This window comes from Oryza glaberrima, chromosome 10 (genome assembly GCF_000147395.1).
Source record: "Oryza glaberrima chromosome 10, OglaRS2, whole genome shotgun sequence".
Taxonomy (NCBI): Eukaryota; Viridiplantae; Streptophyta; class Magnoliopsida; order Poales; family Poaceae; genus Oryza; species Oryza glaberrima.
This window is the reverse complement of record NC_068335.1, coordinates 21654717-21706032: the sequence shown is the minus strand read 5'-3', so window position 1 is coordinate 21706032 and position 51316 is coordinate 21654717. Positions and strand designations below refer to the sequence as shown.

The 51316-nt window shown below is 42.4% G+C and overlaps 3 protein-coding genes and 4 pseudogenes across 4 annotated transcripts; all 7 read right to left on the bottom strand.

The window, feature by feature from the left end:
* Nucleotides 1-994: 994 nt before the first annotated feature.
* Nucleotides 995-2663, bottom strand: LOC127786163 (RING-H2 finger protein ATL2-like). The gene has a single exon (XM_052313493.1). It carries the CDS (start codon nucleotides 2496-2498, stop codon nucleotides 1383-1385), a length of 1116 nt encoding a protein of 371 aa, XP_052169453.1. The 5' UTR covers nucleotides 2499-2663; the 3' UTR covers nucleotides 995-1382.
* A 5243-nt stretch (nucleotides 2664-7906) lies between these two features.
* LOC127786129 (F-box protein At3g07870-like) lies at nucleotides 7907-10599 on the bottom strand. 2 transcript variants are annotated; one of them, XM_052313456.1, is made up of 2 exons: nucleotides 10398-10535; nucleotides 7907-10001 (listed from the first exon to the last, which is right to left on the bottom strand). In XM_052313456.1, the coding sequence occupies exon 2, from the start codon at nucleotides 9977-9979 to the stop codon at nucleotides 9131-9133; it is 849 nt and encodes a 282-aa protein (XP_052169416.1). In that variant the 5' UTR covers nucleotides 9980-10001; nucleotides 10398-10535; the 3' UTR covers nucleotides 7907-9130. The 2 variants fall into 2 exon arrangements, with proteins under 2 accessions (XP_052169416.1, XP_052169414.1); XM_052313454.1 differs by having other exon boundaries at nucleotides 7910-9952; nucleotides 10398-10599.
* Nucleotides 10600-11201: 602 nt separating this feature from the next.
* On the bottom strand, nucleotides 11202-11991 carry LOC127785968 (transcription factor TGAL3-like; annotated as a pseudogene).
* A 13298-nt stretch (nucleotides 11992-25289) lies between these two features.
* Nucleotides 25290-27842, bottom strand: LOC127753369 (SNF2 domain-containing protein ENL1-like; annotated as a pseudogene).
* A 1418-nt stretch (nucleotides 27843-29260) lies between these two features.
* LOC127752745 (protein CHROMATIN REMODELING 24-like) lies at nucleotides 29261-36469 on the bottom strand (annotated as a pseudogene).
* A 120-nt stretch (nucleotides 36470-36589) lies between these two features.
* LOC127752746 (uncharacterized) lies at nucleotides 36590-38781 on the bottom strand (annotated as a pseudogene).
* Nucleotides 38782-43360: 4579 nt separating this feature from the next.
* On the bottom strand, nucleotides 43361-50446 carry LOC127752744 (E3 ubiquitin-protein ligase BRE1-like 2). Its single transcript, XM_052278149.1, has 19 exons — nucleotides 50329-50446; nucleotides 49827-49988; nucleotides 49645-49732; nucleotides 49324-49554; nucleotides 49062-49229; nucleotides 48599-48792; nucleotides 48362-48445; nucleotides 48162-48281; nucleotides 47899-48085; nucleotides 47640-47800; nucleotides 46801-46872; nucleotides 46274-46350; nucleotides 45655-45849; nucleotides 45028-45100; nucleotides 44866-44952; nucleotides 44544-44681; nucleotides 44204-44406; nucleotides 43956-44118; nucleotides 43361-43735 (listed from the first exon to the last, which is right to left on the bottom strand). Exons 2-19 carry the CDS (start codon nucleotides 49986-49988, stop codon nucleotides 43604-43606), a joined length of 2535 nt encoding a protein of 844 aa, XP_052134109.1. The 5' UTR covers nucleotides 50329-50446; the 3' UTR covers nucleotides 43361-43603.
* Between the last annotated feature and the right edge of the window lie 870 nt (nucleotides 50447-51316).

The window sequence follows — 51316 nt, the reverse complement described above, 5'->3', positions numbered from 1 at the left end:
TACCTATTCGATCAAAATATGTACCTAGACGACTTTCAATTATAACATAATTATCTAATAATAATTTAAGGTCAAAATGAGATATATGGCCATGGTCAAAACAATACGCTACTCGTTCACATAGCTACTTCCTTCGTCCCAAAATATTCTTCATCAAAACCTAGTATTAGTAGTGCCAAGTCAATATTTTGGGACATAGGGAGTAGACACTTAGCAAATCAGTTAATTAAGCAGACAAATTAAAGCTAACCATAGCAGCTAATGGTGACACTGATAGTGAACCAAGTACTAGTAGCCATCTGTCCCAAATGGCAATGGAAATAATGGGACAGGCGAGTCCTTTTCCAAGTAGCAGTACTACTAGCACTGTAGACTGTAGTAGGAGAGGAGAGGAGGTTTGTAGTGTTGTGCGTAATCTCAAGGACCAGGAATCTCCTATCCTAACCCTCATCCCCATGTGCACTGCACTCTGCACTGCATTCTCTACTCTACTCGATGATCATCATCGATGATCTTGTGTTGGACGGACGAAGAACAAATCCATGCTGCTCTTGCCTGCATGCCTACCTGACACCACCATGCCTCAAAGTTCACTGTTGTACTCTAGTACTACACACACCCATGCTATGATTAGATAGAGAAGATACTACACTCCCCATGAACAATACAAAAAGAAACAAAGCCCTAGTACTGATCATATGCTGCAGCATAAAACCTGAATCAGTTAAAATAAGTGAAATGTGCTTTGGCACGTTCAGAAGCATAAGTATAACCTGAATATATATATGTACAAATGCAACAGTAATTTTCATTTTGCTAATTTCAATCACAAAAAGAATCAACATCAAGTACTAGCTTCATCCTCAAAAATTGATTCCTTTTTTTTTAAGTACAGAGGGAATATATATATATGCATTCTGGCACACAGTCTCGCTCCCAAATTTGCAATATCCAAACAAAATGCAGCATGGTTCTATAGCCTATACGATCAAGCTGGAAATAATTCTGTTTTTTTATTGGGCAGTTCAGTTCATTTGCCTCAAAGTCCCCGAATTCCTCAATCTTCCCGCCGACATTCTCCAATTCGGAGGAAGAAGCAGTTTTCAAATCCGTACGGCATCAAAAACCTTCCCACCATATGCATCCTCCACCCTCGAAATCCACGCACTCAAGAAAAAAAATAATACAAGAATTCACAGCCAAAAAAAGAGAAAAGGAGACACTATTAATTACTCCTAATCACGAATGCCCAAAAGCAGAGCCGAGCCGCATCAGAAATTCATAATTCATTTCAAATTCAGTTGAATTCAATTCTCCGGCGATCGCCGGCGCCGGCGAGGTTGACGAGCGAGTGAACTGGGCATTGATCGAGTGGTAAATTACTAGTATGCCCCTGTGAGCCAGCGCATGAAGCCGTGGAACGCGTTGCCCTGCTCCTCCACCTCGCGCCGCCGCGCGGCGGGCGCCGCGCCGCCGTCCATGTCCCACCACCACTCCGCCGTGGCGGCCGCCGTCACCGTGCCGGCGTCGTACCGGCTGCTCCACCGCCCGCTGCTCCACCGGCTGCTCCATCTGCTGCTCCACCTGTTGCTCCACCGCTCCTGCGACCTCGCCGAGCTGAACGACGCCGTCGGGGTCACCGACGACGGCTGCCCACGCTCCGCCTGCGCCGCCGGCGGCGGATGCTGGCTTGGCTCGCCGGTTCTTGGCGCAGCGGCGGCGGCGGGTTGCTTGATGACGACCTCGAGCTCCTCCTCGACGAGGTACTCGGAGTTGGGGAGGGTGGGGAGCGGGTAGGCGCGGACGGCGGCGCCCTCGGGCGGCGCGGCGGCGACGGCGGCGGCGGAGTTGGGGTTGGAGCGGCGGCTGCTGACGCTGCCGAGCTCGACGCGGAGGAGGTCCGGGAGGGGCGGGTGCGGGAGCGCGATGGAGGCGCGGCAGAGCGGGCAGGAGGGGTTGGCGCGGAGCCACGGGTCGACGCAGCGGGAGTGGAACGCGTGGCGGCACGCCGGGAGGAGGCGGAGCTCGTCGTCGTCGCGGAACGCGCTCTGGCACACGGCGCAGTCGCGCGACGACTTGGGGAGCGCCGCCAGCGACGACGCCAGCGTGAACAGCGGCAGCCGCGAGATGAGCCGCTCCATCTCCGCCGCGCGCTCCGCCGACGCCTTCCCCACCACCTGCTCCCCCACGGCCGCCGACGACGCGGGGCGCACCACGACGGGGAGCACCGGCGCGGAGGACGACGCGGCCGCCGACGCCGACGAGCGGCGGCACAGGTGGCGGATGAAGTAGTGGATGGAGACGGAGGCGAGGAGCATCACCACGACGATGACGGCGATGATGAGGATGCTCGGCGAAATGCCCGCGACGCTCCCGCTCACACTCTCCTCCCCCTTCGCCCCATGCCCTCCGCCTCCATCGTCGGCCACCACCGGCACAGCCACCATCGGCACCCTCCTCTCCGGCGACGGCGGCGGAATCACAGCCGAAGACGACATCAATCTCCTCCTCTCTTGTTGCGTTCTTGCGATCTTGGTGGTGAGGAGGAAGGTGAGCTAGCTTAGCTGCGGCACTTGTCTGTGGCTTATAAGTAAGGATTTTGGCAGGAAGCGAGGGCGGCCATGGCGGCTTGTGATTTATACTTCTGCCGGGAAATTGTCCGGGAAAGGGACGCTTCTGCACTCACATCCTAATTGCTCTTGGATTCTTCCTCTCCTAATTTCACTATTTAACATTTAATTTCTATAATCACAAAAAAAAAATCATCATACTGTGTACTGTACTCGATCCAGTAGAGTAGTGGTGTGCTGGCTTGGCTAGTGTTGTGATTTGAGTGTACTAGATTTTCGCAATTTGGGATTTGGGGGGGCCCAAGAGGGTTTGTCTCCGTTGAATTCTTTGCTTTCCCTTATCTTCTTTTGAATTATTTAAACTTTGGATATAAATTATAGCTAAAGGATTGGGAAGTTTATTGGTAGTGCTAATGTTCTTAAGAAAGGAATATATCAACATGGCCTAATTTATGCTGGAATTAATCATACCAAAGAAAGGATAATTAAGGAAAAGTAAGTTTCATACCAATAACATGAGATATTTGGAACATCTTGAGAGTTAAAAAGCCTCCCGATATTTTTAGAAGTATCACGAAGAAATTGGTGCTACCGTCGCGATGATGTACAATAGATGGTACATGTGACAATGCCTTCGTTGGTGAAGTTAGAGCTGGCTTCATGAGGTGAGCGATATAAAGCGACAATTGTAAATGGTGAGTTGGATGTAGAGCGTGAGGGTGCGATAGTTTGGTAGAGTGTCGTGTTTTTCTTGAGTTTTATATACTTGGCGTGTGGTATGTTGTATTGGGTTGTCCACGTGGCGTAAATGTTAATTTGTAGCTCACGATATTATGCCTTTAGACTTTTACACGCTGTTTGTAATTTCTTATTAATTCTTTTTGAAGAATTAGTAGAGCTCCTATTCTAGGAATTAAAGGGAAAAAAAAGAGAGAGCAGCACTGTAGCACGACAAAAACCTTACAAGCAAAAGTCAATTAAATCTGTTCTCATGCATGGAGAGCTGCCATTTCGTAGAAATGAAGGCCTATCCGGTCAATGAGTTGATCTTCCCACAAATGGAACTAAAAATTGCAGATGTAGGGATTAATTTAAAAATTGACCCATGGTTTTCTTAAATTTTGAATTGGACGTACACTTCTAATGGAACACAAAGACATCGATGTATATACCAAGTTGCTCGTGGATTGTATATATCAAGATCTATAAACAAACGAAGTGCATGCAGCTACTACATGAACGTGTCTAGAAATACATGGGCCAACTGCCAATCATATATTAGGCTGTCCATGCTGCCTGCCTTGTATGCATTCTTATCTTTCAAAGCCAACAAAAGTGAGGGAAAACGTATGATTCTTTTTTCCGTTTGAAAAGCAAATACACACTATTACTCCTTCTATGAAAAGAAAATTTAGATAAAATCCCAATTTAATTTGCATATGTGTCAAGGTCAAGATGTATACATATAGTTTTACATATTTTACAAAAGTTTAATTCATTATTAATTAATAATTTTTTCCTATCATTTGATTCATTGTTTAATATATTTTTATATATACATATAGTTTTACATATTTTACAAAAGTTTTTAAATAAGATGAATAGTTAAACATATTTAAAAAAGAGAGATACATGGAGCCTTGTGAGTGACCCTACTTGTACTGTGGTGTACTGAGCTGAGCTGCAGCGGTGGGCTTGTGGCGGGCTTCTTGGACCTCGTCCTACTGACTACCGCGGGCCCACCAATACTGCACGGCAGCACGAGTAGTGCCGCAACTTGATAAGGGACGGTACAAAACTACTGTGCAAATCAAATCTATACTACTTTAAATTATGTTAGTAATGGTATTCTAGCCTGTCTTTAAACACAACAAGCTGATATTTGGGGCTATAAGGTCTCTAGACGTCAATGCTTTTGCTTTAGATGTAACATTCCTTAAAATATATGGTATTATATGCCTAATAAACTAACTATGCTATAAACTTGTATTTTTTGTTTTTATCTCTTATAATATTCGATAATATCCGTTGCAATGCATGAGCCTTTAGCTCGTACGAGAATTGAATCAAATACTATACTACAAATTAACCTAGCATTTTTCACACATAGTAAACTGCGGCAAAGTGTGATGCTATAAGACAGTAAGGCTTTGCATCCATTCTGAATTTCACTGATACCTTCATATATATAGTGGGGGCGTGGTTTCATTCATGATGAGGGTAGGGTACATACATCATGTTTGCTTGCTAGCAACGTACACATGAAGAGCAAGCAAGGTAGTGCTCCTCATGGTTTACCTTACCGTTTTCTGAAAACGATCATGTTTGTTTACTGAAAACCGAGCAAAACACTGACAACTTTTGTGTGGAAATTATCTAAATTTGTTCGATTTTTACAAACCGATCCCTAACGGTTTCACTAGAACTGATAAAAAACGTACACCTTGGTACTCCCTAGTTAGTTTATGAGTAGCTGAGCAACATAATAACCTGATCAGTACTCCATTTGTGACTATAGCTAGGTACTCCATCTACAAGTGGCACTGCATCGATTTGTTGGTGAATGGATGAATGGGTCTCACACTCTCACAGGGTCTATCTGCAAGTACTCTCCAATGATGGGGGAGCCCTCACGTGCATGTCTCCTGCCACCACCTGCAACCATGTCGCCACTTGATGCTTCCCATTCATCACAACTGCTGCTAATCTAGTGTCTAATCAGGCCACTAATCTTCAAATTGGAATCTGCATGATGCCACATCTCACTTCTGCTTGCTGGCTGTGTGAGACTCCTCATTGGATGATTTGGTAGTGCATGCATTTCCGGGGTTATCAAAATGGTGATAGAGTAATAAACTAAACATAATATTTTGCTATTACCAATGTCAGTATTCTTATCAATGTCACTCCAACCAAAATTTGACGAGGCTATAAATCAATAATATCTTGATATTATCAAATTTTAGTAAGGTTAATTTTGTTAATAGACTGAACAAGCCCTATCTATCTCTCCCTCCTGTAGTAGTATGTCTCTCAATTTGTTGATCTGAAATTTCTCGGGAAAAAAAAGAACTTGTTGGTCTGAAAAAAAACTCCCGATCTTCTTCTTCAGTTCCTTTGGTTCAGTTTGCACCGTATTATCTCTGCAGAAACTAGCATTGCAGTTGGGTCAGCTACGATCAGCATGACGTGAGTATGCAGGTAATCCTGTATGCTTTTCTAGATTCTGTTCTTAGGATTATATATTTGTTCGGTTTAAAGTAAATGAGGATTTACAAATGTAAAAGCAGGTAATAATAACAAGTAACTTTGAGACATATCGATATCAGGTTTGATTTGATTCTCAGTTCCATCAGCTTTACAATTCCACATACTATATGTAAGCACGCACATATATAAAAATAAAATAAAATGTCTTTTATTCAAGTTGTTTCCCCTTTGCTTTTTTTTTCCTTGTATAAAGTAGCTTAGCATTCAAGAAGGCATAAGATTCATCTTATTTCTAACAGAAATTTAAAAAGAATCCGACATTTCAAAAGCGACTTGTTAATGAATTGCAAATACCACATAATATCAAAGCTGAATACTCCCATTGTTCTATATTGTAAGTTATTTTCAGTTTTATCTCAAGTCAAACTTCGACCAAGTTTATAAAATATACACCATTGTTTGTACTAACAAATAAATACACTATGAAGACATCAATGTTTGATTTAATTCTGATAGTCTAAATCTTGTTGATGTGTTTTTCTAAAGACTTGATTAGAATTATAAAAGTTTGGCTTACGATAATACTAAAATGATTTACTCCTTCCATCCCATAATAGCTCAACGGTATGGGAAGTGATTTTATCCCTCAAGGAGATATCCCTTGTTTCGTGCATGCCACCTAAATAGTTATAAAAAATTGGCAAGATAGAATAATATGAAATATATCAAATTCAACTTCTACAAGTTATAACAAAAATAACAAATATAGATGCGAATGTACGATAAATACTTTTTAATTTAGTATTTTTGTTGCTACTTGTAGAAGTTAAATTTGGTCTTGCATGTTTGTGGAGTAATATATTTCATATTAATCTATATTATCAATTTTTGTTGATAACTATTTAGATGACATGCAAACAACGAAGGGATATTGTTGACGCGAAAATTTGGTCGTCAACAGATATCCCCTCGAGGGATAAAAATCCATATACAGTGGAACCGTAATATAGTATGGAATAAGTACTATTCAAAAGTTTATACAGTACTGTACAGTTTATTCTACTTGGTGGAGTCAACGGTGACTCGTGCGGAAGTAAACGGAGAGAGTACTAGGATTACTATGCGAAGCTTAGGCCTGGTTAGTTTCTGAAAAGAAAATTTTGGGGTATCACATCGAACGTTTGATCGGATATTGGAAGGGATTTACGGACATGAATGACAAAACTAATTTTATAACTCACCTGAAAACCGCGAGACAAATTTATTAAGTCTAATTAACCTATCATTAGTACATGTGGGTTACTATAGCACTTATGGCTAATCATGAAATAATTAGGTTCAAAAGATTCGTATCACGATTTCCATGCAAACTACGCAATTAGTTTTTTCTTTTTGTCTATATTTAATGCTCTATGCATATGTACAAAGATTCGATGCGATGTTTTTAGGGAAAAAAATAGGAAGTAAACAAGGCCTTACTGTATCAGTGACCAAATGCTCTGGTTGGACTAGGAAGTAAACTCTCTCTCTCTCTCTCTCTGGGTGGTTATTTTTCGCCTCAAATGAACTCCTCCGGGTACGTTCCTTAGATCACGCGTACACGCATGCCGTTGACAAGTCAGTTATTATAGTTTGATGCCCCGATTGGAGTGAAACCATGCATACGTTTACCAGGGAAAGGAAACAGATTATTTCAAGTTTTCAACCGTGCATTCATGCTGTTTCTGCTGCTCTTCCCCCCCCCCCCCCCCCCCCCACACACATGAAACTATAGCTAAACGCATACTCCCTCCGTCTAAAAAAACTTAATTCTAGCTTTAAATCTGGACATATGTAGGCCCATCAGCTCTCTGCATCTGCAACTGTGCAAAGAGGAAGAGAAGACAAGGCACGCACCGACTCGAGTACTGAACAACTGATTCGGCAAAGGCAGCAGATCGACCAAAGATACTATATACCTCTCAACACTGAACAATGCCAAGTCAGTGAATTTTTTTATATATATAAAAAGTTATGCGATGAAAACGACATGAATAACCAGATGCAAATACAGTTTCTGTAGCAAATGATGGGAGGAGAAAGAGAAGCTAGCTAAGGTTAGAATCGAATAAAGCCTCACGTCAAATATACCCTCCCAACACAACATTTTTTTGGCACTGACCTGCAGGCTCAAAGCCAGTATGTATCTATCGCTCGACAGACAAAAAGAACGAAAAAGAGAAGTGATCCAAGAGAAACAAAATCAAAGGTATCTTTCTTTCCTTCCATGGTCATAAACAAGAAATAAGAAAAAAAAAAGGAACACCACTCACTCTGTTCTTTGCTTCTCTCACACACAAACAAGTAGCAATCTGCAGGGAGAGACGATGGCCATGATGATTAGGCTTGGAGCTGAAAGTCGAAACGTGTCACTGATTCTCTCTGATCTTTAGGATTTGTTCCTTCTAGCCACATAGCTAGGCAGGCAGGCAGGAAGGGGCTCTTTTGGTTAAGGAAGAAGAAGATGATGAAAAGGAAAAGAAAAGAGGAGGAGCAATGCATTGGCAATTCTCAAGTGGCAGCTTTGGAAGGACTCTCAGTGACTCTGCCTTTGCCATGGATCGATTCTGTCTGCTGCCTCTTTGCCACTTTCTGATAAGAAAAAGTGAAGCTTCCATACCATTCCGTCGATGCAAGCCATACTCATCATCTTACTAGTGTTATAGCTTCATCGTTTAGCCTTCAGCTTATATTTAAATTCAAAACTTAATTTTAGAGTTGGTTTTCGGTTTTTTTCATCGTGGTTTCTTTTTCAGTATTCATTTTTAAATCACTAATAACACTAATAAGCCATTTCGCTTGTAATAAGTATAAGCGAAATGGTGATGCTGTTAAAATGGCCAAGAAACATCAGCACTATACAGTAGTATGTGGGAAAATATCAGCAGCACTGGCTGCAGACACTGAGTTGCATGTGGCAGAGGCAGATCAGGGAAAAAAAATTCAGAATCATCTGGATTCATTTAGTGATCATTGTTAGGAATTGGGTGGGCTGCCAAAGCTCTCCCAAAGCCTGGCCCAAGCGACTCCTTAATTACATAGGCAACAGCGCAGCCCATCCAAAACTATCTAACAGATCATTTTGTCACACTTCTCGTGGTATCTTTGGATGGATCAATAAATAAAGGCACCTCAGTTAATAGATCTAGGCCCCTCGGATTCAAAGGAAATTCATAATTTTATAGAAATTTTAGAGAATTTTATTCCTATAGAAATTTTTTCTATATAGCTCAAAGAAATGAATCCTGTCATCTAGGGCAGGGTCCAGTGAATGAGGAAGAAGAGTGACGCCGAACGCTTGGTCTTGCAGGCTAAACCAAAGGAGGCCACCATGGAGAGTCATTAGGGTAGCGAAACCGATCCATGTACCAGAACAAGTAGCCACCATTGACAGTGAAGGCAGTGAGCCATCTACTGACAGGGTAGGGAGGATCAGTGACGGTCTCCCTCCAGCCACAGCCTGCGCCCGTTTCACCGACGGTGAACACCTCCATCCCCATGCGGATGGGGTCCATTGAACGGTAGAATGCTCGAACCACCTTGTACTTGCGTGTGACAGGATCTAGGCCTAGCCCTGCAGCGTAGCAAGCTTCCATTTCCGTGCCATGGTGGTGGTTATCACCATGGCCGTCAGGGAGAGTGATGGTGTCCCTCGTGGCCGGGTTGAAGAGGTAGAGGTTGGTGTCTGTGGGGGCGAGCACTAGGCCATCGCAGTGGGCGAGGTGGCAGATGAGGTGGAACTCGTTGGCAGGGAAGGCCGTGGCATCCATGAACCTGGCAATGGAGGCACCTCGCTGCCATTGGTAGAAGCTGATTTGGGTGGAGAAGTTGTTGGGCCAATCACCTAGTCCTCCAACTGGGGGTTGAATATCGCAACGCCCAAGGAGGGTGTGGGGGCTGATGAGGATGGATGGCTCCTGTTTAGAAGCCGAGCACTGGAGTTGCGTTCGGATGAAGGATGGCTCGGAGATGATTGCACGCCACCCTCTGCAGACGGACTTGAAGCGTAGCAGGGATTTGACGGGCAGCCGAGCCAGAATCTCCACCACAATCTCCTCCGGCAGCAGATCAGGAACAGTAGCTGCTGCAGGTGGTACTACAGTCCTCTTCCTCTTCCTATTCCTGCTCCTCGTCTTCACGTCCATGGTGTCGTCGTACATGCAGCAAACACACAAACAAAGACTATGTATGATGCTTAACTCTGAGATTGCGGTGCACATATACACTAGTACTATATTTATTCACAAAAGGTAACATAACATAGTCCGAATCGGTGTCTCTCTAACACCAAAAACGAATCGGAGTCAGCTGCGCCGAATTCTGAGAAATCCACAAGGACAACGAAAAGAGAGTTTTTTTTGGGGGGGGTGCTTTGTGCTAAGAAAGAATGAATCAAGTGAAAGGGAAAACCAAACAAACAGATGAACATGCATACATACATACATCCTATACATTACAACCGCGGGAGCGATTCAGATCTGGTGGTAAATTATGTGTCTGGCTGGCCTGATGTGTTGCCACAGAATAAGCCAAGACGAAAAAAAATGGTGGGTTTTGAAGGGATCGGAGGTGACTTACATCTCTCGCCCTCACACTGGTACAACCCTTCATCCATCCTCCTCCACTCTCAGATGCAGCAGTACGGCGGCGGCGACCGCCTAATGGATCCATCACGGCACAACACCGGGTCTACCGGTAGATTGGTTGGATCTTGGGGGGACGGTGAGGGTTCCGGCGGCTCCTCCTGGGATGGGAGAAGGTGAATTGGGGAATTCTGTGTTGCGGGGGCATATGCCATGGGGGTGATTTTTATTTATTTAGGTCCTGTTTGGCTAATGGGATAGGGAAATTATTTCTCACCCACTAAAAGACATCTTTAAATCTTAACCATTTATTCTCCCTTTTCCATTTAATTCTAACCCTTCATTCATTTCCCAATCCCAATTCCACTCCACATTTTCCATTATCCAAACACACCCTTAGGGTTTGCCCCCACAGGCCCACATGTCAAACGCGACATTCGCGGCCCGTCGAGCACATGAAAAGAAGGGGAGGGGGGGAGGGGTTAAGTTCACTATAGGTCCCTCAATTTGTCCCAACTTTCAAAGGAAAAAGTACACCCAAGGTCCCTCAACTTGTCATCGAGTTACAAAATCGTCCCCCAACCGCAAAACCAGATATATGATATCCCTCAACTTAAAAAACCGTTCACTTTAGGTCCCTCGGTGGTTTTGACCGCGGTTTTGTCTGACGTGGCGATTGAATCAGCGTGGAACCCATGTGGGCCCCACATGCTAGGATTCCACGTCATCACCCTATCTCTTTCCCCTCCTCTCCCTTCTTCCTCCTCCTCTTCCTCCTCCTCCTCTCTCTCTCTCTCTCTCACTTTTCTCCTCTTGGGCAGGCTGGCCGATGGGTGGGGAGGTGGTCGCCGCAGCGGGATGCAGTGGCTCCGGCGCGTACCTGGCCGTGCCGCCGGGGGTGCGGTCGGTGCGATGCGCGCTCTGCCATGCCGTGACGTGCGTCCCTCGGCCGCGCCAGCCACAGCGAGCTTAGCGCTCGGAGCCGCGAGAAGTAGTCGCTGATGACTAGCAGCGCCCGCGCCGCCTGCCTCATGGTCAGGATCCGGTGCATCTGCTGCCTCAGCAGATCAGCCTACACAAAAAAAATCATCGCATCACGCCATGGTAATAAGCAATTTAGTTCGCCATTGATGTTTGACCGAAGCTTGAGGAAGTTCTCCAGCGTGGTGAGCATGGCCATGGCGATGGCCATCTGTCCCATGTAGTTGGTGACGTTGTCGGCGCCTACGCCGCCGACGACCATGGTGGCAGCCGCCGATGCTAGTGTGTCTCCCGGCGTCTGCTGCAGAGCCTCCATCCCCTGTGACAGCGCGTCCTCGGCCTGCTGCGACGACTGCTGCAGGTTGCAGATGCCCATCAACTGCTAATTCGTCAGCGGCTCAAGATGGCTCTCAAGAACCTGCGCAAACAACATCATCATCATCATCATTCAATAATAGCAGTCAATGGTAGCTTCAGATTCTTTACTTGTTACTGAATTGGGTGGGTGATCACTCGTGTCAAACCTTGAGGAGCTCAGAGCAACAGAAGCCGCCGAGCCACATAAAGAAGCGCTCAGCGTGGCTCATCCACATGATGCGGGACCTCATCTTTGGGTTGTTAGAGCATCTCCAACAGTCTCTCTAAAATAGACTCTCCAAACATCTATATAGCCAGCTATCCATTTGATTTAGCAAGTCAAAGTCGTTACTCGCTCCAACAACCTCTCTATCTACCCTCTCCATTACTAGTCTATTACTAGTCTATTACAAATGGGACCCACATGTTAGTCTCTGCTACCCTTCTTCTTCCTCTTCCACCCCATTTTCCCACTCACATCTCCCTTCCTCCTCCTGGACTACAGTCTACAGCCTCCTCCCCACAACCTCTCCTCCGATGCGGCGACAACGGACGGCGGGTGTAGACCCTCGTTTTTATAACAGGAATCAATCGTGTAAACAGTACCATTTCCCTGGATCAAGTAGTCTGGTACACACGAATTCATAGCTGAAATACCAAGTGCACATACACGAGAGTCTAGTACGAATTATTACATCATAAGCCCACAGGCGCAGTCTTAAATCATTGGACCGAGCGGTCCGGAATACATTCCAAAAACATAAGTAGGTAAGGCAGCGGAGTTAAGGCAGCGGCACGCCATTGCCACAGGCAACGACCGTAACTAAGACCTACTGAGCGCCATCGTCTTCATCACCCTCCTGGTAATAGGCATAGGGATCCTCCGAAGCTTCATCTCCGGCCTCTGATTAAGTTTATATTTGCAAGGGTGAGTATCAACCGTACTCAACAAGCCACCACAGCAACAATGCACATGACAGGGGTATTCAAAGGATGGCTATGGTTCTTTAGCGCAAAGCAAGTTTTATAATTCTTTTCACAACCCTAAGACCTAGCACAGACTGATCAAATTTTAGTACCAGTGTTCATATTAAACAATGACGGTTCTGTCCACCATCCATTGTGATCCCAAGGATAGCTTCCCGCCGTTGTGTCGTCATGGTTTTCTGAGGACGTCCACCTTCCCGCCTCTCAGGAAGTGGCTCCATCAGCATAGAAATCATCATGCAATATCCCATCCCACACAAGTTAAGAATTTAGAGTCTAGCCAAGTGTAATACATGTCCCGGTGCTCAATAACCGCGAGCACTGCTATTCGAATAGATTTGGTTTACTCATACTGCAGTGGATGTACACTTTACCCGCACTTCGCGACTGCCCAACATATGAGCCTCGTCCCAACACATGAGACGCGTCACGGCAAAGCTTTTCGATAACCTCGCATTGGCAGTACCCGCTCCATGAACTTTACATCCTCATGCACTCTAGGCGTACACGGTTTCTAGCAGTGAGAGGAGTTCTGGCGCACCCGGGAAGGAAAGACTCACACATGCATTAAGTTATAATTATGTTTAAATTCTCTCATGGCAGTCCTACCGATGGCGACACCACTGTAGACACCCGCCTCGCGGTTCTACCAATGGCTGCCCCACCGTAGAGCCCCTGCCTCACACATCAAGAAACCACTATGCATGGATACTGCCTCCGCTCAGCTATCTATTCCGCTAGGTCTATACCCATACGAGAAGTGCGGTTGTACGAGGGTCGTTTCATGCTTAACTTCATGGCTCGGTCCTTAATTGACCGGGGACGGTACTAGCCTTTTCCGGATACCACCCAAATCCTCCGTCCGCCCCAGTCGAAAACAGTTGTTTAATTTTATTTCTCCTTTCACAAATCATGTCATCAACATCATGGCAATGTGGCGCTCGTGTCTCCACATGCCACATCTCAATTACCTTCCCAAAGGTAATTGCCCAAGCATATAGCATTTGATAAATATGAGTATGCATGATTCTAGAGTAGCAACTCTAAGCATTTGTCATAGTTGACTAGGGACGCATACGTAATCATGGTTACAAGGGAATAAGGGTAAACAATAATCAAGGTATGGCATATTCACAAATAGGATGTTCATCATTGCATGCATTCTTATTTGTAAATAAAAATAATTTCGCAATTGGGATCAACATGTTCAAGGGATAGTGATGACTTGCCTTGCTCAAAGTCTTGCGGGTCTTGGCCTTCACTTGGATCCGCAACTCCCTCGGGCTCTATAGTTACGTGCGAAAATTGATTTGAATTCGGTTAGAATTCAAATAAAAATCCAAATAAATCCAAATAGAAGTCGAATGCGAAAGTCGATTCTTTTTTATTAACTTTACTATTCGCGAACTAGGGCAAACCCAATTTCGATTTATACATCCTAAACTATTTTTGCGGGTATAAACATTTTGTTACCATAAGTTTTTAATTTAATCTACCCGAGCATTATATCCATATAATAGGTTAGAAATTTCTATCGCGAGCTAAATATCGGACAAAATCCTAAAATTATCTTATAATATTGTACGATTTAATTTAGTCTATGACTAAACGATTAAATATAATACACGGCTAAAATTCCTAGTAATTAAATCCGAATTCCTACTTATAGAGATTACCAAAAATAATCTATAATAATCTATAAGAATTCATCTAATTGTTTAGTTATTAATTACATCTAAATTACTACCAATTTTAATCTAATCCGATCAAGAAACATATTCCTATAATTAACCCGGAATTTCGATCGAAATACTATTACACTCTAGGAATTTCCAAAAATAATCTATGATTAACCCCGACCATTTTTATTTCCTAAATCCTCCTAATCTCTCCCCTAATTTCCCTTCTATTTTCTCCTTTTCTTCTTTTCTATTTTCCTCTCTTTCTCTTTCTCTCTTTTCTTTTCTTTTTCTTTCTCTCTTTTCTTTTCTTTTTCCTTCTCTTTCTCTCCCTCCCGGCTTCTTCTCCCTCCTCTCTCTCTCGGCTCTCTGGCGACGGCGACCGAGCAAGGGGAGGAGGCGGCGGCTTACCGACGACGGCGGTGGCAACGGCGGCACGACGACGGCGCACGGCGCGGCGGCACAAAGGCGGCGGCGTAGCGGCGCGAGGGCGGCGCGACGACGACGCACGGCGTGGCGGCACGAAGGCGGCGGCGCGGCGCGGTGGAGAGGAAGGGGGAAAAAGGAGGGGAAGGAGGGGGGGTTGTGTGGGATGGAAGGGCGACCGGGGGGGGGGGGTTATAGGGCGCGGGGGAGGGGCGGCAGGCTCCATGGCGATGCGACGGCGCATGGCTCGTGGGACGTGAGGCGGTGGGCGCGCGGCGCAAGGCGTGACGGCGATGGATGGCGACAGCGGTGGCGCGCGGCTCGGGGCGGGACGCGACGGGCGGCGACGCGACGGGCGGCGCGGCGGCACGGGATGGGCGCGCGGCGCGGGGTGAGGCTCGAGGCGTCGGCGGCACGCGCGGCGCGGCAGGCGGCGATGGTGACGGCGACGCGACGGGCGGTGGCGGCGTGGGGCTCACGGCCGGCTAGGGCGCCGTGGTGGGAGAGGAGGGGGTGCTAGGGGACCACATCGAACACCTATGCCGTAATGAACAGTGACTTTTCCTATTTATCCCGATTTTAGCCCATTTTCTATTAAATATAGCCCTATAAATTCTAATTTTTGCATAAATGAAGTTTACTCCATATTTGTGTTATTCTAACTAAAAATTCACCCTAAATTAATACTACTCATATTTTATTTATATAATTTGTTTGAATTTTTAATTAGGGTTAATTCTTATTCCATCGTACTAAAATTTAATTATTGCTAATATGGTCGCGATAATATTTTATTTATTTCCAACCTCACATAATCTTTATTTTAATTTATATTTTAATTATTTATTTAGCCAACTTGATTTTTAGGGTTTATTCCTAATTATTTATTCTTTATTCGCGATCAACAAACTCCGAATTCAAAATCCAATGAAATAGGCGAATAAAGTTGGCATGATGCAATTTATTGAAAAAGTTTTTGAAAATCCTTATTTTTAGGGTTTTGTTTTTTTTTATTGGTCGAATTTTCAGGGTGTTACAGCGGGCCATGAGCGTGCGAAGCAACGAGCTGCAGATAGCGGCGGCGGCGAGGCGGCGGACTGCAGCAAGCGGAGGCGACGCAGAGGTGGCGAGCTGAGGTGAGCGGCGGCGACGGGTGGTGGCGAGCGGAGGCGGCGGGCTGAGGCGGAGGCGGGTCACGGGTTGAGGCAAGTGGAGACCGACGACTGCGGCAAGCGGAGGCGGGGGCTGTGGCGAGTTGAGGCCGCGGGTTGAGGCGAGCTGAGCCGGGCAGCGGCGAGCGGAAGTGGAAGCGGCGAGCGGAAGCGGAAGCGACGAGCAGAAGCGGCAGGCGTAGGCCGGCGGCTGCGGCACTGCTGCCGCTCGCATGGGAGAGGATGCGCGCACGGATGGCGGTCTCTTCGTTGTCGTCGCCGTTGTCCACCATCGCCTGCGGCTACGGGCGCCATTGTCGCGGCGGGCACTGTCGTCACCGCATCGTAGCAGTGCTCCTCCCCGTGCCTCCTCGCGCCGTGCTCGAGCTCGCAGTCGAGATTGGGTGGGAAAAAGACAGATGCGAGACTGCAAGAGAGAGAGAGAGGGGGGAGGGGGGTGGAGGAGATGGGATGTGTGGGGCCCACCATTGGCCAGCCAAGTAGAATGGCCAAATGTAGCCAGTGAGAAGGATGGTTTGGCCAGCCAAATAGCTTGGCCAGTGAGTTGGAGAGGCTGTTGGAGCATATTTTTTTGATATAATTGCTAAAATTTAACTTGGAGAGTCAATTAGAGAGGCTGTTGGAGATGCTCTTAGGGAGTGTAGTTGGTACAACTCGTCTTCGCTGTAAATTAATCCATGACACTTCTAGGTACACCCTTTGTCCCAAAATAACTTTATTTGTATCCGACATTTGAAAAATTTATGAAAAGATAAAAAAAATAAGTTTCACATAAAATATTATTCATGTTTTATCATCTAATAATAATAAAATATTAATCATAAAAATTTTTTAAGTAAGATGGACGGTCAAACACTAGACACATAACCCTACAAATAAACTTATTTTAGGATGGAGGGTGTAGAATTTTTTGGGTTGAGCAGCTACAAACACTTTGACTTGATCGTTTTGGCATTAGTTGTTATGTACTCATTTTTATATTATAAGTCGTTTTGACTCTTTTCATATTATAAGTTTATAGAAAATTTAGCAACATCTATAAAACCAAATTAGTTTAATTAAATATAACATTAAATATATTTCATAGTATGTTTGTTTTGTGCTAAAATTATTGCTATCTATAAACTTGATCAAAGTTAAAAAGTTTTGATAAGGAAAAAAAGTCAAAACAACTTATTATATGAAATGAAGGGAGTACGAATGAGAAATTGGTGAATTTGGAAGAGATTGATGAGTAAATCATGGTGTTGCCGTTCCACTTGAGCAAGATGTTGTTTCATTTCGGTTTAGAACTAGTGTATATAGTCGCGCATTTGTACGACTCTAACCATCCTACTATTTGCTATGTATATCAAAATATATGAATTATATTTGGCATACATCATTTTTTCAAACATAATTTCATAAAACCCCACCTATTATGATTCAAGTTAAAAAAATATAGAAATTTTGACACGTGACACATAACCTTAGTTATTAAGTCGTGGTAACCCCCTCCATATCTATCTATCTATTATATTATTAAAACAGCCTTAAAAGGATGCACCACGTTCGTTGTGGAGGCTAAAAATTCCCACATTAATCGGAGAAAAAGAAAAAAAAAGAGTCCAAGTAGAAATACAATCTAAAAATAGCTGAAATTCGGAATAAAAATATGCAATATTGAAAGACGAGTCCATATAGGAACCCAATACGTGATTAATTAAATTTCAGAATAAAAATAAAATAAATTTTGAAAATAGAAAAAGGAAAAGGAAGAGTTCGAGTACGAATACACTTAAAAATAACTGAAATTCGGAATTAAAAATAAGGAATATTGAAAGAATAGTCCATAAAAGAATCCAATACAAGATTAATTAAAATTCGGAATAAAAAATCAAAATTAGAAAAAAAGAAAAGAAAAGAAGAGTTCAAGTAGGAATACAATTTAAAATTAACTTAAATTCGAACTTAAATATAATCAATATTTAAATAAGAGTACATATAAGAACCCAATAGTAGATTAATTAAAATGCGGAATAAAAAATAAAATAAAATCAGAAATTAGACAAATTGAAAAGAGAGTTAGAGTAGGAATACAATTTTGAAACAACTGAAATTGAAAACAAAAAAAATACAAATATCAAAAGAACACAATAAGAAAAATAAAATTAATTCTAAAATTAGAAAGAGAAAAATAAGATTTCAACTAGGAATACAATTTATAAATAACTACAATTGGTGATAAAAAAAATAAGACTACTAAAAGAAAAGACCATCTAAAACACATGACGAGATTATTTAAGTAACAGGCCTATAGAGGAGCAAAGTGGTGGCGGTTGATGAGACATCTAAAAAGTATTAATAAAACACCAAATACAATCCTAATGGCGATTAAAAGGAATGACGACGGGGCAGGTCGTGTAGCAAATCGGTCAAGGCGATTGGCGAGACTTTTAGAAAGTAAAAAAATAAACCCCAATGATAATCATATTTGATTTTTAAAATCTCAATTACAATAAAAAAGAGAGGCAGCGGGAAGGTCGTATAGGAATACAATGGCAGAGCCGCCGGTGGTTGGTGGGTCTTCTAGAAAGTAAAAAATGAATTCCAACGGTAGTTATGTTAGATTTTTACAATCCCAGTGATAATAAAGAGTATGTGGCGGACGGGTCGTAGAGGAGTATAGTGGTAGCGTTTGACGGGATTTCTAAAAATTATATATAAAAAAAAGAAACCCAACGAGACAATAAACTCTAAAACTATAAGATTCAATTTTTAAAGTTTCAGGCTTCTAAAAAGTAAAAAAATAAACCTCAATGATAATCACGTTTGATTTTAAAATCTCAATGACAATAAAGAAGGGCGGCAGCGGGCGAGCTGTAGGCGGCAGCGGGCGAGCTGTAGAGGAGTACAGTGACAAAGTCTCTGGCGTTTTGGCGGAACTTCAAGAAAGTAAAAAAATAAACCTAAACGATAATTATGTTCGATTTTTGAAATAGCAATAACAATAAAGAGAAGATGCAGTGGACGGTTCTAGAGGAGTATAATGGTAGCGTTTGATGGGACTTCTAGAGTTATAAAAAAGAAGCCTAACTTGACAATAAACTCTAAAAACTATAAGTTTTTAGATCCAATTTTGAAACGTTCCAAGGAGAATGAATAGAAACAGTGGTAGATCGAGCAAGCTAATAAAGAATAATATAACAGAAGCAAGGGGTAGCAACCGGTGTGACTTTTAAAAACTATAAAATTAGAAACACGAGGATGTTAAGGTATGCAGTGGACGGTTGTAGAGGAGTATAATGGAAGCGTTTGATGGGACTTCTAAAAATTATAAAAAAGAAGATTAACAGGACGATAAACTCTAAAAAGATCCAATTTTTAAAGGTTCCAAGGAGAATGATTAGAAACAGTAGTAGATCAAACAAGCTAATAAAGAATAATATGTCAGAAGTAGGGGTAGCAACTGGTGTGACTTTTGAAAAGTATAAAATTAGAAACATGGGATGATAAGGTTTGGTCTTTCAAAATCTTAAGACATCAATATAACTATTTAATAAATTTTAAGTAAAACCATATGGAAAAATATATAATTTTATATGGGTGCTAGCCGCGCAATTGCGCGGGCCACTAGCTAGTTTATATTATTTGTCTTAGATTTCTTTTAATGTTTTAGACAAAAAAAATAGCCAGGAGTCTAGTTATAATAAGTATAGATTTATTTTTATGTGCAATAAACATTTATTGCAAACTTTACATTCAGATGTTAAACTAAATTTACATGATTTTAGTATTATTATTAACGCCATCTTCTATGGTGTATGAGTCCTTGCTTTTCACCGTCTCCATTGTTGTATGATCCCCTTATCTTGTCCTTACTTTTCATTGGTGCACCTGCTTTGAAATAATATGCTTATAAATTTTTAATTTTTAAATTAAGTCAATAGCTCTACGTATAATTATGAAATCGTTCTAAAATTGACATATTTTGCCATGCATATTTTTAGTAAGTGTTATTACCTATTGTTAATTTAATCGTAGGGAATGAATAAAAAGTACAACGGAATACCATTTTTATGAGGACACGACTAGCTCGGATATAAATATGACTACCTTATGTATTAATCAACCAAAGGCGTATATGTTCTATATAAGATTTACTTGTTATATATTTGAACAACCGTTGCTACACAATAAGTTTCGTGCGTTTTCGTTTGTAAAGGTACTTGCTTGCGCGAAAGAAAAGAGACCGAGCGTAATAAATGCATGGATGATTAAAGAAATTGATTGGGGACCAAACCAAGACCTTCTCCAAGTCTACTTCTACCTCACCATGTCACTTTTGGTCCATAGAAGATAAGAGATAAAGTTCCTCACAAATTGGATTCAGATCTCCTGACAGCATCAATTTCAAACGGACCTAGCTGCTGATCTAGAAGGAATTTCGAAGCCCATGAGTACTTATTGGAAAGCTTATGGAGTCTACTTTCATATGATTTTGGTTCCACGTCAAAATTCCTACCGAGCTGCCGGGAATCTACAAAATAAAACACGTACCTTATCCAGTCCAAATTTGATTTAGGTTTTGGGCCTTATAATTGTGTCGTGGGCTTAGCCCAAGGGGATGTGCGCCCTAGGGCAACCCTAGGACGTCCCTAATCATACTTAATCAGTAGCCGTCATCATTTAGAGTTGGGTTTTGCTTAGATTAGTCTGTCAAGAACAGTTTCACCGCTAGATCGGTTTGTAGAACCCCAAATTCGAGTGCTTAATCATTCATATGCAATTTGGTTGCAATCTATCTTGTTCTTGCTTGTGTTCTTCGATACGCATGCAGGTATTAGCCTTCTCGGCGAGGTCAACCAGGTTTCGGCACGGTTGATAACCAGAGGAGACGTGGTGCTGCGATTGCGGGGCTCAGTAGCGTGTTCGTTCAGAAGCCGGATTGAGTTGTGTCGCGACTCCGCCCAAATCGATTGTTTATCAATACCTATTGGAAGATCGGGGCCTAACATCCCTCATCAATTTTACTATTTCTTTTTTCATATTATAGCAAAAGTAGGATGATTACAATTTTATCCCTCAAGCCTTTCTGCAATTTGTTTTGAACACCATGACTGCCAGTGTCAAGAGCGATGTGGGTTTGCTTCAAAAGATAATTTTGCTCCCTTTGCAATTTTTTTTATTTTCTTTGCACTCTCTCCCACTTGTGTGGGGAGGACCGGAGGAGCTGGAAAGCTCCAGAAGGTCAGTTTTACCCTTTTTCACTGATACAATCCAATGGCTTCCTTTATCCGATGGTCCAACTTTTTTAGCTTACGCCGATCAATTAGGTGACATTTCAAAATCAACCATTCACTTATAGAGATTGGGAAGAATGTGGTCTTGACGTAGTGAATTTCTGATGCTTAGTTCTACTATGTAGTAATAAGGATCTTATTTTTTGTGAGAGATTTCTATAGCACAAAAAGAAAAGTAGGATTGTACTGTTATCTCAAAATTAGGGGCCTGCTCTTCATTTTAGGAACTGATACTACCAAATCTTTAGCTGCATCGAAGAATTCTCCATTAATTGTAATACAGCGGTAAGAAGGCATCATGTGTTGATTTGCTAGAGAGCTAATTGACCCAATGGATCATATTCTTTTGCCACTTAAACACTAGACGACCTCACAAACCTCCCAACTATATTACGTTTGCTAGGAGTAGATATATTAGCACTCATGCCATTATTTAAATTCCTAGGACAACAATCAACGACACGGTAGCATATGTAAACTAGAGCTTCAGCTGGTATTGGGTTACATCAATCCAGTTCCCTGTCTGTAGAATTTGCTTTACTAGATTCTACAAGGGCTAACCTTGATTTTGTCCCTGCCAGATTGTTCTGGTACCTGATGGGCGTGAGCCTCCAACTCATCCAGGATCATAATGACAAAAGGTGAGGATACTCTGCTATTACCATTATAATCGTTGGTATAGAAGATATTACTATATTAGTGTCTATAATAGTATAATCATAGTTTTGTTATGATAAAGAACGTGAACCGAAATGATAAACTCCCATCGTAGCTAGCATTAATTGTCCCAGGTGCAGGGCCCTGTGCGAAAATCAATTGCAACTCCCGCGTCGCTCTTGCGCGGGCGGCTCGGGGGGCGAAAATCCTAGCCGCCCGCACCGCCACTCCACCTCCTCCACCTCGTCGCCGCTGGAGCTCGCCAAGACCCAACAACTCGACGGTCTCCACCTCGGCGCGACGAGGACGGGGGAAGCCGACGAAGTACTCCGTCGCAGCCAGGGGAGGAGATGGCGTGGCGGCTTGGGGAGGCGGCGGATCCGGCTCCTCTGAGGCCGGATTTGGCCCTCCCACGCTTAGATCCGGCCGGAGCAGCTAGCTGGGAGCTTCGGCGGCGGTGCAGAGGTAGCAGAACAGCCCGGACACCACGGCGGCGGCTCGGCGACGGTGCGGCAACCTGCGCGCGGCGGCGGGAGCACCCCGGGCGCGACGGCGGCATGAGGCGGCTGGGAGCGTCGGCGGCAGCTCAGCGACGGTCCGGTTGCCCTCGGGTGCGGTGGCGGCTTGACGGGCCGAAGGAGGCGATGGCGTGCTGCCGGCAACCTCAGCCGGCGGAGGCGGAGGCGATCGGTGACGGTGGCGCGGGGGTTTGGGGGGCGAGATGGCCAGACCCACCTCCCCTGCCCAGACTCAGCACACAGCGGCACTTTTTGCAGCGGTGGTGAGGCGGCGGGGTGCGGCTGCGTGGAGGAAACGGGGAGGTTGACTCCTATGTGGCGAGGACGGCGGCGTCTGAGGCGGCTAGCGGTGGCTGTGGCTGAGGTGGCGGCCGTCGCGGTGCGCTGTGCCGGGCGGTGGTGGTTGAAGGCGGCAGGGATGGCGTCGGCCGAGGGCGCGCGTGGAGGCGGTGGCGACGTCGGTGGCGGGGAAGGAGTCGGGTGCGAGGTGAGGTGGCTGGGCGTTCGGCAGCAGCGGCTGCGGTGGTGGTGACCGTGTCTGCGGTCACCAGAGGCATGGCGGCTTCGGATGGCTAGCCAAGGGCGTGGGAGATGGCTGCATCTGGCCAGCGCGGCATCGTTTGGTAGAGGGGTCGAAGACCAGCTTGGCGCAGAGAGACGTAGCCGATGGCAAGGGAGGCCGGCTCAGCGCGAGAGGCGCGGGCGGCGGAGATGGAGACCAGCTTGGCGCGAGAGGCGCGCCCGATGGAGGGAGGCCGGATTGGCGCGAGAGGCGCGTCCGGTGGAGGAGGCCGACTTGGCGCGAGAGGCGCGGCTGGCGGTGGAGGAGGCGACCTAGGTGTGGGGAGGAGCTGCCGGTGAGTGTGGCGCGGTTTTCGGCACATGAAGGCTAGCCGGCGGAGGACGTCGGTGCAGGGGTCTCACATGTCGGCAGAGCTTGTATGGTGGTGGAGCATCAGTGCTTCAGCCATGGATTTGCAGGTGGTGAGCGGCGGGTGAAAACCCAGTCCGGCCAGGCCGGACCGACAACGATGGTTCATTCCCCCTCCTGAGGGCGTTGTCGTGTTGTCTCACCCCTCAAGGGTGATTGCCGGGCGAAAGCCTAGTCTTGGCTCCATTGAGTCCCGACGGACGGTGGCGGCGGTTTTTCCGTCACTTCTCCTTTTCAAGACGTCGTTTTTTATCCCCTAGGGGGTGATCTCGTCTGTGTCCCTTTGTTGGTCTAGTGGCGGTCGGTCACACTTAGCGGCGGCCGGTCCGGTGTTAGCCTTCTCCTGGTCTTGTGTTGGCGATGTCGATGTGTGGGTGATGGTATTTTTCTTTTCTTTTTTTTTTGGTTACGACCCTTCAGGGTTGTAATCTTGTAATTTTTTCCTGCTGAACTTAGTCGTTAAAAAAAAAAGGTGCAGGGCCCTGCAATCTTCCGCCTGCTTTGTGCGGCTCTACTTACCAGCGAAGTTCCAGGCTTCCACTCCCGTGCCTCTCCGTGAGCTGAACCATCCAGAATCCAGATAGATGACCAAGCCATCGCATTGCAATGAAGAGCTTGTTACTTTATGCACGGGACAACAATGTTGCTGAGGAAACAGAGAAACTTGCGCTGGGCTTGAGCCGGTTACCGTGGGCTATGCATGTATGCCTGTGCTGCCTAATCCACAGATTCCACAACAACATATTTATAACCAGTTAGATTAAAAAAAATAGAGGATTGTGTTATGTAGCTAACACCATGTTCATCTACAGCTGACATAGAATATTTTGATATTTTGGAGCTAATGACCCAGCTATATTATTAGACTCTATACTATTAAACAATATAAATTTGCTCTAAGGGTAAGGCTGAGCTGGATTGCTTTGGATCCGACGATAAGCTCTCTCTATTAATCTTGCTCTTAGAGCAGCGCTAATAAGCCGGTGATTAGCCGGTACATGTCATCTGGATCTGGCGTGGAAGGAAAAATCGGATGTGAGAGAAAGAAGCTGGTTCTTCTACAATCGCCTGCTCAGCACAAGCGCTTAGGCGGACTGACAATCTAAACCCACATTCCGAGAGGGGAGTAAGAGCAAGAGCAATGCGTCACTCAATCCGTTCAGTTTGGGGTGCCAAATAGACTAAAGAACTTCAAAAACCACAAGCTACACAATGCAATGTGACCTAAAATCGGGTCCATTTCTGTTTGAAGACACACATGGGGCTACTCAGCCCACAGTGGGCGTGGCCTAGCCCACGGAGCCAAGATCTGTCCCAGCATGTCAAATTACCTATGTACCCTTGAAATCAACTAGTACACTGCCATTTGACGAAGCCGATACGACCGCGTCTCATCGCCTCCTCCTCACGCTAGCCGGAAATTTGCCTGAACCCTTAAATCTATAGCCATCACAATACTAAGATAAAAGAGAGCAAGGGGAATTTCACTATCTTTTGGTAATAAACCATCACAGAGCAAACTGGAAATTTGTGCTGCGCCACTGTACCTCCCGGCTCCCGCTGGTTCCATCTACAACAAAAGAATCTTCTTCATACCCCCGAGTACTGTTGAGTCTGAACACTTCAAAATTTATGTCAGAAATGGTCTATCAAGTGCTTCAAAACAGCTGCTTTACAAGAACATTACCGCAGTATCTGCCTAAGAACATTACTGCAGTATCTAGAGTAAAAGGCCACATCACCAAGGCAAACATGTAAATCAGAGTAAAAGGCCTTCCAGCCCCATCGGATGGCCTAATAAGTCAAAGAAAAAGCCAGATTTTAAATTTTCAAGCTTAATTTTAAGATTGATTTTGACATATTTTCAACATAGTTTCTTTTTCAACATTGGCTTTTAAGTCACAAAGAATACATTTATAAAAGTTTTACCCACAAATTCATTTTTATTTCCTAATAAGCCGTTTTGGCTTATTAGGAAATAAGCCAAACAATGGGGACCTTCGACTTCCACTGTTTCACAATACTAAGAATTTTCCATGTCAGTCGTAGCAATAGGACAAAGGTTTTCACTGTTAAAATTGGTGAACCTATATTATACAGCACAAATGTGGCCGACTTCCTCAACCGAAATGCTTTGCTATGACATTCACCAAAGTAACCCCGGATCTCTCAATGCCATCATTCTTGTGGATCTACTTTTAGTGCATCCATCTTTGGTGGGGAAAGAATCATCATCGGAACCTTGTTTTTGGCCCGAGGTTCTCTGAGACACATTATCCACACACAAGTTAGGGGGGAGACACAAGATGATAGGAGCATGTTAAATCAATAAATTAACTACTTGTATCGGTATCAACAAACCTTTAGATGCAACATCTTTTATCATTGATCTTGCTTGGTCTACCTGGTTTTGAGAACCCCGGATAACAAACCTTCCTGTAGTGCCTGACTCACTCCTTGGATGTAAATTCTACCAAGATTAAAAAAGAAACAAGTTACCAATCTAATTATTAAATAGACAGATGAAAAGGGTATTTATTCATTTAAAACCACCTTAACAGATGCTCCAGATATACTTTGTATTTTTTTAATAGTTGCACCACCACTCCCGATGACCAAACCAACCTACAAGATTTTACATTAGAAACTAATTTAGTTTTGAACTTAGTATTTTTCAGCAGTCCCACCTTCTCCATAGGAACGGAGATCTCCTCCTCAACCATAGAATCCATCTAAAAAGATTTTGTTTTTATTAGTACACCATGCATATTAACAAACACTAAGAATACAGAAAAAAAAGAAGCAAATTAATTAACCTCTTGTCGGAATTCCTTTACAAGATTTTCTGCCTTGCTTATTTGATGCGGGGTGCCAGATATCTTATAAAGCTGCATGTGTGTATAAGAATCTACACCAAGGCGGTGTATCTTTGCACCGGAAATATTTTCTAGTTTCATAATGTTTCCTCCTTTTTCACCAACGAAACAACCAACCTACAATTTTTTTAGAGGGTAATCAGAAATAGTTTGGATTTTAGGCATTACAAGAAAAATTACGATATATGAATATACCTGTTGTATAGGAATTTCGATAAACGTGCTCCTTATTGACTTCAGAATTTCTGCATCTACTGGCTGAAATATTATATAGTTAATATTAAGATCAGGTAGAGAGAAACAGTAAAGTATCTGCATAATATAGTTCAGAAAACAACCATAGATAGTTCGCTGCGCTTGCGACTTGGGCCAGCTGTATATCTGCCAAAAAAAAGGAAAAGACTATTGAGAGTTGCAAAAACATCAATCAGCAGACTGCAGATAACTAGAGGAACCATAATAACCTAGGGAACCAATGCACAGGAAAAATTCATGCAAATTAACAAATAGAAAAACTAACTTGTGTTTTTCATTTGTGACAGGGTCAGATTCCCTCTGGGAAAACAGATGCAAATGGTTTGATACACCAACAACAGATTCATGTCCTCTGACTTGCCTGATTTCAGATTCATCAAGTGACCTACACAATGAACAAAAGGAAGGAATACAAGCTCACTAATATACCCAGAAAAAGTAGATGATTTATCTTATCTTAAAACTAGTAATGAGTTTGTAAAAGAAGAATCCTTACGGATCAAAAGCACCTCCATGTATAGCTAGAAGCTCAATCAAAGTTTTGGAGACTCCAAAACCTTCAGGAGGCATACTCAGGACCCTCCTTGTCTGTTAGTAAGAAAAAACTGGCATCAATAAAGTCCTGCAGATAACTACAGCAGCAATAAGAACTAAGTCTATGCATACCGGCTTTGTTATTTCCCGCCTGCTCTGATTTTCCTTCATTACAGCTGTTGCCTTCTCACCTTTAATCACCTGCAGATGGCAAATTTGATCGATTAAAAATGCAATACCTGTAATTATTGCTGCCTGCAGGAAGCAATTAATACCTGTTGTCGGTAGGTGTGTTCTTCAATCGTTCCACATGTGACTAATCTATACACAATGACATCTTTATCTTGCCCAAGGCGATGGGCTCGATCAACACTCTGAGTGTCATTGCTGAAATAAAATGATCCAACTTTACATATAAGTAGAAATAATTTTACCAAAGAGACAAAGAGTAAAAAAAACCTTGGATTCTTGGCTGGATCAAAAACAATGACCCGAGTTGCTTTAGTTAAAGTAATTCCGACACCTCCAACATTTGTTGTGATCAGAAAAAGTGACCATCTGTTAGTTTGTTGAAACTCCTGTATACAAAAATTATAACTGAGATAAAGAAGGCAGAACACATACTCCCTACAATAAATAAGAGATGGACTAAACAGAATGGGTAATACAGAAGACAATAAAAACCTGGATTAACATTGGTCGCTGTTTCTGAGGTGTTTTCCCATCCATGCGAATCATTTTGCTTGGATCTACTATGGTGGACAATGCTCTCTACAATTTTCACAATTAAAAATGATTAAGTATGATAAATAAAAGAACATAATAGAGACATGGACAAATGAGAGTTATGCAACTATTGTAGCAGGATGGAAACCGAAGATGTTATCCATTGATGGCAGACTTTGCTTGATCAAGTCAGTGCTCATGGCCCTCCCGGTTCACTACTTGTCGGTTTTACAATTGCCAAAGTGGGCGATCAAGGATATTGAAAGAAAATGTCGGGGCTTCCTTTGGAAGGGTCAGGAGGAGGTAAGTGGAGGACATTGTCTGGTCTCATGGCGAAAGGTGTGCTCCCCAGTTGAAAAAGGCGGCCTAGGTGTGAAGGATCTGAATTTCTTTGGTCAGGCTCTCCGGTTGCAATGGCCTGCGAGGTCGCTGGAGCAGAGGGAGAGGCCCTGGACCTTGGCTGCCTTTAAGCCAGGGAACGATGTGAATCTCATGTTCAGATCAGTGGCGAAGTACATTGTCGGAAATGGCGAAAACACTGATTTTTGGACAGCAAACTGGACTGGGCACGGCTGCTTTGCTTGGCGATGGCCAACGCTGTTTTCTTATGTGGGGCGTGCTAGACTTTCAGTTGCTAAAGCCTTGTGCAACAACAGATGGGTCCGTGGTCTGCAGGGTGCACTGTCCAATGAAGCAATGGGCGAATTTTTTCAGTTATGGGATGAGGTCCACGATTTCTCCCTGTTCCCATCGCCTGACGAGATCAGATGGAAGCTGACGGGCGACGGGAAATTCTCGGCGGCGTCGGCTTATGATGTTTTCTTCATAGCTGCTGAGGACTGCCCCTATGGCGAGCTACTGTGGCGATCCAGGGCCCCCTCGCGTGTGCGTTTCTTCATGTGGCTTGCGTTGAAGGATCGATGTCTCACCGCCGACAATCTTGCGAAGCGAAATTGGCCGCACGACCCCCTCTGCTCGCTGTGTCAGAGAGAAGACGAGGATTGCCACCACTTGTTTGTAACCTGTCCTTTTACGGCGGAGGTATGGCGAAAGATCAGAAGATGGTGCAATGCAAACTTTGCAATCCCGGCAGACAGTGACAGCAGACTTGCTGACTGGTGGCTTGCAACGCGACGCCGTTTTTGGACGAGCTACAAAGTGGACTTCGACAGTGCCTTCATGTTAATTTGCTGGCTTATTTGGAAGGAACGAAATGCTAGAATTTTTCAGCATGTGTCGATGACCACGGAGCAAGTAGCCGAGAATATAAAAGAAGAAATCGCGGTGTGGAGGGTAGCTGGGATCTTCTCCCAATTCGGCGAGTAATCGTTGTTGTATTGTCTCTTTCTCTTTCGCTTGTTCACGCTGTGTCTGGGTTTGTTTTTCTCCCCAATCTTAAGAAATTGGTCGGCCAACTTTGGCCGACCCGGCAAAAAGAGAGTTATGCAACTATTGTTAGAAACTACCTCTATCATCGTCAATGTTCGTGGAGATTGAGAAAATAACAAGATCTTATATCTTCCTTGATGAACCTATCCACCAAATATAAAGTAAAAGCTACTTTGCTGGACAAACTGTAGTCGCCGACTTCAATATCCTCGATGTTAGGGCAAGTACAGTAAGGACTAATCAACCTACTATTAGCCCGTCCATGTCATCACAATATGAGCTGGAGGACAGAGAAAGGAAGAGAGAGAAGAAAGCGGGCGCTTGTTTAATGGACAGCTCAGCACGAGCAACAAGATGGATGGAGTAGGCGTGGAGACGATGCAGGAGCCGATGCCGTCGACAAATAAGGCGCTTTCTTGGCCTTTTGCATCCCATGCTCCATGGCTCATCCCTTCTCTGTATATTTGGCGGTAAATCCCCATTCGCGGGAAAAAGAATCGCACTTCACGCGCCAAATTAGTTAGTCGAAGCGTCAAATTCCTACTGAAATACCCCATCCAGTTAGTAATCCCTCAACTCAATCTGCTGAAACAATGGGTCGCTCGAAACGGGAGGTTGCGCCGCCGCCGCCGCCATCTCCGTCGCAAGCCTCGCCGGGATCCTTCGCATCTGGCATGACGTTGCCGGGATCCTTAGGCAGTGGTGCCTGGCAAGGTCCGGCGCCACCGCAGCCGCCGCACCCTTTGCTCTACGCGTACGGCGCCGCTGCTTTTGCTTTTCCCATGGCCCAAATGAAGCAAGGATTGGATCATAGTGCCATTGATTTGTCAGATCTGCAAGAACGGTATGTACTTTTGATATTGAATGGTTTTGGATTGATTTGCTCCGGAAGTTCCGTGTACCTCCATGTTGATTAGAAAATTAATGGTGTTGACTAGCTAAGTTTGATTCTTGCCGTATTCTAGTTTTCCCCTTACGATCTGATCTGCTGCTAGCAGATTAGCATATCCCCAGCTAATATGTCAAAAGAATCAACGTGTACATCTGTTTCTCATACTAAAGTTAAGTCTTGCTATATTCAGAAAGGGAAAAAATTTTGTGGCAAGAGAATAACTTGATAGTAAGCAAGGGCTACAGATACATATAGATTTATTTTATAGCAAAAACTAGGGTACATAGGTCAGTGCATGGCCAAATTTTTTGTACTAATCTACACATACACTTTGAATAATCAAGAACTCTTACTACATAGGTAGTGAACAGACAAATCAACTTATCTACAAACACAAAAATAGTAACTTTATATGGCATGAGAATTATTAGTATCATAGGCTGTGCTTTGTCAAATTTTAATGTACTCATTTACAGATGAAGAGAAAAGAAGTGCTAAGGATGTTATATGGCAATAATTTTGGATCTCTATCTTTTTCTTGCAGTGGTATGGACTTTCATCCGCCTGGTGGTTTCTTAAGTTACTTTTAGGATCCATCAATTTTACAGAATCATCGACCTTTTGTGCCTCCAAATTATTATCCTGCTGAACAAGTAGCACCATGTTCAAAATTACGTCCAGGAGCACAACAACCTGTCAACATTGATAGTGGTGATGAAGAAGCCCCCACTGTTAGGACTGAGAAGCGGTTGACATGGTCAATAGAGGAGGACATAAGACTAGTAAGTAAATAAGGATGTAGGCAATGAATCGTGTTTTCTCATTGACTGTTACTTTATTTCTAGTATAGGACTAATCCTGTTTTGTTTTGATTATATGTGAGTGCTTGGCTAAACAACTCGAATGATTCGATCAGTGGTAATTTTAAGAAAAATGATCGTTATTGGGGAGATGTTACTGCTGAGTATAATAGCACCACTCCCAAAAACAGGACAAGGCAAGAAAAACAAATCAAAGACTGTTCTCATAAAATTAAGAAAAATGTTGGCCGTTTCTGTTGTGTTTATAAAGAGGTTAAATCCATATATGTTAGTGGACAAAATGATATGCAACTCAAGGAAAAGGCTGAAGCAGCATATCAAGCAGATTACAAGGAAGGCCCATTTTCATTTCTACATTGTTGGAACATTCTTCATGACCAACCAAAGTGGCATGCTTACTTGGAGGAACTTGAGAAGCCAAACAAACCAAAGATGGATGATGAAGTGGAAGTGATGGAGCAAATGTCCACTCCTAACAGTCCTGAAGATATTAAACGTCCAATAGGAACAAAAACTGCTAAGGCGCAACGTAATGGTAAAGGCAAACGCAAAAGGAAGGCAAAGGTTTATCTATCAGATACTGATGATGAAATTGACAAGCTTAAAGAAGTTCAGGAGATGGCAAATAAAGGTCGTGATGAACTATTAGAGACTCAGAGGCGTGTTGCTAGTGATAACCTTGAATCAAAAAAGTTAGCGCACCTTGCAACCATGGAGCACAAGGAGGCTGTTATGTTGGAAACATATCGGTCTCTCATGTTACAAGATACAAAAGATATGCATGATGATGTTAGATCCGAGCATTTGATGGCATTGAAGTGTATGAGGGAGAAGTTGTTTCCGTAATACTAAGGTATCTTCACTTTCCAGTCTCTAATTAAAGCTTGTTGTATTTTTTTTTTTACTTGCTGCAATTGAACTTCCTGCAAACATATATATGTTTCTTGCACAATTCAAAGAGTTGCAAATATTGATGTAATCTAACTTGTAATATAGTCAGCATGTAGCTATTATTTCCAGAAAAACATGTAGTCAAGTCAGCAGTTGCAAAATTAACATGCAGTCAAGTCAACAATGTGCAGATAAACATGCAGTCTTGAATTCTCAATAGTCTAGTTAATAGTAATCCAAATAAACATGCTCTGTGTATGCATTCCCAATAGTCTAATTAATAGTAATCCAAATAAACATGCTCTGTGTATGCATTCCCAATAATCTAATTAAGGGTAATTCAAATAAACATGCTACTAGCTAGTATGCATTCCCAACAGTGTACTATTGGCATATATATATATATATATATATTGGTCTAATGGTGCTAACTATCCATCCCTCTGCCATTCCTTTCAACACTTCTTTCCCATTCCTTGCACCCCTTGTCTCCACCATGTCTCCAGATGATTCTGGTGAATTAGATCCTTCCAAAATTATAGACCAATACATTGTTGAGCAGAACCTCATAGATTCTTTTGCAAGAAGGGTCATGGAAAAGATCAAGACCAAGCTTAGAATTGGAAAAATCAGAAGGAAGAGTGTGACAAGGAAGACAATCAAGAGGGATCACACATCAGCACATCATCGCCTCATAGCTGACTACTTCAGTGAAGAGCCTCTTTACCCTGAGAGCATGTTCCGTACAAGATTTCGTATGGGAAGACCCATTTTTCTTCGCATAGTGAGTGCCCTTGGAAGGTGGTCTCCTTACTTTACACTAAAGGTAGATTGCAGTGGTCGCCAAGGGCTCTCACGTTTATAGAAGTGCACAGCTGCAATGCGCATGCTAGCGTATGGCAGCCCTGCTGATAGCCTAGATGAGTACCTTAAGATTGGCAAGAGCACGTCCTTGCAGTGCTTGGATATGTTCGCACGAGGGGTGATTGAGGTATTTGGTTCAGAGTATTTGCGACGTCCCACATATGAGGATGTGGAGCGTATGCTTCAAGTTAATGAGTCTAGGGGCTTCCCTGGGATGCTAGGCAGTATTGATTGCATGCATTGGAGGTGGGAAAAATGCCCAACAGCATGGAGAGGGCAGTTTACCCGCGGTGACTATGGAGTGCCAACAATTATCCTCGAAGCGGTTGCTACTCGTGACCTCCGCATATGGCATGCTTTCTTCGGTGTCGCGGGGTCAAATAATGACATCAATGTGCTGAACCAATCCCCACTATTTCTTGATGTGCTGAAAGGGGAAGCTCCTAGAGTAAAGTTTTCTGTCAATGGTAATGAGTATAACACAGGATACTACCTTGCTGATGGAATATATCCAGAATGGGCTACCTTTGTGAAGTCAATAGCTGCTCCACAAACAGAGAATCACAAGCTATATGCACAGTATCAAGAAGGGGCAAGGAAAGACGTGGAGTGTGCATTTGGGGTCCTGCAGTCCCGTTTCAATATTGTGCGCCGCCCAACACGGTCGTGGAAACAGAAGAGTGTTGGGAGAATTATAAAAGCTTGTATTATTCTCCATAATATGATAGTTGAAAATGAGAGGGGGGGGGTTAAAATTCCTATTGATCCGAATGTGGACCCTAGAGCATCGGTTGCTCTTCCTCCTGAAGTAACTACTGGGCACAATCCATGCTTTGATCAGGTGCTGCGTAGGAAAGCTGCAATACGTGCTCGTGCACCACATTCCCAACTAAAAAAAGATCTGGTTGAACATATTTGGCAAAAGTTTAGCAATACCCGTCGTACTTAGTTGTGGTAGGACATTAAGCATCTTGTTTTCACATTTTCAATTACAATTGCAAGCATCTTAATTCACTTATCATTTTATTTATTTATTTCAGGGACAATGGAAAACTTTGGTGCTAGCTTTTTGGTGCTTTCTGCTATGGTTTTGGGAGGTATGTACATGTCTACTTGCACTGTACAGTCCAAAGAACAACATAATCAAATAAGTCCTTTAATAGTCATTTTGTTTATACTTAAAATAGTAGTACTACTTCCTTCCAGTTGTTTTGCTATCCAGATTATATGCTACAATTGTTCTATAATCATCAACCTCCTATTTTCCATGGAAATAATGTTGCTTTAATGACAGGTAGGGAAGATGCTCAATTTGGCAGGCTGGCAGCTTGTTTTGGTTCTGCTTGAGAAAGATAATCTAGTTATAAAGTATTTTTTAGTAATTCGCTAGTGTCATGTAAGAACACTTGTGGTGTTACCATCTATTGGCAGTATGGATCATTGCAACAGACTAAGTTATTTTGTCGGTCTATGAATTAGTTATTTGTCAATCTGTGAACATTCTTTCGATCAAGTAACAATCTGAATCACTATTGTACTGTTTAGTTCGAATGAATTAGGAATATTACACCATTGTTGTTGATAAATCCGTCTGTTTTGTGATAAATCATATGAATTATTTTTTTATTGATTGAACATAGTCTTCCGTCTATGGTTGACATATAAGTGGCTACTCAAGTGATGTTTACAGTTGATCCTACATAACTTGAAAGATACAATTAGAGAATTAAATGCAGCTTGCTTTGCTAGAGACGGCTTAGAGACAGCATGTACTATCTTATTGTAAATATCGTATGTTAAACCATCTATAGATGATGTAGAGGATACTAATAGTAAGATGTTTACTCTATTATTGCCTTTGCCCTTACTGACCGCCAATAAACCTTTTCGGATAATGTCAGTTAAAGCATCCTTCTTCTCTTCTGATTCACCCCTCTGTTCAAAGTCAGAACCAATCACCATTACTGGGTGATTGCAGATACTCCTCGCAACCTGTGATTAGACAAAAACAAAGGTGAAAAATCCGTATATCAAAAGGTAGAGTTGACAAAAAATAGACTTCAGATTGTAGGGGAGATTACTTGAGAAGCTGCCAAAGGTGTGCCAGGCTCATCTCCCAAAACATTGCTCATGATAAGATTGGTGTAAAGATATTCCTGTGCAGAGTAAGAAAAAAAAAAGAAGTTAAAGATGACAAATAAATTTTGATAACATATTGATAAGCTTTAGTAAGTTTACTTGAGCAGCAGAGATCTTCAACTACACAGTCAATTCATGTTTAGTACCAAGTTTAGAGGCGCTATTCTTTAACATCTCTTTCGTCCTTCTCAATACAAAAGGGCTAACAAGTTTCTTCAGCCTCTGCAGAATACAAATCAAGCTTGTTCAGGATATTTGTACCAAGCAGAAAAATAGAAATTATTTTGCCTGTATGTAGAACAGAAGGTATTTACCTCAGATGCTTCTATTGACTCTTTTATCAATTGCGCAGATGCGCCTCTATATCTAGCCCTTTCAATTGGCATGCTGAAGTTTTCATGAAATTGTCCGGACTCTCCAAGTAGATTAGGACAACAGAAGTTCATCAGCGCATAAAATTCCTGCAGGTAGGTTCCGTTACAAATAAGTAAACAAAAATAAACAACCAAATTTCTTTATGACTCTATTGTGGTTGGAGAGGGTGTACCGTCAAGTTGTTTTGGATGAGCGTCCCAGTCATCAAAATTCTGTGTGTACAATCAATTCTACATAAAGAATCAAAGAGCTTTGTCCTGTCGTTCTTCATCCTGTGCGCTTCATCGATAACAATATAATCCCAAGCCGTGCCCCCTGTCTCCAGAATGCGGTGAATATGGTCCCGGACTGCTTCAAATGTTGTTATAAGGACACCTCCATCCTGCACAGGAGATGGATATTGAGTCAAAATATTTCATCTGAATACCTATGGCAACCACCATACCAAGATTCAGGATAGCAAATCAGCAAGTAATGTGATTCTCTGTGTTAGGGATCTTTCAAGACTACTTGCATAGAAGTGAGGGTAGAAGCAGTATTCCATCTTTTATGATGCATTAATAAAATGGGTACTGGTCTTCTAAAAATAATCACGGGCTTATGAGTTGAGCAATAGTGAGGTTTAACCATTCCAGACCCCTCCCCCACCCCATTCCCAAAACCACAAACACAAACACAAAAGGTAAGATAGTGTGGTCAAGTCTTGAATCTCAAGTAAGGAAACTTTGGTGTTGCATCTATCTCATTTTATATTATCAGCTGTAGCATTTCTTCTAACTCATAGAAAGTAGTTAAGCAAAGGCTGTATGGGATGACAGTAAAAATTAATGGAAGGCAACCTACCAAAAAATAGAATCAGTAACTCTGACAGATATCGACTATAATCACAGTTTTAATGTGATTGTTTTCAATAAATTAAATTCAATAGATAAACATTGTCCATCAAATAAATGGCATAAGTGGTAACATGACAGATTGAATTCAATCCAATCAAAAGAAAAAATAACAAGCAAGTTTAATGGATAAAATGAATAATGCAAAAACATTAAAGTAGAGTGCAGACTAACAGTAGCTATGCTTTTTAGTGCAATGCAGTCAGTTCTTCTATCATAACGGAACCTGCAAGAGAAAACAAATCCATTAAAACTGACAAAATAACTAGATATCATTACTGAAACAACTAGATAAATAGTTATATCATGTAAACTTACACTTTGATAACCAGCACACCAACAATATTAAGTTCTTTGCGCCAGGTTTCTATCACCGTGACTGGGCAAATGATCATTGCGTTGTGTATGACATCTGCCTGGAGCAAACCACGAAGAAAAGCAGCTACCTGGAACATAAACAAAATAAAATGCATTTATATAGCTAATTTTGGGGCGTGTGGTGCCTAAAGAACAAACCATTGCATGTAATTTACCTGCCGGGTCTTTCCCATGCCCATTTCATCACATAGTGCACCTCCTAATTTCTTGAGATGCAATGTCCATAGCCACTTGATACCTTCTTTCTGATAAGTGTGGAGGACATCATACACAGAGTGCGGAAGACGAAATTGTTTCCCATTTCCGTGACCTGTAGGCTCTAATACAAAACCCTCCTCTGGAATATCATCAGCCTCATGTATAACCTCCTTCATTTTCTCTTTTCTATCATATTTCAACGCCTTCTCAACAATATATGTCTTCAAGTTCGCCAAATATTTGTTCTCCGTTGTTCTTTTCATTGCTGTTGATGGAGCCAGAATTCTACCATGTGGAATGTAGAAAGATAAAACCAAAGTTAGATAAGGTCTAGCTTTAAGGCATAAGATGTAATAGCATATTAATTTGCGGGCAAATTCAACATCAGTATAAATCCTCAAAAAAAATTCCAAGCTTCCAAAGATTAAAAAAAAAACAAGGAATGGGGATTATGGAGCCAAATTAAAGATAGTAATATCCACATGCCCTTATACATTTTCAGCCACTCATTACACATATGAATTTATCCATTGTTCATGCAGCCACTAAGAAGCACAATTTATTTCTAATGGTGCATCTAAATGTCAATAAACAAATCACATCACACATATAATGTGCAGTGGAACCAGAGGGAAGTGGTTTCCCACAAATAAATACTCAATACAACCTAAAGGGATCAGCATTGGCTATCAATATAAACTGACCCTGATAGGTAGGAAGTGTAAACATGTATTACAACAAAGAAAAAAGATGATCCTTGAATCGACAATATCGCGAGTAGCTTTAGTCTTCCAACAAGGTAAAGTCAAACAAAATGAAGAGTCATTCTTAATTGCACAGGATGTGCATGCATTTTGGGAATGTACATACTGAACAGAAACATCAGAGATAAATTTTCCCTTCTAAATACACCTATTTGACATCAATCATATATCAATAAACAGGACGGATACTTGAAACTTCAAAATTTAATGAAACATTAATGACATTTAATGAATGTGCTTGGACAGGCTAAGTGTACTGCACATATAGCGGTCAATATATATATAAGGTAGCTAACAGCAAGACTCAGATGATAAAACTAGAAAATCCATGAACTTATAGAAAAGAAAAGGGAAATACAAAAAAGGGCTACAAGACAACCTACCTTTCCTTGAGAGGACTGCCAGCAGATTGTCCCACTGCACTGGAGCGAGATTTCAGATTCAGTCGTGCTCGCTCCGTTACACAGCTCTCTGGAGCATTCTGTTGGGTACCACCAATAACCTCACCCTGCACAGCATTAGCAACCATTGGAACCAACTATGGAACAGTTATCCAGAAAGAGAAAAGAACAAATAGTTGTCAAAGGGGGAAAAAATATGAAAGGTTCACCATGGCATTTCATACATATTACATATCAAATGAAGCAAATTAGGAGCACCTTAATAGTGTTATTTCACTTGCATGAAGATCTCTGTTAGAAACTTTTGCAAACATCCGATTAAGTCCACTACAGTAGCTAGCTAATATAGATGGAAAACGTGATAATTCCATTTAGAGTTGGATCAACACGTACAGATGGGATCGGAGCAAAAAAAATATATAACCTGCTTGTCTTCATCAACATGGAGAGGAGATGGTTTTGTAGCATCGATTGGGTTCTCTAGCAGTAGCACCTCCATGCACCTACTGGTCTCCCCAGTTTCCAGCTCCCTCCTCGGCCCCCAGGACTTGACAGCACCGTATCTAGTGAGTCCCACCGCCGTCGCCGTCGACGTCGATGGTGCAAAAGAAGGAGAGGGCGACTGGCGGCGCCGCGTGGCGGCGGTTGTCCGTTCGTCCTCGTCGAATCGGGTGTCCATGCCAGAAGAGTTGGCGACGAGAGAACGAACCGCGGGCGCAGCCGCAGGCGCAGCGGCAGCGGCGGAGGCTGCCGGAAAAGGGGGACGTGCGGAAGACTGGGAGGCCACAGGACGATCCGGCGGGCGCGCGGAGCTGCAAGAACGAGAATGCTCAGGACCTACACAACATCGCCACCACGGGACCAAAGAATCGCACACCGCCACACCACCAAAGAATCGCGATAGGGGTTAGGGTTTGGGGCAACTTACACGCTAGGGTCTAAGGCGAGGGGGAGCTCGCACGGGATGGACGTGGGCGCCTTCTTCTTCGACATGGCCGCGGTCCGCGCGTTCTCCGTGGTCGAGGAGCTCGTCGGCGCCGGAGACGAGCGCGGCCGCCGCCGCCGCCGCCGATTCTACGGACGGGTAGGCGCGCGTGATCGGGTTCCAGCTGTCTCTTCCGCGGCGCACTGCCCTCTCCCTCTCCCTCTCTCTCTCTCTCTCTCCTCTGCTCCCGCCTTCGCAAATGGGGGGGGGGGGGGGGGGGGGTTCGGGTTCGGGTTGGGGTTTCTGCCGTTCGGACTTCAAAGTCGGTTGGAGGAGGCAATTTAGATATGCTCTTTGCTAGTCGGTTGGGCTGGGCTGGACCGATTTTGTGTTGGGCTGCTGCCTGAACGGGAGATTTAGGCACGTTCATTTCTGATTGTGCACGCTTCCCAAGTTTTAAAATGACGTGTTTCGTGTAAATTTTTTCTATACGATTTTTTTCTTGACATACTTTTATACTCCCTCCGTTTCAAATTATAGGGTGCCCTCTTTTTAATGAAATTTAAATTCGGTAAAATTTTGACTAATAATCATACTATAATCATATCTATGCATTATGCATGTTATATCGCTAAATTTATGTTTTAAAGTACTTTCATGTGATGTTAGTTTTATATTTGTCGGGAACATAGCATGAAATAAATTAATGATGAAAATATAAATATAGGCCTTATTATTTGAAATGAATGAAGTAATAAACATCGTAAATAGGAACCGGGCTACCTCATGGTTTGAGGGAGTAATAAACAGCGTAACATTCAGCACCACCGGGAAGACAGTAAGGTTTGCGAGATTCCTATCGCGCGCAGACGCGCCGGCTAGCTAAGTCGCGAGCGTTTTCGGCCCATATACTCGCGCGCGGCCCACTAGCTACAACCTCCTTTTTCTTTTTTTCCGCAACGAAGTGTGCAGGACTCGGATTTTTTTTTTCCTGCGCAGTACTTGAAGAAAAAATCCTATACGTAATTAGTTATCGATAATTATGGTATATTAAGCTAATCTTTCTTTTTTTTCTCAGCACAAAAGAATTGAAAATCTACAACTTTCAATGTAAATTTTGAAAACTGAAAGTGTCAATTAGGCCTAGAGGGGGGTGAATAGGCTAATTCAAAAATTCAATTAAAAGCGGAAGCAGTAATTTTCGGATATATCCGAAAATTTTTAGAGTCAGCATAAACAGCAAAGTAAATCCTAGATCTAGTTGCCTACAACAAGAATATGCTAGCACAAACAGCAACTAGACCTATAGCGGCTCAAACAAGCAAAGCTAGTGGAGAGGGAGGAAGTAAAGTCACCAAAGATAAAGCTCACGAGGTTGTTCCCGAAGTTCGAATCCTTGAGGGGATTATACTCTCCGTTGAGGAGCTCACTAAGAGCCGGGTCTTAGCTAACCCTTTCCTCAAAAGGTTGCACTAAGCACTCCTCCTTCCACTAAGGGTATCTCTTCCCTTTCGGAGGTGAGATCCGACCTTCACAAACTTCTCCCGGCCAACCACAAGTAGATCGGTGGCTCGGGAGCGACACCTAGCCGCCTAGGAGTTCTCAACCTCCAAGAGTAACAAATGAAGCAAAGAACTCCCGGAGATGATGAAAGTGCTCACAAATCTTCACGAAGTCAACAACAAGCACTCCCACAAACTCGAATCCACAACTCTCACACACACACCAAATCCAAATCGAACACGGGTGAGAGGGGAAACAAGAAAACAAGGCTCAAAAGTGCTAGAGAGAGAGAGAGAGCAAGCCAAGGGCACAATGATTGGAATGGAACCAGCAGCCCTCACAAGTGAGGGGAGGGGGCTATTTATAGCCACAGCCCAGATTCTGCCCGTTATGCACAATAATTGAGATTTTCGGATATTCCGAAAGATTTTCGGACATGTCCGAAAATTCCAGCTCAGCACCAACAGCAAAGTCAACGAAGGATTTTTCGAACATTCCGAAAACTTTTCGGACAAGTCCGAAAATTTCCAGTACCAACAACATCGTTCTGGATGTTCTCGGAAAAGTCCGAAAATATACAGAAGCGAAATTGACTCTACTGATGATTTTCGGAAAATCCGAAAATCATTTTCGGGCGAGTCCGAAAATATACAGAACCACTTTTGCCTTCGCAGTCTTTTTCGGAAAGTCCGAAAATCACTTTCGGATATATACGAAAATTTCTAGAAGCGAAAATCTGGTTATGTGTGTTTTCGGAAAGTCCGAAAATGAGTTTCGGAAAACTCAAAAAAAATCCAGAACACACCAAACTGAGGAGAAACACTTTTTAAAAATAGATTTTGAGCACTTTGATCACTCCTCGTATGTCAATGCATCATCCCTCTTAATAGTGCGGCTTTCCTATTAACTCAAGGAAACGAAAACGTACAAAATACCATTTGCTCATTTGCCGCATCACATCACATCAACGTATTCAGCGGGATATGCATTACGCTAACTCATTGAGGACATAACAACCTTCACATTTGCTTAAATAAAAATACTACTCCTCTCTAATCGCATTGTAATTAATCACCAAAATCATTAGGGGCCTAGATGCACTTTCAAAAACTTTCATCTCAAATTTAAAAAAATTCAACCCGAATTTGAAAACTTTCGACCTAAATTTTAAAAACTTTTAACTCGAATATTCAAATCTTTTGACTGGAATTTCAAAAACTTTCAACTCGAATTTAAAACTTTCAACTTAGATTTGAAAACTTTCAACTCGAATTTAAAACTTTCAACTCAGATTTGAAAACTTTCGAGTCAAATTATAAAACTTTCAACTTAAAATTTAAAAACTTTCAACTCAAATTTGAAAACTTACAAATCAAAATTAAAAACTTTCAGTTATATATTTGTAAAGAGGTATGCGAAAGATTGAAAAAAGATCGAAAAAGAAACGGCGAAAAAGAAAAACACGCCCGGAGACACCAAAATCGGAAAAAAAGTGCAAAAAGAAAAAAAAAAGATAAGGGAGGGCTGGGGTGAGGCAGCTGACGTGCGCGCCAGCAATTTAGTTGGCGCGTATGCGCGCAGTAGCCACCCCCCTAAGTTTGAGGGTCAAAGTCTTTACAGTTTGTTCAGATCAGTTAGATGTATTGCATAGTCATTAGTTGTGTAATTGTTCTTTTCCAGAAAGTGGTCTATATATTTGCGTAGCTGTCCTTGGCCCATTTGCACATAGGTCTCGCCTTCTATGAGACCTGGAGCCCTATTGTTTCGCTCATGCCTATATATGTTTATAAGCTAAATTTTGTGGCTTTCTCATCGTAATTTATTTGACAGTGCGCAACGGAGACGGCGAGACCCTCTCCCATTTTTCCCTTTTTCAAAGCCTCCCTCCGTTCCCACCTCCGCATCCCGTGAAGAGTAGCAAAATTACTCGCTGTTTCCAGCGCATGCACTCCCTCCCACCTCCTATTTTCTGTTTTCCATGTTGGTTGTCCATGTGATTGTTGCAAATCAGCACCTTAGTAGAAAAGGAAAAAGTCAGGATACTTTACCAATTGCTTGGCTTGTTTGTTAACTCGAGGGAAAGGGATTGGTAGTTTACACGAGGAAATTAATGATAAGATTAAGATGAGAATTTGATTTTTAATCCCAATACCTTGTTTGGTAGAGGTGATGGAAATTGATAGGGAGTTTAGTTGGAGATTAGGTCATTAATAAAAACGGATGGCTGAGATTTGCTTAGAAAAAGTAAAGGAGGAATTCCCTCCTAATTACCTGCCTCTACCTAAGTATTGAAAAGGAGGGAGTTCCTTTCTCAATTCCTCATCCCCATCCCACCAAAATTCCATCAAAATTGTTTCATTCCATTATCTAAAAAATCCCACCAAAATTCACATGTCTCCCAACCAAACAAAACACTTAATAACCTCATCCCTCCAAACTCTCAATCCCTTCTAAAAACTCCCTCCAACCAAACAAGCCGTGAGGGATTTGATCTCAGTGATGGAGCATGCATGTCGCTGGCCCATGATGCCGCACGACAGGAGGAGGCAGACAACCAGCCGCATGTACGCATGAAGCATGCTCAGCGCTAGCTCGAAGTTTCATCTTCGCATAACACGCATCAGAGAATGATTGTGCCATCTGGACCAATCAGCAGCTGGCAGAACCGCCAGCATTAGAAGTATTGATTGATCGATCGACGATCGATCCGGGAAAAATATCAGCAGCACTGGCTGCAGGCACTGAGTTGTACTTCAGTATATTGGCAGAGGCAGATCAGGGAGAAATTTCAGGATACATTTGGTGATCACTGTTAGGAATTGGATGGGCTGCCAAGGGCGCCCACTTCTACAGCTCTCCCAAACCTCCAAGGAGAAATTACACAGGCAATAGCAGTAGCCCATCCAAAACTATCGAACAGATTCATTTTGACACGCTTCTTTCGTACCTTGGGATGAAAAACACCTAGGGGTCTTCCACAAGGTGGTGGGCTAGATGACCTGGATTCAAAACCTCACCCATTCTAATTATTTGATATTAGTTCCTTCCCTAATATTTGTGTTTTTTTTCATATCTTGGGATGGATCAATAAATAAACTCAAAATGCATTATTTCCCGGGTAAATTGTAAAACAACTTTAGCCGGTACCTCAATTAACAGATAAATTAATGATACAACACGCAAAACAGACACAGTCAGTATCAGATCCCGGCAATTGCACTATTTTTAGGTGATAATAATAATAGTTTCTACATGGCAGTCTTGGCAGAGGCACACCAAGACAATTCGATCTAATATCTGTCCTCCAAGAAAACAGAAACTAGCACTACTACTATATATTTACAAGCTCGCTACCAAGTCAGTCATTCAAGCTGTTTTGCTGACGCTTCAGATCTTCACCTCCCGAACGTCACTCTGTCCAAAGGGGGTGCCACAACCTGGGCATTTGCGGTGGCGGATCTCAAGGTTCCTCTGGATACATGGCGAGCAGAATAAGTGGAAGCATTTGGTGATCACGACCTGCCAAAAAAAAAAGAAGAAGAAGAAAAAAGAGAGAAAGGAACAGAAATGCCATCAGCGGCGGTAACAGAATTGGCTGTCGCATGTAAGAGTATAACAAAGAAACGTGAATTTGTGATGGGTGTAAATAATAATTAAATCCCAGATATCTACATCTAGGTTCAGAGACAAATCGACATAATCCAGAATAAGTTGATTCAGTGGCCCAATGGCCCATCACCTCTTTCGGCCGGTCGAAGCACACCCCACACTTGAGAATAGCCTTGCATTCTTTTATTTCATCTTGGAGCTTCTGTATAGTAGTCTCTTCAGTTTCTGAGGTTAGCTCACTGACTTCGTTTTTCACCTCTTCGTATTCTTCCTCAAGCTTTCTCCTCTCATTTCTGAATTAACCAAAAAAAATGTAATGAACACATGATGGTGATGGCAGCATAGCATGACCAATCCTGGAGTTCAGAGCAGCCTAACCTCTCACGCTCTAGCTCCATTTTTAGCTCAGCTATTTTTTTCTGATTTATCTCATATTCTTTCTCAGCAGATCCAGTAGCGGACCGAAGCCACTTGAGCTCCTTCTCTGCATCTGATACCTCCAGCATAGTCCTTTCAAGGCTAATTGCAAGATGCCTATTCTCTGAAGAAGATTTCATAGCTTGTGCTACATAGGTCTTCATCTGTAACAGTTAATAGTATAAGATGCAAGTAATCCGATACATCTTCAATTTATTTCTTGTAAATCAACACTTGTTTTAACAATATCTCCAAGGGCCTTACGCAGAAAGAACGACTTTAGGCATAAATAAAAGGCTACCTGCTCTTCACCACTGGTGATTTTTAGTTTAGATGACTCCAGTGAACTGTTGACATGCTGAAGTTGCTTCTGTAGCATATTCTTTTCAGCAAGAAGGGAACCATAGGCTTGCTTCATCTTTACACTATCTGATACTAGCTGTTAGATGAGAACCATGTTAGGACAGGAACCAACTTGTGATTGGGGAAAAAAGAGCAGATTAGCTTTGGTTCTAGAATCTAGAACAGTCTATAAATCCCTGCACCTACTAGCCGTGTAAGGTGCTACAGACTACCAGGAACTCTACAAAGGCAAGCAACAAGATTGATGGATATCTAAATACCTTTATGTTAAAATCATCTCTATCAGCAACCTGTTGAAGAAGGTGCTGATTTTGGGTTTGCATGTCTTCATATGCTTGACCAATTGTCTGCAATGACAATATCATATGCTTTTATTTCACACACAAAAAGGACTGCTGATAAGAAGAGAAAACCGCGCCTACCTCAATTTCAGAAATATGGCCATCTACTTCAGCTTCTTTAATTCTTATTGACTCCTTGAGTTTCATAACATCTCTGGTAAAACAGAATGCGTGTGATGAAAAGGATTCAATGCAGGAAACTAATTGAAGATTGTTGAGCTATATCAAATTATAACTACTCATTTCAATATAGTTGTCCACATACTCTATGCTCACAGAACAAGAGAGACAAAAGATCAAAGTAATGTTTAGGGATCTTTTTTGTTTTGGGAGTTGGTGTGCGCTTGTGTGGTGGGGAATATGGGGGCTAGAATTGAGAGCTAGTCAACTACAATTTTCATCCAGGACAGTTTAGAGCCCCCAAGCCAGCACATATTATTTTGTACTCCCTTCATCCCAGAAAAAAAGCAACGTTCATAATCTGGACAGAGGCTATGTCCAGATTCATGTATAGAAGTTCCCCCAGTTTCTAGAGTCTGATTAACCCCTTGTTAAATAGGGTACTTGGTATGGATAGCAGGGTTAGAGAATACAACTACACTATAAATTCCCTCAATGGAGAATTATTTTGAAAAGGCAAGTCCCAATAAACTGGAGAACAATTTGGCACGGAGGGGTTGAGAAAACAAAATTTTCACCAATACTAACCTTTCCGATGCATCCACTTTGGCCCTTAAGTCTTCCAGTTCTACTTCAGCAATTGAAAGCCTTTGTTGGCATGCAGTTTCCGCTTCATTTGCTGCTTTTACTCGAAGTTCAAGATTATGCTCTTCTAAACATTTTCTCAAATATTCAGCTTGCTTGCGAGCTCGGTTTTCTGATTCTTCAATCTCTGAAATTGCCCTAGTGCACAACAGAGTATGGTAAGAAACAAACTGGAAGGATCTACCATATGTAATATGCATGTCAAATAGATGAAAGCAGAAAATTTCCTAACAAGATATGTTTTTACCTATACTATCTTAGAACCATATCTGTTTTTTTGAACATGCTTAAATATTAAATGAATAGGTCGCATGATTCAGTTGCGTGAGTGTCTGTTTATCCTTTTCTTTTCGTATTCTTTTTGGGTCTGATGTGGTTGTGCATCTAGACCGAGTGTACTGAAATTTCGTTTCCCAATCTTAATGCAATTATACACGAGTCTTTTGTGTATTACTGATAAAGAATTTTTAAGAATAGATGATGAGGGTTCACCACTTTTGAGAACAATACAACCCATAACAATCATAAATCAGCAGAAAAGGTACTAGCAAACAAATTATACCTCGACTCAGAACATTCTTTACCGAGCATATCCACTATAAATTGTAACTCCTGCTTTTCCTGGTCCAGTGTCTCAATCTGTTGAAATTATATGGAGAAAAATGAATGACAGAACTAGAAGCCCTGTTAATTGCATTTTTGTTCCAAAACATCTTTTACCCACAAATGATGCTCAGATTTATGCACACTGTGAATGACAATTAAATTTTCAATTATTTAACAGTAATAGCAGTTAAGGGCCTGTTTGGGAATGCTCGAACTCATGGATTTCTGCAGAATATGGAGTTTGTAGGCTAAAATAAAGTGGCTAATCTAATTTTAGGCTAAAATTTGAACAATAATTTTAGGACCTAGGATACCCAATTCCAAGAATTATAAGCTCTCATGTATCAGGCTATCCACCAGTTAATAGAGAGGTCTGCCTTCATTTCTGAATGATGAAACCTAAATATCATTATATGTTGGCTGACCATTCGATTGTTGCAAATCAGTGCCCTAGAAGAAAAGGTGAAGATCAGGATACTTTACCAATGCTTTGAGGGATTTGATCTCGGTGACTTGTGTGTTGTATCTATCAGATATCTCCTTTTGTTCATCAATCTGAAAACTCCAGACACTTCAATCAGATGTTTTAATTGTATTAGAGGTTCAGATAGCTATTATCACAAGAAGAACGCAACACATGGAGGCCTAATCAGGTAAAGACTACTGAAAAAACAATGTATTTGAACATTAAACACCAAGTCCACAACTATGCATAAGAGCATCCACACACACACATACCCCCCCCCCCCCCCCCAAAAAAAAAAAAAAAAACAAAAAAAAAACAAAACAAAACAAAACAAAAAACAAAGTTTTGCCATGAATATTTACAGAATCAATATCATGAAGTAAATGAATTCAAAGGGACCTAAAATCATTTATGCATGACCATGCTAGCACCTGGTGACAAGAAGGTACCCTGGAGCATTAAGTTCATTCTGATTGTGTAAAATGATCATCAACCTTGAAGAGAAAAATGGAACAAGTATGTATGCCAGTTTTAGTGTGAAAAATACTGTTTTGAATATAGCCATGGACAGTTCTGTGGAGACCATCAGAGTGAATATAAATGCACTTGTTCCTTGAATTTAAATGGTGAATTTATGGAAAAATGTCCCATGAGCTGAAACGGGGGAATGCAACATAATGAATCGATGGCAACTGAACAAGTGCATGAAATTGCAAGGAAGAGATATAAATGATGTTTTTAGAAGGTAGAACAAAATTTACAGAAGCCTAAGAAAATTCCAAACCACCGTAATAGATGCAGATTGGAGACCATCACAGAAAACAGAAAGATATGGTTACCCAAATCAAAGAAATACCTTCTTAGCTAGCAAAGTTCTTAAATAGTCAGCTTCCTCACGTAGTGCAAGTGCTTCAGAAGCCGCATCCTTGGATCTATTCATTTGATTGTCCAACAATTCCATCTCTTTGGAGAGTGATGCAGCCATAACATGAATCTCGTCCTTGAAGTCTTTTTTCCCTATACAGTGGAATTAAGAAAAACTTATGTTACGCTCTTCACGAAGAGATGAGCCATCCCCAGCTAGCAAGCTATAAATGTGATCAGGTCCACTCTACCTGAATCTTGCAAGGCTTCCTCAGCCTTGATCTCAAGATCATTCTTTTCAGCCATAAGTTTCTGGATTTCATGTTCCAGGTCCTCAATTTTGGCCTTGTAAGTGGTAATGGATTGTTGAACAGCGTCCACTGATTCTGCCTTTGCAAGCATTTCTTCTTCCTTTTGCATGAGCTGGTCCTTTTCATTCTAACTCGGGGGGGCAGGGGTTTGATCAAACAACAATACCATTGTAAAACAGCACAACTGAGGAAAAGCAGCATACCTGTAGCACTTCAACTAACCCCCTGTATCGCTCTATCTCAGCATTCAGATGGTGTAACTGGTCACTGAGAATCGTATATGGTTTTGATGTAACAATATAGTTCTCATCTTTTAATTGATCCTGCACACATAGCAAAGAAGCGCAAATTAAAAAGAAATAAGAAAGCGAACTCAAATCAGAAAAATTAAAAAGGTATGAACCTGAATATCTTCCAACTGCTTGGATAGTATCAGATTATCCTCTTGAGTCTCATGGAGTTCAAATAGGCGGTTTGCAGCAAGAGTCTGATCTCCATAGGAGAAATTAGCAGGAAAAGAAAGAAAAAAAAAACAACAATAAGATAAGAAGTGAGAAAATAACACTCTTCAGCCTTCAAAGCATCCATGAAAACTTGAAAAGAAAATAATAATAATAATAATAATGTCTTATCACAGTACCTTAGCCTCCTCAACAGCATCTTTCAGATCTCGCCAGCCCATACCCTTGTCTGAAGATTTATCAGTTGAAACACTACCGTTCACACCGTTAGGAGCAGATGTGTTCATCAGTGAGCCTCCACCCGTTTGCAACTGGAGAACAGCCAACTTTCGACGGCTTTCCTCAAGCTCTGCCATGCTTTCCTCTAGCTCACCTAAAATACAACATATGAATGTGCATTACAGGTTGTTTTGGTGTGCAAGAGTAATCCAATCCAAAATGCAAAGTCAAGGTATGTGCCAAAATACAACTTTATCCAATCAAGCTATTTTAAAAAATGGTGTTTTTAAATTTAGTAGAACTGATTTACATTTAGTACATGAGACAACAGCCAAAAACTGTGAATAGATCAACATAAATGCAATGCAGCAAAATTTTAAACAAACCAACACAAATGGGGGAAGAAGTGGCATTCTTTAACACCTGAAAGACACTTTACTTCATGTAGTTCTCTTGATTGATTGTTTTTGAAAGCCTCAATCTCATCCAGATACTTTTCGTGCTTCCTGTTGATGATAGACACAGCTTGACGTAAATTGTCAACCACTTCTTTCAAGTAATCATTATGGTTTTCAAGGGCCACAATAACGTCTGAAGGAAATAAATTTATTTGATTAAATAATACAGTTGCAATGTTAGACCACAAAAAAAAAAAGAAGGGCACAAATATTGCTTTCATCTTTACCTTCACTGGAGTTCTGTCCATTTAAAGCTAATGATAAAGATTCACTTCTAGCCTGCTGTACAGCAAAAGCCTCTTGCAGGGACTTCATCAGAGTAACTGTTGTTGAATAGCGCAAGGCAAGAGCTTCCTCAACTAATTTTGACAGGCTACTGTCATCATTATTTCTGAAATTCCTGGAATTCAAGAGCCTGAAGAGAAATATCTCCTCAGAAGGACATGACTCAAGAGATTCTGCGGAATAGAGAAAGAATAGTCAATGACAGTACTGAAAGAAAAACAAACCTCAGAGAGCAAAGTAAAACAAGTAGCCAAGTAGCCAACCTTCTGACATCTCTTCATGATCAAGCGCTTGCAAACCGTTTAAATCCCCACCAGCTCGAACCCCAAGCAGCACTAAATCATCAATCAGCTATAATTCACAGAAGTGCATCAGAAACATATTGAACTGGAAAAAAAATGCATCGAATAGAATTTACATCAGTATGAAAGACAGATGAATGAACCTGATTCCACATTTTATTCAAACAAATCAATGTATTGTCGTAAGAACATTGCTCATCCCTCAGCTCCTTGAACTTGCCTTCCAATGCACGCATTTTGGACTTCTGTGCCTCCAATTGCTGCACCAGCTTCTGGTTCTCATACTGAAGAGCTGCGGCATCCATCTGTTATTCTACTTGGATGTTATATGATGATGAATGATATCTTGCAATTAACTTACTACATAGTAAACTCCACAAGAAAAACGAAAACAACATAACAAGGTGTGGCAGACTTCTGCCTCCTCCCATAACACACATAGCCAACAGATGATGTCAGGCAGTAGTACTTGGGACATTTTGGGTGAACAAACAAACTGTTATTACTTGAATTAAGAGGTTTAAGGCTATCAAATTAAGGAGGAGGAGATCTAGAAGAGAAGCTAGTAGGGTTCACGAACGCAAGCAAGTTCCAGCCAGGTCCCGGTGGGGTGGGAGAGAGAGATGAATCAGAAAGAGGACGCACCAGGATCCCCTCCCCTCCGCTGCTCGCCGGATGGAGATCGCCGCCCGGCCCTCCCCTGCTCGTCTTGGCGGCGGCGCAACGAGCGGAGCGGAGGAGACGACGAGAACGAGACGGGAGATTTTTCTTTTTCTTTTACGCGACTCAAGGTGGAAGACGAGTGCGCCACAGATAGGTGGGCCGCTTTGTAGGGAGCGAGAGATGGGCCTTTTGGCCACTTTGCCATGGGCCTGAAAAATAGTGCTCCTACTACAGCCCACCTGATCTGGCCCGTAGGCGAACGATGAAGGTGACATCACTCGTGGACGGCGGCATAGCAACCTGGAGGCTGGGGGTCGAAGTTTAATTCTCCGACCCCATGTTTTCTCGATTTTTTGTTTTTGTTACGCTGTCTGGATCGACAGAAAAAAAAATGTTGTTATAAAGATTCTTATTTAGACATTTTTGTTTCTGTTACAATGCTTGGATCGACAGGAAAAAAAACATGTTGTTATAAAGATTCTTATTTAGACAATTTTATTTTGCTGTGACCTATTGATTGCAGATCGTGAGGTGCAAAAAATGACAGTTTTGGGCCTCAAAACCTGTCGACAGCCCAATAGCTAGTTCCTATTTGAAAGGGAAAAAAATTACTTTGACTCCCTCAACTATCGCCCGAGTATAATTCATATCCTCCAACCACAAAACTAGGTATATCGACTTCTCCGACTATCAAAACAGGTGCAAACAATATCCCTCGGTGTTTTTGGAGGTGGTTTTGGCTGACGTCAGCCAAAACCACCGAGGGACCTCATCTGCACTGGTTTTGAGAGTTGAGGAACCTATTGTATCTAGTTTTCCGGTTGAAGGACGAAAATCGGATTCGTAGATAAGTTAAGGGACCTCAGATGAACTTATTCCTATTTATTTCGCTCTCAGCTAAAAGCTTACTGGGCCATAAAAGTAGTACTAGTCAGCAGCCCAGCACAACTCTAACAGTAACAGTATCGAG

What these genes read in the sequence shown, in the direction of transcription:
- LOC127786163 (XM_052313493.1), bottom strand. Translation starts at nt 2,498, where the DNA reads ATGTCGTCTTCGGCTGTGATTCCGCCGCCGTCGCCGGAGAGGAGGGTG.
- LOC127786129 (XM_052313454.1), bottom strand. Translation starts at nt 10,490, where the DNA reads ATGGATCCATTAGGCGGTCGCCGCCGCCGTACTGCTGCATCTGAGAGT. An exon ending in CCAGTGTGAGGGCGAGAGAT is followed by an intron (nt 9,953 to 10,397) that starts GTAAGTCACCTC and finishes ATGGACGTGAAG; the next exon opens with ACGAGGAGCAGGAATAGGAA.
- LOC127752744 (XM_052278149.1), bottom strand. Translation starts at nt 49,988, where the DNA reads ATGGATGCCGCAGCTCTTCAGTATGAGAACCAGAAGCTGGTGCAGCAA. An exon ending in TCATGAAGAGATGTCAGAAG is followed by an intron (nt 49,555 to 49,644) that starts GTTGGCTACTTG and finishes TCTATTCCGCAG; the next exon opens with AATCTCTTGAGTCATGTCCT. An exon ending in TGAAGTAAAGTGTCTTTCAG is followed by an intron (nt 48,793 to 49,061) that starts GTGTTAAAGAAT and finishes GTTGTATTTTAG; the next exon opens with GTGAGCTAGAGGAAAGCATG.